Source organism: Castor canadensis, chromosome 11 (assembly GCF_047511655.1).
Source record: "Castor canadensis chromosome 11, mCasCan1.hap1v2, whole genome shotgun sequence".
In the NCBI taxonomy this organism is placed as follows: domain Eukaryota; kingdom Metazoa; phylum Chordata; class Mammalia; order Rodentia; family Castoridae; genus Castor; species Castor canadensis.
In genome coordinates, this window is record NC_133396.1 from 98929308 (window position 1) to 98981216 (window position 51909).

The window sequence follows — 51909 nt, forward strand, 5'->3', positions numbered from 1 at the left end:
GTACATGTCCTAATTATATAGCAGCAATCTTTTGCTACTGGTCTGATGTTTTTCCAGCAGAAAGGACATTTCTCACACCCTTACAAATCAATCTCAGTTGAACAGGCTTGTTCAGAGGTTCTTGTTATACAGCCTATTGCCAGATTCTTCCCAAGCTGAGAGACATTTAGTTGTTATTAAACAAGCAGCCTTCAATCGCCCACTTTTCTTTGAATTGATCTGAGCATTATTTGCGGGGCGGGGGGGGTGCATTTTGTTTTTAAGACAGGGTATTGCTATTTAGCCCAGGCTGTCCTCTAACTCACGATCCGCCAGCCTTAGGTTCCAGAGTACTGGAATTATAGGCATCTCCCAGTGCCAGGCCCTGGGCAATTTTATTTCATATGTAAATAAAATATATAGATATTATATATAATTTGTAACATACTTATGCAGTTGACATTGTACACTGAAATATAGTCTTTTGGAGATGTTTTAGTAATTGCATGTTGCAACTCCCTCATGTTCCAATCTACATATAATTCAAGAATTCTTATTCAAAGGTGCAGGACAGCCATGCATAATGGTGCATGCCTGTAATCCCAGCACTCGAGAGGCTGAGGCTGAAGGATCTTGAGTTCAAGGACAGCCTGGTCTATAAAGCAAGGCCCTGTATAAAAAAAACAAAACCCAAAGCCACCACCAAAAGAAGTTACAGAATAGTGAATGGAACTACAAAGTCACAATAAAACACCTCATGTTTTTAAATTGGAAATTTGCTTACTAAGTTCAACATACTCTTGCTAAGAAGGGACTCACGGGTTTTGTTTGCTCGGATTTACAATTTTATGAAACAGGAAGAAATGAAAATTCCCAGTTCCTTAAAACTGTGCAAACTGTCTTACAAGAATAATGTGCCATGCTTTTACTTTTCTAGATTCCGTCACATACCTGACTAATTGCCCATACTGTTATTCTACATAACCTTTTTTACCCACTTCCTTTTGATTTATATGCAATTGAATTAGAAACTACTGAACTGTCATTCCTTGAAATATTATTGTCATCCATATTCAACTGGCTGGCAGATTCTATAATTTCGTTTTCAACTCCATAAATATTTATTGAGTAATTATTACAGTCCAGGCTGCCACAATTACTATGGTGCTAGGAATACAGATGTATAATTCATATTGTCTGAGCTCTGAGAATCAGTCTCCAGTCTGACTTGAAAACAGTCTCTTAACAATGTCTGTAATAGTGTCTTTCAGATCACACGTGAACTTCCTAAAATAACGTCAGTGCCCCTCCCAGACAGACTAGTAGATTAGCACCACCTCGAATTTTTATGAAATGTTGGGCCTCAGAACATTAAACATGATATAAACTAGGAAAAACAGTATCCATACCTAGCTAATTCATTATTAATATTGTACCTACTATCTCATTTGGTCATCACAATACAAAAATACTAGTATTGCCAAAAATTAAGTCAATTGATAAAAGCTATCCTGTTTGGTAAAAGAGCCAAGATTAGAACTCACATCTTCCATTAGGTCACATTATTTCTCCAATATCAAAGACATTTTTCTAAAACAAAAAATTATATTTCAGTATTTGTTTCACAATTTCCAAAAACGGTTAATCATATTCTTTAGAGATATAGTTGAGATTAATAGTAACTTTTAATAAAAATTAAACCATAAGTACACACATTTACCTGTTATCTGAATTTAAAGTATTTACACTACTCAAAGTACTTAAAATAAAAAAGCAACTCCTTTATTTTTAAGCTTTATTTTATCACTCTTATCAAACACACATCAGAAAGCATATCAACAGTGCATCTTAATGTTAAGTCAGTTTACAACAAAACTGAACAAGGCAATTGTGTTTACAGAAAGTTTTCAGCAAAAAGTACGCAATACAGTCCATTGAAACACAGTTTTCATACTTTATAGGTATACAGGAAATTTGGAAAATAAAAGTTCTTTGCTACTCAGCAAGAAAAAATAAGTTTGAAAGATTTAAATGAAAATCAGAAATTTAGGAATTTGAGAAAAGAACTTCTTGGTACTGACATATCTACCTACATTTATAGTCCCACTTAGTTATAAAAAAAAAAATCTCACAAACAGTAAGACATCACAAAAAACAAAGAACTATAGTGCCTAGAAATGCCAAGACCAATATGCTACTGAAACAACTGGTAGAAATGTTATAGACAAGTATTCACTGTGTTCTGTCATATTCTTATAGCTCTGAGGTGAAGGTAAACCTATAGGAGAGAATGCTCCTTATATAACTGGCTTTGGTTTAATTGATCTTTCACATTTTTTAGCCATACCTTCTTATCAAAAACAGCAATTCCATCTTTTCAAGGGGAAATAGCAGTAGGTTTTAATATTCACAAACTAACAACTCCAGTGCTAACACACTGTTAAAATTTATTGATCATAACTGGATTTCTCAGAGTGATCTCAAAGGTAGCAAAGATGGAGCCCTTTTTAGGGGGAAAAAAATCCTTTCTACCCCATATGTGACACTGTTCAGAGGATATTAAGGAATGTTAAATCATTTAAGATTTTTGAAAAAAGAATTAAGAATGAAAGAGTAAGTCCTGCTGGAAAAGATGTGACAACTTTGTGCTCTGCAAAGTAAGTAATACACAGAAGTGCAGCTTAACTTTTTTCACCATAATAAATAAACACTACTTAGTTCTATAAGGTGCTGTAACTTTGCAGCTAGTGCATGCTAATGCCACCCACTGTACCCAATGTGCAAAGGGAAACACGGAGACGGCTGATCCCGTTTCTTTCTGACCCTTGATGTGCATAAATGGTAGTGAACACCAAATACACAAAAGATGGAATTCAAATATTTTCTTTTAAAAATTAGGACAGACAATATGTATATTTAACCTGGTTTCATAAACTCTAATAATAACTTTTCTGGGGAAACAGAGAGGAATGTGTATGAAAGGCAATGTTTCTATACTACAGGTACCAAGCCTGGATTCTTCAAAATAAATATCATTTTTAGACCATTTTAGACCATGAAAGATTGCTAATACCAGTAAGGGAGCCATTTTCTTCTTTCATCTCTCTATTCTTTTCTTAATCTTTCTCCTCCTTATTCTTTAATCTGTCAGTTTTCTGACAATCCATTCTAATAAAATAATACAGCTATAGATAATTCAAATAACTGAAGAGATTTTAAGTCAATATATGCATGATTTTAGAACACCTCACTGCATTTGCTTTTATACATTCACTGTCCTGATTTCATGAATATTATTAAGGGGAGATAACCTAAAAGTTCCAACCTGGGATTAAAAAAAGTGACTACAAATAATTCACACTGTAATAGTTTACAGTAGCAAGTAGCTCTCATTTTTTACAAAAGGTTTTCCAAAAAAAAAAAAAGGGGGGGGGTAATTCCAGTTTTTCTTTCAGAATATGACTTATTCTCACTATATGTAGTATAACACAATCAGTTCTCTTCTGCACAACAAAGACTGATGGTCATGTAAGGCAAATAAGAATGCTTCTCTTTGCCTTTAAATTAAAATAATATGAATGTAATTCATAAGACATACATGGCCTTCAAAAAAGCCATTAATTTTCTTTAAGTATTGTGACAGCTACCCAATTTAATGAGAAATAATACTCATGAAACTGTTTGATAAGTTTCCCATGAATTCCAGCATATATGGTACCACAAATGTAACTAACATGATTATGATAACTCCCGGAAAGACACAAATAAAGCAAACTAAAACAATAATCCTCATAAGCAGTACAAGGAACAATAAAAGTGCTGAGTTATAGGGAAGTGAATAAAAATTTGATCACCTTAATGACCACTTACAAAATTTCTTAAATGCTTTCTGGTCTATAACTCTTTCTTTGACAGTCCATTTCTCCAATGAAATTACAGCAAAAATAATTAAAATTGTTTGCCTTCTTAAATGTCCTTAGTACGTGTCACTGTGTAAATCTACAGGTCATCATATAATTTAAAAAAAACAGTGAAAAACATTTGGGGAAGGTGAGGACAATGAAAAAAACCACAATATATCTCATAATGGCAGGTAACTTAAAACAGAATCAAATCTTTAAAATTCTGGGCACTCAAAAAACTAAAATGTTCATGTTCCTCTATGATTCAGAACAAAATGTAAATATGCCATAGGAGGCTCAGATGAGCTCCTTATGATAGAGATGAGACATCTGTATATTCACTGAGAGAACTAGTAATACTAACTTGAAAGACTACCATCTCAAAATAAAGGTAATTTACTGGGTACCTTAAGAAGAAATGGGAATTTTTTCTCAACTAACTGATAAACTGATCTGTTTGTGAACACACCTGACAAAGAAATAAATAAACTACAGTAACAAGATTTGAGGAAGTAATCTGACATTAAAAATGGAACATTCAAGAAAGAATTAGATTTGCCAGAAAACTGGCTTTTCAAACATATGTAATATTGAAAGAGAATCAAATCTATGAATAGTTTTACACATAAAAAAAAAAAGAAGGTAAATCAAGGAAATTTTGGACTTTTATATGACCCAATCCAAGTTATTCCAAGGAAAAGGCAGAAGTGTAATTATCTTTTGAGCTTTCACCCAAATGAGTTTTAATTTTTTTCCAGGAAACACAAGGCACTTGCTCAAATCCATCTATGTATACATCCACCAGACTAAAAATCATGATGTGATTCCTTCTGTACCTTAATCTGAATAAAGTCACCTAGCATGTACCCTTGCATAAGAGTCTAGGTAAAATGTGTTTACTGAGTGTCTCCCTGATTCTACTATCCAGTTAACTATGTTATTATAATTACTCTCAGTTCCTGTGGTGATTTGCATTAATCATAAAAAATTCCATGCTAAGTATGACAGATAGTAGAAATTATATAAGATAAGGCTGATCTAATAAGTCAGAAAATAAGACCTAAGAAAATGTGCCAAAAGGTTAGTCACCTGCATTTGATCCATGAACTTAAAAGAGCCATGAAACAGCATCTGGTAAGTGTTCTGATTCTGTCTTTAATTTATTCCATAACTGATGCCTTATTGGGGGAATGAGGGAAAGTCCAGTGTAATAAGACAGAAACAAGCTTTACATCCATAGTTTTCCTTCAATTTCTTCTACATGGCAGCACTATTGTTGGCAGGTTAACTTTAACGCATCTCAGCACTCTTTAGCAGCTGGAGTATCAAAGAGAAGGCCATACTTCTTTCAATTAACACAAAAAGGATGAGTAAAACTGTTTTTATAGTTTTTCTTCTAAAAGCAGCCAGTTTTGGCTCAAGGTATTGGAAGGAATTTCTCTAAGGAGAGCTGCTCTATTGATGGTCAGAAAACAAGGAAGACATCCAGTAGTATATAGATCACTTAATGCAAAAGGACAATTTTTTTAATTCTTTTAAAATGCAGCCAATACTTTTAGCTAGTGCTGTCTCTCAATGACATGTCTAACTTTATTTGTTCTTCTCTAAACACAGCATTATAGTTTTGATAGTACTAGCTAGTCATTTCCTCCAATTATGTTTCTAAAGAACCCAAGTTTCCTATAGAATAATCACTTTATATGCTTATTTTCTGGGGCAAAATGTGCCATGGCAATACCATGGAACAAGACGGAAGAAACTGGGAGGGAAGAGGGAAGGAAGCACAGGTATTCATTTAGGGAAAGAAAAACTACCTGAGATAAGATTTGCCCCAAAGGTTAGGGATTAAGTGATATGAACCTTCACCTCTCAATAAGAAAACTTCTAAGTTTTCAATAACTTCAAGGAATCAAAATTCTTCTGTATACATTTCACCCTAAAAGAACCATGGAAACTGCATTTTTTACAATAATATTTGGTTCCAGTTTAAGAAAGATATTAAGATTAATTAAACTTCTGATATTATCAGAGGAGGGAGGGAGGATCTGCAAATGTCATCTTTGGTAGAATGGGCTAAGAGTTATAAAATGTGATTTAAATAATCATAGGGATCTTTTTTCAATTCTGTGACTTTTATATAAAATATTCAATTCAATGCATGATTACTTAGGCTCATCAATTATTCCCACAGCTTCCTTAAAATCTAGTTAGCATCTTCTGTAATATAATTCTACAGTGTTAAACACTACATACATGTATGAACACATCCATAATAAGATGATGATCAAAGAATGCTGTGAAGTGCAGCATCATGTTAGCAGCATACTGCAAGACTAAGCTTAAAAGCCTATTTGCAGCTTATTTGCAAGGATTTTTTTCTCTCTTTTTTTAGGGGTGGGGGAAAGAGGTACATGTACTAACCTAGAATACTTGCCCTTACAAAGAATTAATTTGGCAGAAGGCATGACTCAAGTAGTAGAATGCCTGCCTAGCAAGTATAAGGCCCTGAGTTAAAACTCCAGTACCTCAAAAAAATTAAGATAAAAAAATTTGTACTGTATGTTCATCATTAGATATGTAAATATCTGTTTCTGATTACCACAGAAGTGGCTATCAGTGTAGGTATTTGTTTTAGAAAAGCTTAGGTCTTCACAGTACTGGTTCTATTCCAATTCTGACTTGAAAACAAACCAACGAATCAACTCCTAAAAGGGCCAAAATGAAAAATAATAGTTCTTTCTAAGGGCACGTTCTGAAGACCATGCTACAAGACCCTTTGGTAATTCATAATTCAGCTTCCTTATACCAAATTTCACTTCATGATATATATTAAGGGAGAGTCTTGAATAACTTGATTGCTATAATAACTAAATAAAACACTATTTGAACAGGGTAAAACAATTAACCATCTAAAATGCAAATTCTAATTGATCTCTCAATAACTTGCATGGCACACACAGGGAAGACTACACAAGGAGGCTTCCAGCAGGGAATGATATAAAAAACTTTTTCCTTAGGAAAAAAATTAATAAATAAAAATTTTCATTCAGGTAAGGAAATAGAAAAAATATTGTCACCTGTATACAATGTCTTTTTTTGTATAATTACTGCTTTATATAGGTTTCCTAATTTTTTTATACCTTTAAAGGCAATCTATCATAAATTGAGAAGAATCCATAACTATAATTTTTAAAACCATTTAATCAGGTTGATTAAAACCTGTGTCCACAAACTCAAACATGCTGACATCATCTACTCAGGAATACATTAGGATTGCTATGAATCCTTTCAAGAATTTAGCATTTCTTCCTTTCTACTACCACCTTATTATATCTACACCTTTTTTTACTTCCTTACAGTCAAAAGCTGTTCCTCTGGCTTCTCTTCAGTTAAGGACAGAGAACAGTGCGGAAGGGAGCGCAGGGTACTAAGGAGGTGGATTAGAGACAGAATCGAATTAAAAAAGGATCCTTGATTATTACCTTCTCTTTCCCTGTTTCTTCAATGAACATCTAACTCCTTTTTTGGGTTTTTTTTGATCCACTTTAGTTTTTCATATAGTAGGGAGGACCACATCTTGAGAGATCTTACAATTGTAGAAGATTCACCACGAAAAAAGATGAGCCAATCCAGGGCCAAAAGTAGACTGAAGGATGGGTAAATTTACATACATCAAAACTTTCTCTTTGTTCCCAATTACTTGGAAAGTTTCAATGTAACCCTGGTCTAGATTCCAGTTTGTTCTGAGCCTCTCAGGGATGAACTGTTTTGTCATTTACATTCTATCAGTCAGACCAACTCTCAAAAAAACCTACATTCTAAATCTTACAGATATGAAACAGGTAGGGAAGAGATGGGTATAGACTGTATTAGCTCACAAGACTCACACTATAAAGTACACTGACTCAGATTTACTCTTTCGCACCTGCACACCCACTCAAGCATACATACTAGACATAAAAATTGTGCAAGATCAAGCATCAGCTTTCTATTTAAAAAGCCTTAATAATAAAAAAAATGGTGATAGGCTCACTGCAGTTTCTTTAAAGGAATACTAAGTACTACAGTACTCCTTTAAAAAATTCACAACTCAGTATTAGGAACATGGTAGGTAACTGCTGCTTGACAATTACTTAACATTATTGAGAGCATCCAGTGCCAGCTATGGGTATCAACAAGAACCACCTGACAACATAAAGGAATAATCTGTAAGTGATGTCTGTCACCAATCCTAACAAATTTGTTAATATTCACTATGACATTATTCATCCTTGCTTCATGATCACATAAAATAGTATCTTTTTAGGTTACAGACTGAAGAGCAGCACCTGCTACTGCACAAAAAAAGGTTGCCCACATGGATGCTCTAAAACCTCTCAATGTATAGCTGAGAGGCCTTGTCCTACTCAGTGCCAAATGTATGCAATACAGTCACTGCTTGGGCAATGACTGCACATTAGTAGGATTAAATTAAATTTACAAAGAACCCCTTAAAATGGTAAAGAGGTACTCCTGCATTCAGATGTGGAATATAATAATCCAGAAAGTGGAAGAGGAGAAACAGAAAAGTCCTTAGGTTACTGATTAAAGCAAGGTTTGATACAGATATCCCCTCTTGTAGGCACTCAGCGGGTAGAATGTAGCCACAACAAACTTCCCATCAAACATCCTTCCAGTCAGTAATTTCTGAGCAGCTTTGGAATCACCAGCATTTGCATACTCAACGAAGACCTGAAAGAGGATAAAGAAGACAAAGACATTTCATTTCTACCATGATCAATACAATCAATTTTAATGCATATATAGTCATACATTGCATAACCCTGTTTCAGTCAATGAAGGACTACATAAGACACAAAGCTGATAAGATTACACTGAAGCTAAAAATTTCTTATTACCTAGGATTTTTATTGAACCTTTTCTATGTTCAGATATGTTAGAAACATCAATGCCTACAGCTGTGTTACAATTGCCTATAGTCCTCAATCCAATAACATGCTGTTGTAACCTAGGGGCAGTAGACTATTTCCTATACTCAAGGTGTTTTTTATCATCTATATTTGTATAAGTATACTCTAGATTACCTAGAAATGCATTTCTCAGAACATATCCTGTGGTTAAGGTTAAGCGATCATCTTTATATCACTTGGGGATTATGCTAAAGTGCAGATTTTGCTTTCAACAATCCAAAATATGTCCTTCCTTCCTTCCTTCCTCCTTCCCTCCCCCATTCCCTCCCTCCCTTTCTTACTCCTCCCTCCCTTTTCCCTTCCCCCTCCTTCCTCCCTTTTCTCTTCTTTTTCCTTTCCTGTCTCCCTCCCTACCTCTTCTCTCTCCTCTTCCCTTCCTCTCCCTACCTCCCTCCTCCTTCTTTCTTTCCTCCCCCATCCCCCCCTTCTCCTCTCTCTCTTTCTCTTTCTGAGAGGGACATTGCTTCGTAAATAATTCCTGTGCTCTCCTTACCTGCTACAGATAAATCTTTCTCCACTGTTTAAAAAAAAAGCAAGGAAGGCTCTATGAGGTGGCATGTTATTATTCTAAGTGACCAGAGGGCCTGACATCAGAGAGAGCACTGATGTGATTCTCTGCATTGTTTAGATAAAAGAACATACTATAATGTATGGTCTGTTTGTTCCTACTAAGATTTTGTCACTTCCAAGATCCCAAGATTCCTGGAAAAGAACTGGAGCCATTTAGTTTTAGTGATTCAATTTCTTTGAATTTACTGACCACCTACCAAGTGAAGTTTTGACCATTTGACAGTTTTTGACAGTATATTTGCTATTAGAGAATTACTTAGATGAATAGAGTTCAGTCCACTTTTTCATGAGGCTCACAATAGCATAAGCATGAAGGTGAAAATGCTGCTTATAACATAAACAAAAAAAAGGAAAATGTTAGGGGTGTTCACAGGAGGAACACCTTTGTTAGATTGTATCTAACAAAGAGGATCAAAGATAAGATGAAGTAAGTGGCCATGAATGGGAACTTAGACAATAACTAAGATTTTGAAAGACCACAGGAAATAAGGTCTTATTATGGCCTAGTGTTTCTTATTTATTCATTCTAATATCTTTATTAAGATCCACCTATGCTTATGAACTTGTGTCTGCATTTCTTAACAAATTCCAATGCCAATGCTACTAGCCTTTAGACTATACTTTAGAGCAGTAGGGTTTAGAATATTTTTTTGGAACTCAATTTAACTCATCAAATTCATCAAAATCTATCAAAGACAAGCTGGGTGAAAAACTTTTTGCCAAGTTCATATACTGCCAAAGATAAGGCTGAATAGCCCAGATAACAACTATATTTCAATAATGCCTCAAAGATAATTTGCACTGCTAGAAATGGATAAGGGAAAAATATTAGTCAAAAGCCACTGGAAATTATACCTATTAACAGATTTATAGAAACTATAAATCATAGCTCTAGTAAGGAAGAAGTTCAAAACTAAGTGATCTCCTTTTCCAAAGCATCTGAATTCCTCTTTGAGGTAGAGAGAGGCTGTAACTAATAATTTACAGGTTCTTTCTGCTGACTTAGAACAAAACCTAGAGACAAGATTTGGAATGACTTTTCCTCAGTTATCTGTAGATTGGTGTATAAGACAAAGAACTGCCTCTCCCTCCTCAGTTGCAGGCCTCATTCACCATGTTGACAGTCTTCAACTATGGATCAAGCATCCTAGGACATTCAGACTTTCAGAGGGTTTGTGAAAACAGAATATTTTAAGGAAGTCAATTTCTAGATCCTCAAACTTCATTTTTACATTACCCTGATATCAATTTACCTACAAGTTCAGATAGGTTATCATTTTTCATTGTGCCTTTCATAGGAACCATTCTCTCATCTGAAAAAACAGTTATTTCCACAGGTATCAAAAATTCCAGGGCATAAAAAGAAAAAAGAATAGCTAATATAGTACTCTTCATTTTACGGAATCCTCCTTCATTGATAAAGCTCATGCCCTAGATATGACTAACTACTCCCTGTCTTATGCAAGTACTTCTGTTAAGCATGATGTATTTCACTAGACCTGGGGTATTTTGGCCTGTGATGGAATTTTCTGAATATATATACATATATATATATATACATATATATGTTAGAAAATGGAGATATGGGACTAATTTGCCTCTTTCATACCAAGACTGTTTTCAAGCTATGCATTATTCATGGAGACAAAATAGAGATCATCCAATGCTATTTTTAGCAATTTTTTGCCCTTTTCACATGAATAAAGATAGGTGGTACCCGTCAGCTGTTCTTAAAACTCATCCCTAAAATGTGTCATTAACTGGAAATAAAAGCACTTCCAAATGGCCAAACAGTAGCCAGGTTGTTTGTTTTAAATATCATTACATGGGGAAAAAGCTATTGATAAAAAATGTATGTGCTTTCTTTCAGAGTAGGTATATTTCATATAAGGTAGTTAAAAATTGATATTACTGAATTATGCCATGAAATATATAATCTGCTGGTGGAGTGACTCAAGTGGTAGAGTGCCTGCCTAGCAAGCATGAGGCTCTGAGTTCAAACCCCAGTGCCACCAAAAAAAAAAATATCTATCTATCTATATATAGATATATATAAAATCTAGTCCATTAATGTTCATTTTATCTTAGAAATTCTTAGTATTTCATATCTTTTTTTTTCACAAAAATTCAAGTGCATGTTGGTTGTAGAACCAGTTTTAAGCAATATCCACTTTTTCATTAAACATAAAAGGAAAGTTAAAACGTGATGTCCCATGAAAATAATGAATCTATTTTTTTTACCTGATTCTTAACTACTCACAAATCTATACATCAAAGCTCAATAAACGGAGACATGCTTTACAGAAAAAATACCATGTTTCTATCATACTCCTTGCTTCACAGATAATATACAATTTTATATTGTATTACCATTCCAAACTAACTAAATAAGAAAAGCATCATGTTTTTATAATGTATTGTGAAATTAATAATTATTATTGTCATTTTAATCTTAGCTACTTTTCATAACTGTGCAATACATTCATAAGTTATTTTTCAGAGTTTTTTTCTAATATCCCTTAAAATCATGTTTATTTGATTTGAAAAAATTAAAAGACTGGCTTTGTCAACTAAGTAATAGATACTTTCAACAGGATAAATAAGTTAAATCTAAGATTTAAGTTTATCAAAAGGATGTTTTTACTCTCCTTTATCAATGAAAGACCTCTCAATACAGAAAATTTCTTCTCACTGATAAAGACTTAAGTTTTTCAAATCATCTCAAAAGTGGACACTTCTCTCCTGAAAATATTCCGTTTTTCTATTCTGTGTCTTCCATCTCAATTTGATTACTGGGTTTAATATTGAGTCTGACCAGGTTAATCCTTGACTCAAAATTTTCAAATACCTTCTCTTCTTGCTCAGAGTCAAAGTCAATGTTATCTCAATGCCTTAAAGGCTAACTTCATCTGCCCCCTATACTCCCTAACCTCCTATTTGATCTAGTCTCCTACTATTCTTCCCCTTCCTCACTGTGGTATAGCCAAACTTCCTCAAATTGGCCTAGGACTTAGAACTTGTTATTCCTTTTGCTAGGGATTCTCTTCCTCATTTCCTTCAAATCTTCACTCAAATATAACCTTCTCAGAATGCCCTTCCCTACCACCCTACTGCAAAGGGCAACCTACTCTACCCCAGCACTCCTTAAGCTTCTTCCTCAATCTATTTTTCTCCCTTGCACTCATTGCCACTTTTTTTCTCTGTTTTGATCAATTTTTGTGTGCCAAGAGCCTAGACTGTAACAGAAGCTTAATAAATACTGGTTAAACACTAAACATCAATAATATATTTAGCAAGCTCTGACAATGAATGAGATGTTATTATTACTAGATTGGCAATAACTTTTCACCAAGACTTGAATGAAGTTCCTTTCACTTTTTTTTTCAGTTGCCAAGAATTTTCGTAATACTGAACTATAATATAAAATAGTAAACCACAATCAGCCAGAGGTGGTGGCACATGCATGTACTCCCAGCACTTGGGAGGCTAAGGCAGAAGGATCATGAGTTTCAGGTCACCCTGGGATATATAGCAAGACCCTGTCTCCAAAATACAACAACAACAACAAAAGCAATTCCACCTCTCAAAGGACATTTGGCAGCATCTAGAGAAAAATGGCCAAGGGAGGAGCATCTAATGGGCAGAGGCTGGGGATGCTGCCAATCATCTGACACTGCATAGGACAGCACCCTCAACAAAGAACAATGAGATTCAAATGTCAATAGTGACAAAAATGAGAAACCTGAAACAGTAAATCAATATTCTGTTTCTCCAAAACAAAAATTCTACAGGTAAAGATTTTAACTTCTTTGCCATATAATTCAGAATTGCAGAATTTCTAATGAAAATGGTTTTAGTCCATACATTTTATAGACGAAGTAAGGATCATAAAAAGAAAACTTAATCCCAGGAGAATGATGGAGAGGGTAAATTCAACTATGATATATTTGATATACTGTAAGAACTTTTATAAATGCCACAATGTACCCCCACACAGCACAACAATAAAGAAAAAGAAAAAAACAAAAAACTAGTCCCACTGAGACTAGAACTCAGGTTCCAGCATATTCAGTCCAGCATACTTTCCTTCTTTAAAATACTTCTGAGAATTTCTATTGTAGGCAGAACCTAACCCAATTGTTTTTCTAACTTTACTTAATTAGAGCAAAACTAGATCAAATATTTCTCTAGATGAACCTGACCTAAGTTAACGTCACTTTACAAAGGCTCAAAATTATGTTAACTCTTTTTTAAAAAACAAAGTTTCAGTGATTAATAAAGCAGGCATACTACAGAACTTTTTTTAAAAGTAAAATGCATAAGAAAGAAATAATCATCCATAATGCATAAATTCTTAGCAAGTTTTTGTGTATGTCTTTTTACAGAACATATTTAATGTGGATTTTAATAACATCTGAATAATTCTGCAATTATGACAACACTTACTTGTCCTCTGCCAGGATTTTCCTTTGGAACAAGCAGAGATACCACTGGTCCATATTTCTGACACTCCTCTTTTACATCTTCCACAACATCTGGTTACGAAAACACAACCACTTGATGTAATTCACAAGCGTTCATTATTTCAAACTTTTCAACTAAAGAATTTAGGGTATACAAGTAACGAAGTAGTTTTTCTTATCTTCGAAAGAAAAGCTTAAGAATATAAAATCAATGTGCTTAATAATTTTCTTTTTATATTTTAATGCTTTAGTTGACACGTTTAAGTATTTCAAAGTTTAAAAATAATAAAGATTTTAGTCTTCCTCCCCCTATGTTCTTAACTGCCATTCCATTACCACTCTTCTGGTGGTACTGGGGTTTGAACTAAGGGCTCTGTGCTTGCTTTGCAGGTGTTCTACTGCTTGACCCACACCTCCAGCCCCCTTTATCACTCTTGAAGACCACAAACATCAAATTTTAGGTATCCTGCCATAAATATTATCAGTTTATATAAGCAAATATGATTGCATACACTTTAAGAATGTTAGTTGTCCTATTTCTTTCTTAAATATATATCTCAGAACTTTCATATCATTATAGGAAATCTTCTCATTTGTTTTTACGGTTGTACACTCCCTTACCCTACGAATATTCAGTAAATTATATAACATGTCTCCTACTGACAAATAATTAAAATATTTCAAAACTTGCATCTCAGTTTCCAGAAATGAAATTGCTGAGTCAAAACTGACATGAATTAGAAATTTTGATACAATTATCAACTTGTCTTTCATAAGTAAACTCTCACCAGTGATGTATGGGAATATTCATTTTTCTGTACCCCATATCAAATGTTTTCTTCACTGTCAATATGTTGGGTAACAATGACACTGCAGTCTGGTTTTAACTGGCATTTCTTTCCTTCCTACAATAAATGTTAATATCTCCCGGACAAAACCCACATTCTTAAACACAGCAACCAAGTCTGTAAGATATGTATGCCCTGGCTACCTCTTTAGCTTTAACCAACTCTTTACAACAACTTATCTTAAAGATACAGTCATACCAACGTGCTGTTCTGAACATGCTATACTTTTATGTCTTTATGTTACTTCCCCCCAACCCCTCAACATTTAGCCAAACAATTCTTACTGAGCTCAGAATTAACCTCTGCACCACAGCCCTCACTCATCACTCAGACTAGGTTTACTCTCACTTCTCCCTGCCCTGTATGTTACTCTATCTTCGGATTACCACACTAATTATTTGTCTGTTTCCCCTATGTTCACAATGACACACAGTCTTAAATTAATATATTTGAAGTAAAGGAGTTGTCAAAAGCAAAAAAGAAAGCTAAAAAAAAAAAGAAATGAAAGCACAGAGAAGAGTCAGAAAACACAATCCAGATATACAAAGAATTGCCAGGGAAATTAAACATATTTTTGTTAATTTGGTAAAGATAAGATATAAAAGAATCAAAAGTACTTTATGAATGAGAAAGTCAGAGTATTTTAAAGATCCTATAATTTGATGATCTAATGAACTTTCCTATCAATTAACAAAGATAGGAGAATCTAAAATGTAGTTGAGGAAGTACTGACCTTCATATTCCTCTTCATTCTCAAGATAATCATCGTCCAGCACATTTAGGAGTCTTAGCACTGGAGTAGGAAGCATTACCAGATCTTCAATATGAGGGGCTGTTAAAGTTCAATAGGATATGATTATACAAAAATCCTCTAGAATAAGTTGCTGAATACCAAAGAAGTTTGAGAATATAAATTGTAATGTATCAAGTAGCCAGGGGGAAAAAAAAAACCCAAGACATCTTCAACTTACCAAAAGGAATGCTAAAGAATGGGCTGCACAATGCCATTTCAGCAGGAATCCTTCTGCTTGGATCATCATGAAGCATGCTAAAACATAGAAACAGGCATCTTTACAATCACTGTCAAATCTGAAAATGCAAAGACTCAAAAAAGTCTCAATGTTCATCACAGAATTAACTGTACTTGCATGAGTTATTGAATTATTCACTAAAAAGAATATAAATGTAGAGGCTGGCATGGTGGTATGGGCCTATAATCCCAGCTACTAAGGAAGTAGAAATAGAAGGATAGTGGTCTAAGGCTGGTCCAGGGAAAGACAACAGGAGACCGTATCTGAAAAAACAAACTAAAAGCAAAAAGGGCTTTTAAGTGGTAGAGAACAAGACCTTGAGTTCAATCCCTAGTAACACACACACACAAATATACATAATATTTATAAATGGTACTTGAGTAAGTGGTGCAATAAATCATATTACATATCTATAACATAATACCATACTGTGACTTAATGTTTTGTGATTAATAAATGAAACATAAGAAAATGAGCCATACCCTAAAACGAAGTGAAACAAAAGTTAAAGATTCAGGGTAAGGCAACTTAAACAAACGAACAAAAAAAAAGATGAAAAAGAGGATGGTGGTAAGATAATTGAATCTTGTCAAATTCCCCTAATCATAAAGCGATTTGTTTTTGTAAAACCAAAAACCCATGGATAATATCGACAACAAAACTATAAGGACAAACCATCAACAGCAGAAAGACTTATACCATATCAGTATCTATGTGTAAGAAAGCAGAGAAAAGCAACAGTGTATTTAATAAAGCAGAAGAGAATAAACCAAAAAAGTCAACAAGTAGAGCATAGCAGGCCATTTTGAAAAAAGTAGCTAAAAATGCAAGGTGTTATACATTTAATACCAATATAAGGGATTCTCTAAATTTTGAAGGGGATCTGAGTAATCTAGACATTAAGACCTCCAAAAACTAGCCAGCTGAGGTGCCCATCCATAGCAAAATCTCAGACATAGAAATCAGAAAAAAGCAAGGGAGGGGAGAACCAGATCACAGCAGAAAAAAGTGTGTGTGTGTGTGTGTTTTGTTTTGTTTGAGACAGGGTCTTGCTATGTATCCCAGGCTGACCTCAGGCTGAAGATCTTCCTATCTCAGCTCCCTAAGTGCTGAGATTACAAGTGTGCCCCACCATGCCTACTCTCTTTTTTATTTATTTATTTTCTTTTTGTGATACTGGGGTTTGAACTCAGGGTCTTGAAATTGCTAGGCAGGCGCTCTACCACTTGCACCACTCTGCTGACCCTCTTTTCTCTTTTTTTAAATTATATAAAAATAAAAGAAGAGTGGGCCCTATATAATTATAAAAGCTATCCCAAGTATACATTCTTTTATAAGTTTAGGAAAATTAATTTCACAGAAAAATAAGCAACACAAAAAAGATTACAATGAATCTATTATACAAAAAGAATTGCAAAACATCTCAGACAATGATTACATGCTAGAAATACACAAATACAGATGAACATTCTAAACTACCATTTCAAAATGAGACATTTATAAAAATGACGTATGATATGAAGCAGTAACAAATCCAAACTGCGAAATTATTTAATAACTCAGAAAAGAATTAGAATTTTTAAAAGGGATTCCATAAAATAAGATTGTTAGAGGAAATGTAGGAATGTATCAACAGAACAGATAATGTCTTTTTTTTTTTTGGTGGTGGCGTTGAAGATTAGACGGGCCTTGCACATGCTAGGCAAGCGTTCTACCACCAAGTTACATCCCCAATTCTTGTTTTTTTTTTTTTTTCGAACAGGGTCCTACTATGTAACTCAGACTGGCCTTGAACTTGACAAGTAGCCTAGCTGGCCTGGAACTAACAATCCTCCTGCCTAAACCTCACAAGCGTCAGGATTACAGAAATGTACCATCACGCCTGGCTCTAGAAAGTCATTTTAAAATTACACGGTTTTTAGCATTTTGTTCTTTTGCTTTGGTTTCCTCTTTCAGGAACTCCTATTCTACTGATGTTGAATATTTTTGGCCTATATTTAGTATTATCACTTTCTCTTGACTCTATTTTATTTCTTTCAACAGATGTATTTTTTTGGGAGGGGGGTCACACTGGGGTTTGAACTCAGCCTAGAGCTCTTCCACTTGAGCTGCACCAGTACCCTCAACCCTGCCCTTTCTGCCTTATTTTTTTAGATAGGTATCATGTTCTTTACCCAGGGCCAGCTTCATACCACGATCCTACCTGTGTCCCAGGTACCTAGGATTACAGGTGTGAGCCACAGTGCCAAGCAGTTTTTTTTTTTTTTTAACTTTTAAAAATGTTCCCCCTTTCTGCCTTTTGATTCTCTTTAGGTCATTGTCTGAAGCCAGGCATGGAGGTACACACTTGTAATTCCAGTGCTTAGGAAGTGGAGGTGGGAGGATCATGAGTTTGAGGCCAGCCTGGCCCACACAGTAAGGCCCTATCTCATAAAATGAAAGGAAATGATTAAAATAGCTTTCTAAAACAAACAAAAAAATTCTCAAACTATGCACTAAAATGCATACCATGTTCCTGAGAATACCGAAATTATCAAAACCAAGACTCACTCTGGTAAAATTGCTAGACTTTGAAGAAAAAGAGGAAATCCATCCAGCATCTAGACAAAAACCAAGTGAAATTTAATGCAAAGACAATTTTGAACAGGAACACTATATGTTAGAAGAAAATGCAGTAACATGATTCAAACATTCAAGGAGAAAAAGATGTATGCCAAAGAGTTTTATATCCACCTAAAAAGGCTTTCAAGTATAGAAAGCCTAGTTTCACTATTATTAACATGCAAGAACTAAGAGAATATAGTCTCCTAGAGAGCAAGATTCAGCCAACTAGAATGATTAGAGAGAGCAACACAAGAACCAGTGGTGAACATGAAACATTCATATTCTGCTGCATGCAGAACTAAAGTTCAATGAGATGAATAAAACAGACCTTGGATAGTACATAATGACTATATTATCTGACAATGCAGATATAACCATTTTTAAAATAGGGGGAAAAGTATATGCAAAAAGTAATTGTTTAAAGTAATCTTATTAGAGTACTATTATTCTGAGACAATTTTATGTGGAATGTGGAATAAAGCAAATAAATAATTATTTTATTTATTTATTATTACTATTCTTTTGGCAGTACCAGAGCTTGAATTCAGAGCTTTGTTTTTGCTAGGCAGGAACTCTACTGCTTAAGCCCTCTTCCAGCCCACAAATGAATAATTATGAAATATTCTAATTCTGGCATTCCTTAAGAACCAGGATATTAATGTGGAAGAAAGGTGATACAGATATAAAAAAACAAAAGCAAAAACCCTAGAGTCCTGAATTTCAGCTGGAAATAAGAGTGAACTCTGTCCACTTAAGAGGCTAGAAACAGGGGATTCCAAGATGGCGGCTAGAGGGAGGAAGCAGAAAGCGTGCCTCCTATAGTGAAATCTTGGAGAGACGCTAGAGACACACCTTGCAGGCAAAACCACAGAGAAGAGGCAAAACATTGACCACTCCACACATCCAGCCAGCACAGAGAATCTCCACTTCACGTTAAACGGAGAAACCAGGATAGGGTCAACCAAATATACAGGAGACACTCAAGAAATTCCAAGACAACAAAAATAGAGAATTTGAAAAAAGCAAAAGAAGAAATAAAGGAAACCATAGAAGCACTGTATAAACACCAAAGTGAAACAGAGAACACAATTAATAAACAGATAAATGAACTCAGGACAAAAATAGACAACATTAAAGAAAAAACCACCCAGGATATGGAAAACCTCAGAAAAAAGAACGAAACAGAAATGCAAAACAAAACGGAAGGCCAATCCAGCAGAATAGAACAAACAGAAGACAGAATCTCAGAACTTGAAGATGAAATGGTAATTAAAGGAAAAACCAAAGAACTATTAATTAAACAACTCAAGACCTGTGAAAAGAAAATGCAAGAACTCACCGGCTCCATCAAAAGATCAAACTTGAGAATCATGGGCATCAAAGAAGGAGAAGAGGTGCAAGTGAAGGGAATGTGTAATATATTCAACAAAATAATAGCAGAATATTTTCCAAATCTAGAGAAAGATATTCCCATACAGATGCAAGAGGCCTCCAGGACACCAAACAGACCACACCAAAATAGAACTACCCCACGACATATCATCATTAAAACAACATGTACAGAAACTAGGGAAAGAATACTGAAGGCTGTAAGAGAGAAAAAACAAATAACATACAAAGGTAAACCCATCAAAATCACAGCAGACTTCTCAATAGAAACATTAAAAGCAAGAAGAGCGTGGGGTGAGATCTTCCGGGCACTAAATGAAAATAACTTCAACCCCAGGATACTCTACCCAGCAATAAAAGTCTTCCATGAAACTAAAGCAATATGTGACCACAAAGCCACCACTACAAAAGATTCTTCAAGGGATTCTGCACACAGAAAGTGAAACCCAACTTAACCATGAAAAGACAGGCAGCACCAAACCACAGGAAAAGAAAAAGCAAGACAGTAGAGAGTAACATCAACTTAGGTACACACAATCAAACCTTCAAACAACTAAGACAGCTAAATGACAGGAATCACCACATACCTATCAGTACTAACACTTACTGTTAACGGACTTAATTTACCCATCAAAGGCACCGCTTGACGAAATGGATTAAAAAGGAAGATCCAACAATTTGTTGCTTACAGGAGACTCAGCTCACTGACAGAAATAAGAATAGGCTTAGGATTCAAGGCTGGAAAAAGATTTACCAAACCAATGGCCCCCAAAAACAGGCAGGAGTAGCAATACTTATCTCTGACAAAGTAGACTTCAAACCTACATTGATCACACGAGATAAAGAAGGACATTCCATACTAATAAAAGGGGAAATAGACCAAAAGGAAACAATAATCATCAACCTGTATGCACCCAATGTCAACACACCCAATTTCATCAAACATACCCTGAAAGACCTAAAAGCATATATTAACGCCAACACAGTGGTTGTGGGAGACTTTAACACCCCATTATCATCAATAGATAGGCCATCCAAACAAAAAATCAATAAAGAAATCCAAGATCTAAAATATACAATAGATCAAATGGACCTACTTGATGTCTACAGAACCTTTCATCCAACTTCTACACAATATACATTCTTCTCAGCAGCCCATGCAACCTTCTCCAAAATAGATCATATCTTAGGGCACAAAGCAAGCCTCAGCAAATATAAGAAAATAGAGATTATACCGTGCATACTATCTGATCACAATACAGTAAAAGTAGAACTCAACAACAAAAGTAAAGACAAAAAACATGCAAACAGCTGGAAACTAAATAATGAACAATGGATCACTGATGAAATAAAAGAGGAAATTAAAAAGTTCCTGGAAGTCAATGAAAATGAAAACACAACCTACCAGAACCTATGGGGACACAGCAAAGGCAGTCCTGAGAGGAAAGTTTATAGCCATGAATGCATATGTTAAAAAGACTGAAAGATCCCAAATCAATGACCTAATGATACATCTCAAACTCCTAGAAAAACAAGAACAAGCAAATCCCAAAACAAATAGAAGGAGAGAAATAATATAAATAAGAGCTGAAATCAACGAAATAGAAACCAAAAAAACCATACAAAGAATTAATGAAACAAAAAGTTAGTTCTTTGAAAAAATAAACAAGATCGATAGACCCCTGGCAAACCTGACTAAAATGAGGAGAGAAAAAACCCAAATTAGTAGAATAAGGAATACAAAAGGAGAGATAACAACAAACACCATGGAAGTCCAGGAAATCATCAGAGACTACTTTGAGAACCTATATTCAAATAAATTTGAAAATCTTAAAGAAATGGACAGATTTCTAGATACATATGATCATCCAAAACTGAACCAAGAGGAAATTAATCACCTGAATAGACCTATAACACAAAATGAAATTGAAGCAGCAATCAAGAGTCTCCCCAAAAAGAAAAGTCCAGGGCCTGATGGATTCTCTGCTGAATTCTATCAGACCTTTAAAGAAGAACTGATACCAACCCTCCTTAAACTGTTCCACGAAATAGAAAGGGAAGGAAAACTGCCGAACACATTTTATGAAGCCAGTATTACACTTATCCCAAAACCAGGCAAAGACACCTCCAAAAAGGAGAACTATAGGCCAATCTCCTTAATGAACATTGACGCAAAAATCCTGAACAAAATAATGGCAAACCGAATTCAACAACACATCAAAAAGATTATTCACCACGACCAAGTAGGCTTCATCCCAGGGATGCAGGGGTGGTTCAACATATGAAAATCAATAAACGTAATAAACCACATTAATAGAAGCAAAGACAAAAACCACTTGATCATCTCAAGAGATGCAGAAAAAGCCTTTGATAAGATCCAACACAATTTCATGATAAAAGCTCTAAGAAAACTAGGAATAGAAGGAAAGTACCTCAACATTATAAAGGCTATATATGACAAACCTACAGCCAGCATTATACTTAATGGAGAAAAACTGAAATCATTCCTTCTAAAATCAAGAACCAGACAAGGATGCCCACTATCCCCACTCCTATTCAACATAGTACTGGAATTCCTAGCCAGAGCAATTAGGCAAGAAGAAGGAATAAAAGGAATACAAACAGGTAAAGAAAGTGTCAAAATATCCCTATTTGCAGACGACAAGATCCTGTACCTTAAAGACCCAAAAAACTCTACTCAGAAGCTTCTAGACATCATCAATAGGTACAGCAAGGTAGCAGGATATAAAATCAACATAGAAAAATCATTAGCATTTCTATACACTAACAATGAGCAAATTGAAAAAGAATGTATGAAAACAACTCCATTTACAATAGCCTCAAAAAAATTCAAATACCTAGGTGTAAACCTAACAAAAGATGTGAATGACCTCTACAAGGAAAACTATATACTTCTGAAGAAAGAGACTGAGGAAGACTATAGAAAGGGGAGAGATCTCCCATGCTCATGGATTGGTAGAATCAACATAGTAAAAATGTCTAAACTCCCCAAAGTAATCTACATGTTTAATGCAATTCCCATCAAAATTCCAATGACATTCATTAAAGAGACTGAAAAATCTACCATGAAATTTACACGGAAACCTAAGAGGCCACGAGTAGCCAAGGCAATACTCAATCAAAAGAATAATGCTGGAGGTATCACGATACCTGACTTCAAACTGTATTACAAAGCACTAACGATAAAAACAGCATGGTACTGGCACAAAAACAGACATGAAGACCAGTGGAACAGAACAGAGGACCCAGATATGAAGCCACACAACTATAACCAACTTGTCTTTGACAAAGGAGCTAAAAATATACGATGGAGAAATAGCAGCCTCTTCAACAAAAACTGCTGGGAAAACTGGTTAGCAGTCTGCAAAAAACTGAAACTAGATCCATGTATATCACCCTATACCAATATTAACTCAAAATGGATCAAGGATCTTAATATCAGACCACAAACTCTAAAGTTGATACAGGAAAGAGTAGGAAATACTCTCGAGTTAGTAGGTATAGGTAAGAACTTTCTCAACGAAACCCCAGCAGCACAGCAACTAAGAGATAGCATAGATAAATGGGACTTCCTAAAACTAAAAAGCTTCTGCTCATCAAAAGAAATGGTCTCTAAACTGAAGAGAACACCCACAGAGTGGGAGAAAATATTTGCCAGCTACACATCAGACAAAGGACTGATAACCAGAATATATAGGGAACTTAAAAAACTAAATTCTCCCAAAACTAATGAACCAATAAAGAAATGGGCAAGTGAACTAAACAGAACTTTCTCAAAAGAAGAAAGTCAAATGGCCAAAAACCACGTGAAAAAATGCTCCCCATCTCTAGCAATAAAGGAAATGCAAATTAAATCTACATTAAAATTCCACCTCACCCCTGTTAGAATAGCCATCATTAGCAACACCATGAACAACAGGTGTTGGCGAGGATATGGAGGAAAAGGAACCCTCTTACACTGTTGGTGGGAATCTAAACTAGTACAACCACTCTGGAAAAAAATTTGGAGGCTACTTAAAAAGCTAAACATTGATCTACCATTTGATCCAGCAATACCACTCTTGGGGATATACCCAAAAGACTGTGACACAGGTTACTCCAGAGGCACCTGCACACCCATGTTTATTGCGGCACTATTCACAATAGCCAAGTTATGGAAACAGCCAAGATGCTCCACCACTGACGAATGGAGTAAGAAAATGTGGTATCTATACACAATGGAATTTTATGCAGCCACGAAGAAGAACGAAATGTTATCATTCGCTGGTAAATGGATGGAATTGGAGAACATCATTCTGAGTGAGGTTAGCCTGGCCCAAAAGACCAAAAATCGTATGTTCTCCCTCATATGTGGACATTAGATCAAGGGCAAACACAAGGGGATTGGACTTTGAGCACATGATAAAAGCGAGAGCACACAAGGGAGGGGTGAGGATAGGTAAGACACCTAAAAAATTAGCTAGCATTTGTTGCCCTCAATGCAGAGAAACTAAAGCAGATACCTTAAAAGCAACTGAAGCCAATAGGAAAAGGGGACCAGGAACTAGAGAAAAGGTTAGATCAAAAAGAATTAACCTAGAAGGTAACACACATGCACAGGAAATTAATGTGTGTCAACTCCCTGTATAGCTATCCTTATCTCAACCAGCAAAAACACTTGTTCTTTCCTATTATTGCTTATACTCTCTCTTCAAGAAAATTAGAGATAAGGGCAAAATAGTTTCTGCCTGGTATTGAGGGGGTTGGGGGGAGAGGGAGGGGGTGGAGTGGGAGTAAGGGAGGGGGTGGGGGCAGGGGGGAGAAATAACCCAAGCCTTGTATGCACATATGAATAATAAAACAATTTTAAAAAAGGCTAGAAACAGTGGTCATATCAACAGCAATAAGTATTCTTAATACCCAGAGAGTAGTTTTAAAATAGTATTTCTACTAAAAGAAACCAAGCTTGTTTGAAAAATGATTAATTCCAGGTATGGAGGAAAAAATGTTATGCCACATAGCAAAGAAACTAACAGCTGTCAAAATCCACATGTAGAAGTTCACATTCATAAAAGATAGGATGATTTCACCTTCTAATAGGATAAAAACTGTAATGGATTCAAACACAAATATACCTGAATCCATTAGTTTACGATGCTTTATAAAAACGATAATGATCTGGAAGATGACAAGGAACCAACTCTATCTCAAAAACCAGTGCTTCACTAGAGTGCAGCAAGTATTTACTTTGTCTTTGGCTAATCAAATGAAGAACAAATGATAGAGTTAGGCTATCACTATTCTATAACCCCTAATGAAGTAATGGACCCCTAATGAAATAATGCATTAAGAAGCAACAGCTGCTAACTCATAAAATACAGATAATCACATTATGTGCGTCTTTATGAAAGAAAATAATGCCATCTATAATCTTGCAACAATCATCAAAAAAATAGTCAACTTTTAGGTATAACTATCAGTTTAATGGAACTAAACAGTAATATGTGAAATTACAGTGATACAACCAACAAACTTTAGCCTGTAAAAAACTGTACTAAGCCAACAGCCCAGCTTGTACAGAGTATAAAGTTGCAAGGGAAAAAAGGAGGAGATGAAAAGGAATACTTTAGATAGGAATTCTTTAGAGTAAAAGATACTTAAAAAGAGATTTCTTTAAGAAAAGAAAAAGTAAAACATAAACTAAGAATGCATACTTGGGTAATGAAACTATAATGAAAACGATGTGATTACCACACAAGTCAGCATAGTAGATACTTTAGGGAGGAAGACAGACATGAACTTCTGGGGTAACTGGCAAAGTTTTATTTCTCAACTTCAATAGTACTTACAATGTTCTTAAAGATTCATTAGACTACACATTTGTTTTGTATCACTTTCAATGTTTTACACTACCATAAAGAAGATTCAAGCAATTTGTATGCTTATACAACACAATATGCAGAAAAGTATTATAAGGAAATAAATCAAAATGCTAAACTAAAAGGCTGGTTTGTAATTTTTTTTTCCTTCACCACAACTTTTCTGTACTTTACAAATCTAGTGTTATTTTTATTATTAGGGGATGGTGAGGAGCTGTTATTAAAAACACACACACAAAACAAAATAAAACAAAAATCCAACAACAAACAGAACTTAAATGACTTCTGGGTTAAAATTCATATATCAGTTTATACTGCCATCTCTTCAGAAAGTACAATTTCTAATATCCAGTATCAATTAGCTATGAGCAGCTATTAAAAACAAATTTGAAAAACATATACTAATAAGCATGTGCAAAATTGGTAAGATCTGAATTCTGTGGATTGTACCAACACCAACTTACTGGTTTGATTCTGTGCTACAGTAACATAAGACTCTACCACTGGATAAAGTTTGGACTTCTCTGTAACAGTTTACAACTTCCTGTAAATCTTTATTTAAAAATAATAAGTAAAAAAACAGTTTTGAATGTTTATAGGAGCAATAGTCCAAATAAACTACAATATCCTTACTCAATCCAATGATTTACCCTTTCCTAGCATTCTATTTTATTCATTTCTAGCCTGTAATGCTAGAAACCTGAAAACCCTACTATTTAGTAATACATTATTTTTTATTTTTAAAATGTCTATTGTTTGGGGATCTATTGAAGTATCAGAATTAATATATCTATTCCCAGAGTTTTCAGTAGTAATCATTTAAAACATAATTAAAAACAATTTTATTCAAAATGTGTTACTCGTATTTTCTTTATTTATTTAATAAAACTGCCATACAGAGTGTGCTGACACACACCTGTAAGAAGGCTGAGGCAGAAGGATCACAAATTGAGGGGCCAGCCTGGGCTACCTGACAAGACTCAGTCTCAAAAAACAACAACAACAAAACAAACCCCACCTGCCAGAGATATGACAGGCAAAAGTACCCAGCATATCTCTTTTAGTGACAAGTTGTTTACAGTACCTATCACAGACAAAAGAAAATTCTTTGAAAACAAATTTTGTAAAACTACTTGAATACCTATGTTTCTCATAGGAAGTTAACTTATATAGAATATCTAAGTTAAAACTCCTATTTCTATGGAAATAAAACATCTACATGAACAAGCAAATCTGAAACAATATAAACATATTCCAGGAGAGAACCTTCAGATAGCACAGGTATTCAAAACAAGTTATAGTACACATAATATACCTTTTGATAAGGTCTCTTAGGTGATAGGCTGGAATCGCGGCATTCACCACTGCTTTACTGGCAAATATATGATCAATAATAGCAGAACTGTTTGCCTAAAAAAAGGGAGAAAACTCTTCCTTAGGTTATTCAATCCAGTTTGCATTTTTGAGTCCTAGCCATGCAGCACCGTTGAGTAACACACAAAAGAAAACACTCTCTCCTGAGACTTTATGATCTTAATCATAAGCTTGTAGAGATGAGGAACATTTTTTCTCCATGCTCAGCACCTAACAAAGAGCGCTCTCAGAACATCTACCAAATGAGTGAATAAAACCAAAGTAAGCGCATGAAGATGCAGTGTAATGCAAAGTGAGAAAATAAATGTGTAATAGGTGAGTCGGGGTGCCTTAGGATGAGTCTTCAACTGGTTTTTTCAGACAGAAATAAACTATCATTGAGAAAATAAAGCAGTATTAAAACATTGCATTTGCCATATTATTCAGATTCTAAATGTCTATGGAATATAACATTTTCTCCTTGAATACTATGCTAATTCAGAATGTAGAACTGTGCACGTAAGTAAAATACCTACTGCCATTATTATCACTAAAATTTACTGAATACTTATCATGGGGCACAGAGTATGCTAAAAACTCAGTACTGTTCCTTTCTTAAACTTGATACTCCTATGAGATATATGTTATTATTACCCTCATTCTAAAGAAAGTAACCGTAGTTTAACGAATCTAAATAAATAACTTAGTAGGAGTGAAAGTAAGACACTAATGCCTTGAAGTCAAAGCCTATGCTCACACACACTTAGCAATTTTGCCTCTACAGAAAGTGATAAAACAGAATGATGATGTTTTACCTAGAGAGGCATTTGTTCAGGATTCCATTAGTACATGTCATGTCTCTAAATTTCACACAAATGTAGATGTGACCTACTCCTGATGAGCTGTGGGCCAAGCAGATACAGTCTGAAGAATTCAAAGACTGTCAAAGCTAATTCAAGTGATTGATCCATACTTAGATTAGTATTAGAGAAAGAATACTTAGCCTCTTGACTGCTGAGGGAATACCAAGGATAAAAAAATGAGCTAAGCATGGTAGCACATGCCTGTAATCCCATCTACTTGGGAGGCAGAGATAGAGGTTGGCCCTGGGAAAAGCATGAGACCCTATCTGAACTAAATGCAAAAGGGCCTGGGGGCATTGTATCAACTGGTATAGCACTTGCCTAGCAAGCAAGAGGCCCTGAGTTCAATCCCTAGTTACCCCCCCATCGCCCAAAAAAAAAAAAAAGATACTGATTTTACTCCCATGATAGCATGTTTTGGCCAATAATAAACATTAAGTATACCAGGAATTACCACACCAGAAATCAGTGATTGGGGGTTTAACAGAAATAATACTCCACTTGCTATAATATCCATAGACTATATATTAGATGTTAAATAAAAAGTTGCTTAATATTAACATATTTCACATCAACTACTTATTGTTTAATAAGAGTCAATAATTCTAAAGTACTGCATTATTTATCAAACTTCAAGCCTAAAGGATACTGACATCATCACATTAAAACCCCACAATACATTTGAAAAGATACTGGAGCTAAGTCCTAATTTATAAGCATACAAAAAGTTCAAACATCAGAGGTCTGGAACTCAGAACACATGTTCCCACAGAACAATGATATTAGCAGTGGTCACTATACTATAATCAAGTAACAAGCTAGTCTGTCTCATATCTAAACAGGCTACAGAATATAAATAAACATCAAGTACTGTGGAAAACATTCTAATCTTTGAGTAGGAGGAACAGAATTTGGACTCCAAGTCGGGAATGCCTAGCTATATGATCTGGAGCAAGATATTTTACACATCTGTGCCTCCAGTTTTTCATTTACATAAAAAAGCAACCAATATCCACTGTATCTTCATAGAACTGTTGACAGAATTTAATGAGACTGGGATAAAAATACTTTTATTAACTGTAAAGCATGATATAAAGATTATCATTTGGTTCTGTTAATACAGAATCTAATATAACTAAATTACTAAACAAAGGAAATTACTTTTGTTTTGGGAAAACTGTATTCAAATATTTACTACATAAATATTATCAAATATTTACCATATGCCAGGACCCAGGCTAGAAACTGAAAATGCAATGTCATTAACTTATCTGTAGCCTTGGGAGTGAGTAATGTCATTTAAGGTACCATAGGTACAGAAAGGGAAGTATGGAGGAGAGGATGCAATTGCATTCTCTGACAAAAATGATCATAAATTAAATACTCTTAAACTGATTAAGGACCACAAAGCAAAACACTAGTGCAGTTTACCTTCCATTCCTGAGATCTGACTGTATGTTTCAGTTTCATTCCTGAGAACATTTCCAGTAAAATGATCCCTAGGCTCCACAGATCAACAGCTGAGGTACATTCTGTATCACTCTGCAGGCCAGCTTGGGCCAAGCAATTTTGCAGTTCTGCTTCTGGAGCCCGATACCCGTCTGTCTGAATATACTTTACATCCTAAAGAAGATGAGAAAAATATTACAACCAATAAAAAGCTATCTACTTTCTATCTCTACAATGTATTTACTTCTCTAAGAGTGCTGTAAATCACTGAAAAATAAATGCCAAAAATTGTTAGTCCTTAAAAAAAATTTTTAGTCCTTGGCTACCATAATTCTTTGGTTCATTAACTGTGTAGTTCTCACAACAAGCTATACACTTTCCATATGGCTGCTCATAAAGCATTCTTCTTTAGGTACCTTCTTACTTATTCACTGCTGATAAATAAGGACACTACAAAGTGCTAAAAAACCATGAAGAATGGAGGATTTGCCCTGAAATAGAACCCCAACACTGAAGATACCAAGAATAACTCAGTAATTAGCCAAATGTTGTTGAATTAAAAAAAAAATTTATGAAGGATGGAGGGGGCAAATTTGACTAAGATATATTGTAAGCACTTGTAAATGTCACAATGTACCCCCAGTACAATAAAAAATTTTTAAAAATTTATGTGGGCCAAGCACTTCTATTAATTCCAGAGCTTTCTTGTGCCTCACTAGCTCCTCCTGTCTGACTCAAACATTTGTCTTTTGTTGACACAGTGGCAGTGAAATTCTTTTGATTTGCTTCATTCACAGGCATTTCAGTAAGCCTCTCCAGTCCCCATTAAACTATCCTTGTTATATTTGGCTTAGACCACTAGAATTTAAATTGTAATAGGAAAGAAAAGGTATTTTTACCTGATTGCCTTCTTTGAAACTAAGTCCAAAGTCAATAAGTTTAAAACATTCATTCTCTGCACTCCATAAAATGTTTCGTGGTTTGAGGTCTGCATGGACATAACCTTCCTGATGAAGAAAAGCCAGGGCCTCCAGAACATCTCTGGCACAATGCTGTATCATCCACATGGAACAACCCTGATGAGTGGAATATAAAAGCAATTCCGAAACACTGACATCCAGTAGTTCAAGCAACAGACAGCGTGATGGCACATTTGGAGAGAAGTGGATTGTAAAGACTCCATATAAAGTCACTAGAAAAAGAAACGAATTATAATGCTTTAAATTCAAATTTAAGAGTAAATTACTACTACAGTAGATAGCTCTACAAATTTGGGATAGTCTCAATAAGGGTAATTTTGAGAAGCAAGCAAAAGTCCACTATTTTTCCCATGAATAAGATCCTTGCACAACTTAGTTATTTTAACAAAATGAGACAGTCTTCAATAGCTGACTGCCATTCAAAGGTATTAAATATGGCATAATGATTCAAATTGTGTTTCACACCAAGCACTCAGCGTCGAATGAATATGCACTTTGGAAACCAAACAAAAATTATTAAAAGTCCTAATATAAGTAACTCTCTTAAAAACAAATTCAAGATTGCTTCTTGATCCAAAATAGCACTCTATACTCAAAATATTAGAAGAAGAAATTAAGAGTTTCCATATGGCATTTTAACCTGATCTTGAAAACACTCAACAAGTCCTAAGGCCTACAAAAATTTTCCCTCTTCAATACCAAGATTATAATGGCATACCACTTGCAAGCTTTAAAAAAAAACTGCAATGCTTGCGTTAGGCAATTCTTCTCCAACATGGTATTGTATGGATTACACTTTATTAACCAAATTTATAACTACTTATAAGCTCTCTGATACTGTAATGACAACAAAGGCTGTTTGCATAGATCAATCATCAGTGATCAATATATGTCTTTCATACTGAATATCTGACTCATGAAACTGGCTTACTAAAGCAAAAACAGGGCTCCTAAATTTTACACTTCCACAAAGAGCCCTATATAATAGTCATTTCTTCCAAACACATACTAAATATGTCATCAGTTAATATCTATATGAGTTACTAGTACTGATGTCATAGCCCTAGAATATTTTCCATTTTCCATTGCAGGCAAAGATACACAGATTTCCACTCAAAACATGACAATCTAGCCAAGGCATGCCTCCGTTCACTAGAGAAGATATTTCCTATGCTAATAAGTGCAGTATTCTCCGATGACACCCCAAGCAAACAGGCTTACTAAGCACCCACTATGTGACACTGGCACCACACACCACCAGCTCCACGGTACCGCAGACATAATAAAGTGGAAGGGGGATGGGAAAAGGGACTGCCTCTCCGCCTAAAGGACGACAGGCTGGACGCCAGGCCGAGGGAGGGCTTGCTACCACTGGAACCTGGGTAAGAAGAGTGGAGGGAAGCGGTGACAGTTACCGATGTTCCTGTGACCCTGCAACTGCTCCAGAGCCGCCCTCTCTTTGCGGAACCCGTACTCCGCGGCCGAGGCCGCAGCCCCGGTGGTTCCTTGAGGCAAGAACTGCTTGAGGGCGCCGGGGGGCGAGCCGGGGGTGCCGCAGCAGCGCACCCGGTACACCGAAGCCGAGGAGCCGCTGCCCAGGCGGCTCTGTACCTGCCACAGCCGCCCGAAGGCCTCCAGAAACCGCGGCGGCTCGGCGCCCCACGCACAGCCGGATCCCGCCATCGGTGAAGGCTGAGGGCACTGACGCGGGAGCTGACGCGACCGACGCCCGAGGCAGGCCGCAAGGCCCGCCGTCACATCCCCGCCCGCCGGACCAGCGGCTCCGCAGGGAGGGGCCCGCCGCACCGACTCCCGGGACCTCAGGCCGCCATGACACCGGAAACTACCCTGCAGCCGCGTCGCAGAAGCCGGAAATGGAGGAAGAGCCAATCCGACGAGCTGAAGGAGGCGGGCCTAGCAGAGGCGGGGCCTCGAGTTAATTAGACCAATGAGGTTTGGAGGAAAGGACTGAGCGATGTTAATTACTGATTGCGCCCTATTGCAGGCCTAATGCTAACCACTTTCACCTACGACCCCCGACAGCCATCATCAATAACTTCCTTTCTAATTTAATCCCGATTTTGTTTAGTACAATGATGTGCACAAAAGAAACACCTAGTTTCCCTTATAGCTAGGAGTGGCCATGAAGCACAAGTCTAGTCAATGACACATATACCAGCCAGGGATTGTTGGAAAGCTTTGCTTGACTCATGGTTAGAACTGTGTTTTTCTCCCTGTCACTTCCTTTTTCCTGCGTGGAAAACAAACGTAAAGCTAAAGTGGTATCATCCAGTATTTTTGTGTGTATGTGTGTTTAACTGACTTATTTCACTTAGTGTCTTCACTCATGTTGTAGCACAGGTCAGAATTCCCTTTCTTATTACGTTCCATTTTATGTATATTCTACATTTTGTTTATCCGCTTATCTGTCAATGGACACTTGGGTTGCTTCTACCATTTTTGTTTTGTTTTATTTTTAGCACATATGGCACCAAATCTTACGACAAAGGACACTGTACATTAAGAAAGCGGTCTTCTCTAGTCTTTAGGATCTAGTGCAGATATTTTTCTTGTGTGTACTTTTCTGCTTCTACCGTTTGATTATTGTGAATAATGCTGCTGTTAATATGGGTGTACAAACATTGCCTTGAGACCCTGCTGTAAATTCTTTTGGGTTTATAACCAGAAGTAAAATTGCTGAACTATATGATAATTCTATTTTCAACTTTTTGAGGAGCTACACATTGTTTTTATAGCAACATAAAACATATTTTACCTTCCCAGTAAGAGTGCACAAGGCTCCCCAATACTTGTTACTTTCTTATTTACCCCTCAGTTGGCATGGTACCACTATTTGAATATCATGCAGTTTCTGGCTCAGATGCTATACAACATTGTATAGATTTTATCAGCTCTACTCTTCAAAATCCTGCAGTACCTCTATCATCTCCATTTTACAGAAAAAGAAGCAGGGAATTTGATGGCTTTATTCAGGTCTCACATTAAGTGGAAGAATTATGATTTGTAATTACTTATGAGTGATTTTTAGAGGCTTTATTTTTATTTTTATCTTTTTACATTTCCAATTATGTCTTTGCTTTCTGTCTGGATTACTCAGTGATTATTTAATACACAAACTAATAGCAGTCAGCCCTCCATACCCATGGTTCTGCCTCCATGAATTCAACCAGCCATTGATGCATAATGTTAAAAGCTGTTGCATCTATACAGAAAATGTACTGACTTTTAAAATTGTCATTATTCTCTTTAAAAGTGCAGTGTAACAACTATTTACATAGTGTTTATACTGTAATAAGTGTTATGAGATAATATAAACTATATGGGAGAATGTATATAGATTGTACACAAATACTATACCATCATATATAGGGACTTAAGCATCTGTAGATTTTGGTTTATGTGGGGGTCCTGGAACCAATGCCTCATGAATACGAAGGGATGACATTTAGTTTACTATTCCACTGGTGATCAGAGCCATGGGAGAAATAAATTGTGGTCTTGGTTCTGCCTCTAACTGACCTTGGCAAGTCTTTCTTGAGCTTCTGTATCCTCATCTTCAAAACGAATGATTTAGATAGATTATCCCCATGGTTCTTGCCAGCTTAATATCAATGATAGTAGGAAGTCAAGGACTCTAGGAGTGCTAATGGTGTAGAAACTAGAACAAAAGCATTCAACAGAACATAATGATTGAGGGCAGTAGGGGGTGTAAGTAGGCAACAGATAACTCAGTGAATGAAATAGTAGACTAGATACAAAGAATAAAAACAAGCTGGGAAAATCATCCAGGCCTGTGGAAATGATGGGGGTGGTCTCTTGTTCAGAAATAGTTCTTGGAATCAAAGAAACTCTCAAAATTACATTGATTAATTCCATGTATTCTAGAAGAAAGCACTGGTATTTAAAAAGTCCTGAACATTCTTAATGTTTGATATTTCTAGTAAACTCAGTTTTTATTTTTGCCAACGGTGTTAGCTTAATAGATTTTTTTCATTCCATTTACTTAAAGTGAGATGTCTTAATTATTTTCTACATTAATGGATTTCAAGTGATTACATCAATCAATATAGGAATGCATCTAAAATAGCCTATGCCCCTGACTGGTCGAGAGAAACCTGACACTTATTCTCATTGAGCTCTTCTCTCTGCTGTCAGGGTGGGCATATCCTCCTATCATGTGCCAAAGCAAGTCTTACTACTTATCTGAGGGACAGTGGCATGACCTGGAACATTTGAGAGACAGAACATAGGTATTTGGGTATACTTGGTTTTTTTTTTTTCAACAAGTTGATGTGACTTTGTACATAGTAGTGAACTACTCTGAGTCTCTGCTTGCCTGGTCTATAAAAGGGAATCATGGCACCTATTTATGAAGAAGGACTTATGATGATTAAATTGAATAGCATTCATAGAGCACTTGGTACAAAAGAGACCCCCACACACACTAAAATGGTTATTGTTATGTACTTGCTTGCCTGAATTACTCTCTTCACTGTGTAAATCCCCTCAAAGGAGAAGATTAGATGATTCCTTTTCAAAACAGTGCCTACTATGATGTACATTTTAGTCAGAGCAAAACTTAAAGATACATATTCTAATTAAAAAAATTATTTCCCATACAGTCCCATCCTGGTTTACTGATTTGCCCCCAAATAAGTCCAGGATTTTGGTAAGTTAAGAGTACTGTGGACTGGGGGCATGCCTCAAGTGGTAGAGCACCTGCCTACCAAGCAGGTAGCCCTGAGTTCAAACCCCAGTACCATCACAAAAAATATTTTGTGCCATTCATAGAAAATCAATAAACATCTTAGGGTGATTTTTCAACTACTTACAGGGTAAGAATTTTTTTCTCATGTAATAAGCAAAGAGTAAACTGGGTGTGGGCCATGTCTTTAAACCCAGCTGCTTGGGAAGTGGAGGCGAGAGAATTGAAAAATTACAAACATGCAAATTTTGAGGCCTGCCCAGGCAAAGTTAAGGCTGGAGACATGGCTCAAGTGGTTGAGTGGTTGGGCAAGCCCTAGCTTCAATTCCTAATATTAAAAAAAGCAAGAAATAAAAACAGAATAGGTCTGATTTCATTTGTGATTATCTTAAGTTCAATTCAGAATTAAATATCTGTCCAGCAAAAATACAAGTGTAGGTTTCATATTTAAAAAGTAAATTTAGCTGAGTGTGGTGGTGTATGCCTGCAATCCCAGCACTTGGGAAGTTAAGGCAGGAGGATCTAGAGCTGGAAGCCAGCCTGGGCTACATAGCAAGACCCTGTCTCCAAAAATAGAAAAAAAAGAAGTAAACTTTCAATTTCAGTTTCAAAAATAATATTTCATGCAAGAAACCAATACATGTTTATAACTTTGTAACTGCTATTTGAGTCTGATCTTTCACTCAGTAAGAAAATGTTTCTAGTCTTATATAAAATTTATGAAATATGAACTACATTTATATTCATATTGGTTTTGTTTATGGATTTTTTGGGGGGCTCAAACTATATTTTGAACTCAGGGCCTCATGCTTGCTAGGTAACCACTCTACCACCACTTGAACCATGCCCTTGTCTATGGTTTTAAATATTCAGTGTTAATAAAATTATTTTGTGGAAAACATTAATTAAAATAAGTGTTCGGGCTTTTACATAAATTAAATCAGCCAGAGCCTATCTTTAGAAAAATTAAATCCTATTTTGGCCTATGTCAATTATTTAACAGAAATTTACTGTCTGCTTATAAATTTATGAAAAGAAAGATTAATTTCAAGAAAGGTAAGCTGAGCTTAACTAAGTTTTTAGCTTCAAATATGAGACAAAGCTACTCTTGCTCATGAAATATTCCACATAATATAACTCATTAGCCTCTTATATGGCAAGAATTTATTTTAAGACTTTTAGACTTATTTGGATAAGATTTTAAAAATTCAAGGACATTTTTACAAAACAAAAGCTGAAGTTTACTTAACACTAATGACTTACATTAGAATTTTCTTTGGTTGAGAGAAAGACTCATATAAAAATATACTAATTAGTCAGTTGAGAAAAGAAGAGCTATATAAAAACGTCATTCTATATTAAACAATGGCCATTATTATCTACAAATTACTAAGAACATGAGTCACAGTCAGGATCTACTGTGCAGGACTACAAGAAAAAACCAGTAATTTAAGCATAGAAATGTTAATATAAAGAATTATTCATTACTGAAAGATTATTTACTAAAAAAGAATGAAAGGGGCACTCTGGAATATAGGAATAAGAAATATAGGAAGCAGGTGTACCTCCACAGTTAAGGAAAATATACAAAGAGGAAACTAAGATTAACTTGAAACAGGTACCTGACAGATAAAGATGAGATTCAGATCTTGTTGGAGAGAGTATGGAAGCAACACAGCCCATGGGTTAAACAAAAGTTTGCTGGGGTCCTGGTGGGCCAGAGCTTTTCTGTAGGAAACTTTTTATTCAGATGCTAGAAAAAATTTATTAAAGAGAATTTGGTAAGGTATCCTCATAACACACAATAGGAGAAAGATTCAGCAATCTAGAACCAGGAAGAAAAGCTCTACTCTCTGACCGTGTTCCTCCAGAACCCTCTCTTAAATGAATTACTAGCAATATAGAGTATCTATACAGTATCTCAAAGCAGGCAGAAGAAGGGTGGATTTGGATCTGAAAAGCAACAAATTAATAACTGACACATCTCATCTGTAACTTCCTATCTTTCTAAGATGTGGTCTCCTAAATCAATTACTTATTTGTCTACTTCTGTTAGCACACCATGGTGAATATTTCCAAGCACATATAATTGCATAATTACATCCTTATAAACTTTCAAACTGAACACACTGGATGTACTTATTCCTTAATCAAATATATTTCTCATCTTCCTATTATATTTCTATTTTGATAAATGATAACCTCAGTTATTAAGTAACTTTTTATAGACATCTTAAGTAGTAGGCTTTTAAAAGTTTAATTTTCAAGCCATAGGATTTTGCAAATGATATAAGAAGAAAGTTTAAATTTCTCACCTTCACCTTTCCTCTCAAATAGTAAGATGACACTTACGACTTGAGATTTCCTGTGGAATAAAAGATCTGGGGAGCAGATATCCAAGAGAATTAAATCTAACCTGCTTGAGCATCAATGCTCTGTAGTGTATTACTATTCTACACAGTTTCACAACAGTGCCACTGTTGAAAAATGCCACTGAACCTACTAACTTGTAATTCCTTCCATATTACACTTACTTTCAGAAAGAATCTTCTCTTTGGCTTGCAAGATTCTTTATACTGAAGACTAATGAAGGAAATGTTTATGGTATGTTGAAAAATGTTAAAGTTTATATTAAAATCATATGTCTAAAATGTAGGTTATTTTGAAGTGAAAATGTGTAGTGCCTTGCTTCATTTTATAGTCTTTGTTTTAGAATCAGCAGTTTGTCTGCTTTTTTATTCACTTAAATTGTTCATTGCCTACTTCAAAATTTTGTCAAAAGCCTTGGTAGTAAGAACTGCTAGGAGACCATAAAAAATGTCTTACTTTTGCCAAAGATACAGAAGGTGACTGTGTCTGTTGCAGCCAGGTAGTAATTAGTGAATATCTCATGTTTTGAGAGGAAATTTTGGGGTATGTCTTTCTGCTAGGATCAATCTGGCAGGTTAAAATCATACTGGTGGCATTAAAAACAACATAAGCTTAAGAGTAATACTCTAAGGGAAAATTGAGCCTACCCATTTAATAAAACACAGGGTAGATTTCAAACAAACAGTCCAAGATGGGGCTCAAAGATAGAAGATAAGAAGGTTTTCCTCACTTCACCAGCTTAGTTTCCTGTCTGCTACATAACCTACCCCTCTGGCTCTAGTCAGTCACTGGGCTGTGCTCCAGGGCTCCTAGAAAATGCTCGCCATCTTCCTCCAAGATGAAACAGATGAGGTGGTCCCATCATAGGTCCCAACAAGGAAAGCAGATTTCAACTTCTTCAGTCTGATCCCCCCTGGCATTTTGAGGGTTCAACATAGTAAATAATTTAAATTTTTTCTGCTTTGTATTGTGGACCTAATAACTTGTTTCTTTTTTAGGCATCAAATCATTTTGCAGACTTTTGAGATGCTTGTAGACCTATGCAATGTACCTATATTACTCAAGGCAAGCAACAGGAAGATTTTGTAATCTAAAGTTGGGTCCCCTCTACTATGTAGTACTTTTGGTTACCATGTCTCTTAGCCACTACAATCAACAGGGACTCCTAGCTCTGTTGAACACTGAGCTTATGTTTTTAATATAAATTTTTTCTGTTTATCTCCAGATCATAAATTAATACATAATTTGCTATCAATTACCTATCTATTCTGCTGAGGTCTGCTAAAAGTTTGCAGGGCAGACTTTAGATTGACATTTTAGAAAATACAATGAACATGAAATATATTAGAGATACTTTTTTAATTTGCCAATTTATAAGGTTTTCTCTTACAGAATTTGCTCTCTGCACCCTTCTATAACCTCACATCCCCAAGCATCAGAGGCTCAATCCTTTACCTACTACCTTTTGATTTCTTAGGGTAGGGCTGTCAACACAAGATGCTAAAACCTGAAGTCTAGAACTTGGAATTGCCCTGCTACCACATAGAGATAATTGAAAGCTTTAGAAAGAGTAAGATTTCTTCTGAGAGGTAGAGAAATTCTCCTTGCCCTTTTTTCAGTCTTATTATATTAAAGGATTAAAAAATAATTGTTGCTAGTCTTTAGTAAGACTGGGATGTGGGGTAGGTAGAATTCAAATCTATATTTTTTTACTGCACACCAACTTGGTTTCTTTGCCAAAATCTCATTATTACTTTGCATATTTAAAAAAAATTTTGGGGGGGCGAGACAGGGTCTCATTATATAGGCCAGGCTAGCCTTGAACTCTCAATCCTCTTACCTTCTTCCCCTGAGTTCTAGGATTACAGGCATGTGCCACCACATCCAGTTTTACTTTGTTAAAGTATAGCTCTAGAATAAGCTCAAAACAGCCTACTATTTTTGTCCACATCCTTCTCCAAAGAAATAAATATATGGAAACATCTATTACTAAGATACAGCACTAAAATAGTACTATCCTAGGTCATAGTAATTTAGCTTAAGTAATGCATAAAATGAAAGAATTTCATCAAAACTAATTTGTAAGTAGAAAATAACATTTTCAAAGGAAAAACTATTGGCCTTTGAAAGAGTGGTGCAGCTCCTGGCACAAATTAGTAATTAAGCAGTTAGTTTGTGACACCAATTAAAATAGTCACAAGTGATGATTTAAAAAAATCAGAGTTTACATCTCTTTTGTGATTTCCCTTATTTTAGGATAAAAAGGCAGTGCTTTTTAATCTGGAGACAATTCTCAATTATCTAAAATTAATCATGCAATTTCTGGATTATCAAAGTCCTTAGAATTTCCTTGGTTTGGCTGATCATCTTTTCACTGGTTTTAACACTCCCACCAGAAGGTGGAGAACAGAGCAGAGAGGATGAGGAGTCCACATCACTCAAATATCACCTTCTGTGTAAGTGGCTTTTCTAAGCATTAGTTGGTGCTGGGAAAGAAAGATATTAAAATGACTGCCTCATCCCCTTTTTTTCTGCCTCGTCTTTCCCCTTCACCTTTGTCTTTCCCTCTTCCTTCCCATCTTTCATCTGGTAGTGCCTTTCAATCCTACACAAAATCTGGGTTCAGGACTGAGGATTAGAGGAAAAAAAAAAAAAGCAGCCATAGGTGAAAGCTATGGTGGCTTGTGGACCTGGGTTCTCCCTTCAGATGCTGTAGATGTTTCTGCTTGGTCTGGAGAAAAACAATGTAGAAAACCAGTAAGGAGAAGCTAAAGAGAAAATAAATGATTCCATAGGGGAAAGTAAATATTAAAACCAATCCACCATCCTGCTGTACCAGGGAACACTTCATGCTGCATCCATAGTCCTGTACTTGAGACATGCCCTGAATTTAGAAAAGGACTATGGATTGGTGTTCTGGAGCAGATCTTAGGGCTTCTCTTATTACTGAGGCACCAGGTGGACACTACCAATCTAGTAGTGGTGGACACTACCACTGTCACCAAGCCTTCTGGTTCCACTGTTTATCACATCAGTATCTTACTATAGGAAATTCTCATCTCAACCAGAGTAGTAGGAGAAGTTGAAATCTAGACCTTGTCCCATAAGCAGGCTGAACCTTTCCTTGTAGCTCTTACTTGTTCTCAGGAGGCCCCAGCAATGGGTGAAACACCTTTGGCCAAATAAAGCAGGTGGATTTTGCTCACCTCTGTTTTTCTGTTCTTTTCTAAAAGAAAAGTGCCTTTTTGAAAAGTCCACTTTCTGGTCTCTCTGTTTTCCCCTTTTGGTTGCTGTCCCCTCTCAATTCAATGCCCTTAAAAATTTTTAACACACATTTATTAGGTGCTCAGTATACTTCAGGTACTATTCAAGGCACTGGAGATGCAGTAGTGAGCAGATCAAAATTAAGCCTGTCATCATTTTAGAAAGGGGAATCTAACAAAAATAATAAAATATATACTATGTCAAATAAAATCCTATGGGAAAAGAATAAAAGTAAAGCAAAGTGTACAGGAGATGCCTGGGAAGTAGAGGATTGCTAATTTATGGAAGTATAGTCTGGAAGAGCATCACCAATTGGTGACATTTGGGTAGAAACATGAAAGAAATGAAGAAAGGCAGAGGAAATAGCAAGTTTCCTTCTTGAGGAAGACAGCTGCTTGATGTGTTTGGGGAGCCATTGGTAGGCCAGTGTGCCAGGGCCCGAGTGGACAGGAGGATGTGAAATCAGAGAGGCAGAAGATCTAAACCATTTTAGGATTTTGACTTTAACTCTGGGTGAGATGGAGGGTTTAGGGGCAAAGACATGACCTGGCCTGACTTCTGCTCTAACCAGATTCCTCTGACTGCAGTGTTGAGAGAAAACTGTAGGAAGATAAGAGTGGAAGCAATGAAGCCAGTTGGGAAGTCATTTCAACCTGGGCAGCGTGGAACAGGCTAGGAACTGGAGAAGTGGTTTAAAAAAGTGATTGGAGTCTGAATTTCAAAAGTGGGAAAGTAGAAGAGTCACAGGTGACCCTTGCTGAGCATCTGTCAATGGAGTTTTCATTAACTAAGCTAGGGAAAGGAAACAAGTTGGTGTGTGGGAGGAGTATAGTTTTATATTTTTTTTAAGTTTGAGATACTGATTTGACATTTCCCAGTCAAAATCTCCGGGACAGATCATTTTTGGGATGAGCTAACAAGAATGATGTGGAGACAAACCCCAACCCTTAGCCTCTTCTTCAACAGTATAACAAGTTCAGAACTGTCTGCTTGACACTGTTTAGGAGCCAATCTCAAATCAAGCTTCAATACAGACATATGCTGTTCAATTTATACTGTCCTCTCCAACACCCTTCTCACTAAACTTGTTTTCTCTTTCATCCCTTACCTTTTCTCCCTCCCCTCTTCCAATGATGTCATCATATCACCTTCACGAACAGATTGGGATTGTCCAGTATTTTTCAATTCATCAGATCATATCCCCACATCATCCTCTCATAACTCTCTCCAATCTCAAATCACGAGCTTTCTCTTTTGCTCATTCACCTCTCTCTCTCTCTCTCTCTTTCTGTGTGTGTGTGTGCATGTACACATATGTTTATTCTTGTCTTCCCCATGAAACTATAAGTTTTTGTCCAGGAAATTCTAGCGATTCTTTAAAAATATTTATTGAACTAATAATTAAGTGAGTAAAGAAATGAGTAATTTTAAGCTACTGGAATTGTTCACCTATTTAGATTTGTGGGCCTCCAATCCTCTCCCCAAGAGTTTCAGTCTCTGGGCTGAAGAGAACAAGACTTGACTGATTTTCATTACTAGCTGTAGAATAAGACCTTCTACTGTTTTTTACCCACTTAAATATTAGGCATCTTCTTTTCAGACAAATTTAGTTGCAGACTTACATGGTGATCTGTTTGTAACTTCTCCATTACTATTGCCTTCATCTCTATAGAAAAATACTAATATAGATATAATATCTATTATCATACTTATTATAGATAAATATTTATGATAATAATAGATAATAAAATAGATATAATAATGAAGATAATACCAGATTTTACAGCTTCCAAACTCTTTTTCACACATATTGCCTTGTTTTGTCCTGAAATCAAAATTAGAAAAGTTAGAAATCAGAGTTAGGTCAGACATAACTAACTACAGGCACATGTGAATTGCTTTCTCCTCTTTTTTCATTGCTTCAATTTATTCTTTCGAGCTTTTGATCCCAAAGTAGTTTGAAGAGAAAGTCCTCTCTGTGAAGTTTTGCTGTGCTCCTTTTGGGATTATAACTGCAAAGGGTATTACAGGGTTGTATATAGGGAACAATAATTTTGTATAGCTTCTATAAAGAGCTATTTTTTTCAAAGAACACTCAAGATTTAAGACCTCACAAGAAGTGCTCTATACATTTAGTTTTCTTCTTTTCTCTAAGCAGTGTCTCCTTTTTGATCACAAATAGTCTTTCTTCCCAACTTGCTTCATCCTTGTCTAGCTTTGATGTTACAGCTCCTGTTTCCATGGACCTATCTGATTCTGTTTGGCCAAGGAGAGAGATGCTAGGATTGGGTACAGCATCAAACTCATTAGCCAAGCCAATGTCCCTCTAGGCCACCTCTTGTCATCTGGGGGAAAAAAACTTCCTAATCCCTGCTATACTATGAGTTTGGAAGAGTATTTCTGCAATGTTTGGTAACTTGGCACTACGCCCTAGAGACTGTCACTTCTCCTGTATAACAAGTGCACTAAAGTCTAAGGCTCTCCCAGGTGTTTTGAGTCACCAACAGTTTCCAGCATATTGATATTTCAAATTTGAACATCTGGAGATGATGGATTCTGTGTCATGAGTGGCCCACACTATTTTTCCCAACAAGCTCTGCAGAAGGAATCTCCTGTACCATGTTACCCTCCTATATCTGAAGGGCAGTGTAAACCTGGGCAGGAAAAAGGAAATATGATTTTGGTCCCACATATACAACAAAGGAACAGAACACCCGGAAGAAATGTTCAGAGGATGTGTGTTTCAATAAGTGATATCTCCTGAATTTTTGTGTTTGTTGACAGCAGCTACATTTCTGTTTTTTTAGTCCCTTGCCCATAGAGAGATTATCTGCATAGTATTTTCTCTCCTCCTCACTATTAAGCCTTAGTGAGTCATACTTATTTATAAAGTCACAGATAAAATTTCATATCCTTTGTACACTCATGTTCATAGCAGGATTATTCAAAATAGCCAAAAGGTGAAAGCAACGCAAGTGTTCATTGACAGATTACTAGATACACAAAATGCTGGTACATACCTAAAATGGAATATTAGTCAGCCTCAAAAAGAATGAAATTCTGATACAAGCTACATCTTGGATGAACCTTGAGGATATTGTGATAAATGAAATTAGCCAGGTACAAAAATATCAAATACTATGTCATCCAGTTATACAAAGAACCTGGAATAGTCACATTCATAGAAGTGGAAAGCAGAATGGCGATTTCCAGGGTCTAGGGGAAGGAGAGTGGAAAATTCTTGTTTAATGGGTATGTACAGTGTCAGTTTTGCAAGATGAAAAGATTTCTGCAGGTGGATGTTGGCAATGGTTGCATTAAAATGCGAGTGCACGTAATGTTGTTGAACTATACACTAACAAGTGCGAAAGTTGACAGATTTTATGCTATGTATATTTTACCACAATAAGAAATTAAAGACATTAAAAATTGTATCTTCTAAAAGAGTTTCCCTAACTCCTAAAGTAAGTTATGACCTTCATCATGCAACCTTGTACCATATTGTACATATTACACATATTATTTGTCATACTAGGTCATACTTATTGTTTAAATGGTCATTATACAATGTTGCAGTTAAACTTTTTGAGACAAACATTTGCTTTAATATATTTTTGGTGACCAAAATCCATTTACTCTTCAGGCATACAGCTAGAATGCCTATAGAACTCCCTTTCATTTAGGAATGGCTATATAACTAAGTCACCTTCAACAGATTTTGTTTCAAAATAACATGTGCCACTTCCAGGTATATCTGTAGCAATCTCCCATGTGTAGTCTTAATGCTTATTTTCCTGACTGCCTACAATTTTGTTGTCTAGGGCAACAAGGGAGCCATGTGTTGAAAATGAAGGACCATTGTCAGGGTCCCTGAAAGACCGTGGGGAAACAAATTGACCTGCTGATCTGAATTTCCACCCAGGACTCTTATCATGAATGTCACTGAAAGTCGAGGAGTCTATTTATTGCTACCCTACTAACTGACCTATGTGAGTCACTTACATCTCTGATTTCATCACTTACTGCTGTGAGAGTTGGGGCAAATTACTTAACTCCTCTTAGGTTTAGCTTATTTGTTAGTCAAATAATGACTAATAGGGAATATGAGAAATTATTTTATAAAGTTGTGGACATGATTGAGAAAGGTGTGTATTACTTCATAGTAAAAGCTTATTACTGATTACAGTTTTACTCAAGTAAGTTTAAATTCCCCTGCAAGATTGCTAAGAATCGTGGCTTAAAAAGTGCATTTAAAGTGTTTTTTACTTGATGTAGGAATACCAGTTCCCCAATATGGATGTATCTATTTATTGGTAACTGTTCAAAACCTCGCTTTATAATCTATATAGAGTATTCACAATTTTTTAAGATACCATTGATTTTTAAGATAAACTTGTTTTTAATTAACAAATAATAATTGTGAGGTAAATGTGATGTTTTGTTCTATTTATACATAGTAGAAAGAGTAAATCAAGCTAATTAATATCTCTATCATCTCACCATCTTACCATTTTCTATTAAATGTAGTCACATGCAGTTTAATAGATCACAAAAACTTATCCCCCAATCTGACTGAAACTTTGTACCCTTTGGTCAGCCCCATTTTTCCCCTTTTTGCCTTCCCCACAGCTTCTGGTATCACCTTTCTACTTTGTTTCTATGAGATTGATTTATGTGTGTTTGTGTGTGTGTGTGTGTGTGTGTATGTAAAATGAAAACGTTATCTTTATCCATTCATCCTAAGTGCTGCACAGTTAGGATGAGTCCACATTTTGTCTATTGTGAATAGTGTTGCAGTAAACACAACAGTGCAGATATGTCTTTGACATGCTGATTTCATTTGAATATATACCCAGAATTGGAATTGCTGGATCATATGATAATTTAATTTTCACCTTTGAGAAATCTCTGTTCTGCCTTCCAAAATTGATATACTAATTGATATTCCCACAAACAGAAGAAACCTTTTATTTTTAAGAGTATCATTTTAATAATGGTATTTCAGGAGAAAAATACATTACTCCTTCTAGTTAAACACATTAATATTATGACTTCTCTTGATTACAAAAACCTTAAACTATAGAGAAAAAATATTTTCAACTAGATAGCATAGGTTAGCCATACAGTTACTTTTTCTTCTTGCCCAAACCTCTTAACCTTTCTCACGCACATGGTCTCACATTTGAAAAAATAGGGAATTCCCTCCCCGCATCCTGCACCAGTGGCTTTTGACAATCTACAGTACCACACCTTAAAAAGAATACAGTTCAACAAAAGTAATTTAATTGCCTTCATTTGGACACAGCCTGGCTCTCCTGGGCACTGGTGGCCTCTTATTGCCCTGATTTAGACCAGGTTTGCCAAGAACCTGTATTTGGATGTGCCAGGTCCCTAGAATCCCCAGGAACACAAAGAAAAGAAGCCCCTTCCCCAGGAAAATCCACTTCACTAGGCAGTAGATGTCTACAGTGGCCTCAGAACCTGAAAGAGAGAGAGCAGACTGAGAAAGGACAGAGAGTATGTGTGCCCATGGAAGGGCATTGGCAGATGCCAGGGGCTACCATCTATTCCTCTCAGCTCCTTCTAAAGTTCTTCAAAGTATCTAGTTAAACATGTCCTCATGGTCTCCCCTCAGGGGAGGAAAGAGTGCTTTACCCGAGAGGCACCTAAGGAGACAGTGACCACGATGGTCTTCTCCATTTTTTGTCCATTACTACCAGCAAAAAAAAAAAAATGCACACAGATGCGCCCTCTGTTTTCAGAGAGTATATGTGTCTCTTCTGCATACCTTTATACCCTAAAAATCAACCTATCTTTGGCTTTGAGAACCCCACACAAAAGGCTGGACAGGTCACCTGGACTTTCCTCCCTCAGGGATTCAGAGACAGTCCCCATCTCTTTGGGTTAGCTCTAACCAAAGACTTGGAGGACTGGCAATATCCACAAGCTACTCTGATACAATATATAGATGACCTCATCTGTGGACCAACCGAGCCTGTCATTTTGTGAGCCACTAAATCCTTACTAAGCTTCCTAGCAGGTAGAGGTTATAAAATCTCCAAAGAAAAAGCCCAATTGTGTCAGTCTAGAGTTACATATTTAGGTCTTGTCCTGGAAAAGGAAATGAGGGCTCTAGGAGAAGATAGAATCCATCCGATCCTGACATTTCCCTTACCTAAGACTCTAAAACAATTGAGGAATACTGTAGAATTTGGATCCCAGGATAAGCAGACCTAGCCAGGCCTTTATATCAGATTCTTTTCTTTTTTCTTTTTTGTCTTTTCTTTTTTGGTGCTGGGATCGAACCCAGGGCCTCGTGCATGCTAAGCAAGCGCTGTACCACTGAGCTACATCCCAGCCCCAAAGTGCAGAAGGCTCCCCATCTTTTTATTGAATGGGGTGACAAGTCAGAAAGTGCATTCCATCAGTTAAAAAAGGCCCTTAAGACAGCTCCAGCCCTGGGTCTCCCAGTACAGAAAAAGTTTCAATTACAAGTCTATGAAAAGGAGGACTGGCCCTCAGCACCAGGGCATCACTCCCCAGCTAGCAGGCTACTTAAGTAAAGAATTAGATCAGGTAGCCAAGGGTAGGCCAAGATGTCTTTGGGCAGTCCCTGCAGTTAGCCTTCTAGTGCCTAAAGCTCAAAAATATGTCCTAAACTGGCCCCTGACAGTTTACATCCCATACAACCTAGGGGGAATTTTAAACTCAAAAAGAGGGCTTTGATTGTCCAACGGCCATCTACTAAATACCAAGTCCAGCTGCTGGGAGGGACAGAAATAACTTTAAGGACCTGTCAGAGCCTAAACCCTGCATCCCTTCTACCAGAGACAAGGGGAAATCCTGAACACTTGTGTGAGGAGGTACTTATGGAAAATTATGCTGCTCCACCTGACTTGACTGATTAGCCCTTAGACAACCCAGATCTATAATTATACACTGATGGCATCTCCTTTGTCAAAAATGGTGTCAGACATACAGTGTTTGCAGTTGTGACAGATTTTGGCACCCTCAAGTCAAGTCCTCCTCATCCTAATACAAGTACTCGATTGGCAAAACTAGTGGCCCTAACAAAACCCCTAAAACTGTCAAAAGAGCAGAGAGTCAACATCTATACAGATTCTATGTATGCCTTCCTGATCCTGCATGATCATGCAGCCATCTGGAAGGAAAGGGGAATGCTAACTACAATGGGATCTCCAATTAGACATGCTCCTGACATACTAGCCCTCCTACATGCTATTTTATTGCTTAAAGAGGTCTCAGTGATTCATTGTAGAGGTCACAAAAAAGGTGAAGATAAGATAGCAAAGGGAAACAAAGCAGCTGACAAGGTAGCTAAACAGGAAGCCATGCAGGAATATACAGCTGGCCCTCTTCTCTGGGAGGGGACTCTCCTTCCCCCAGACAGACCACAATATTGATCAGAGGAAAATGAACAAGCCTCAGACCAAGGGTACCAGTTGGCTCACCAGGGCTGGTGGGTGTCCCCTGAAGGGAAGCTATGGCTCCAGGAGGCACTCCAGTGAAAAATTCTTAAGATTGTACATCAACTTTATCATTTGAGCTTAGACAATAGAATGATTTTGGTCAACAAAATGTTTGGGGAAACTAAATTAAGGGACACCACAAACAAGTTGTACAGGGATGTAAAATATGCCTCCCAAAAATAATAAGCCCAATAACAAAAGACTCCAAGTGCCAGAGGCATAGAGGCAGGGGTTGTACCCCAGGGAAGAGTGGCAATTAGACTTTACTCATATGCTATGGGGACCAAAATCAAAACTACTTTAATATTGGTAGACACATTCACTGGATGGGTAGGAGCCTTTCCTTGCAGTACAGAACATGCTAGAGAGGTGGTTAGAGTTCTAATCACAAACATAATCCCTTGCTTTGGTCTCCCCAAAAAGCCTTCAAAATGATAATGGGCCTGCATTTAAGGCAGAAGTAACTCAGGCACTCTCTAGAACACTAGGTATAGAATACTATCTCCACTGTGCCTGGCATCACCAATCTTCTGACAGGTCTGCCTTGTCATTAAGGACATGCAAAGGTCTTTGTTGTCCCTTGCCTGTATGGTCATGGACAACCACATAGCCCTAGATTTTCTTTTGGCTAAATAAGGAGGGGCATGTGCCATTGCCAATACTTCCTGCTGCACATATACAAACACTTCAGACGTTGTAAAGGAACATGCAAACCACATTCTCCAACAGTCTAAGTGGCTCTGAGACTAGTCCCTCAAAATGCAAATATCCACACAGGTATGGGGTCAAATAAAATTCTGTCCCCCCTTTAAGACATGGTTGATACCCTTTCAGGGGCCTATAGTTGCCATTTTTCTCTTATTGTGTTTGGGCCTTGCATTCTAAACTTACTTGTCAAGTGTGTTTCATGGTTCCCTCGATAACCCCTCTCGTGGTCAGCCCTGGCTCCATGGCCCCTTCATCATCCCCTTTCAGCAGGAAGCATTACTGAATAGACTTTGCTGTCCCTATTCCTAACAGAAGTTAAGGTAATCATTGGGAGGGGAGACTTGAAGGGTGGACTGTGGTAGGTCCACATGTTCTCAAAAGATGTCAATTACCCAGGGGAAAAAAACGCCCTTTCTTCTTCCCAAGAAACACCCATTCACATCAGAGAGACACCTCTTTCCCAAGAGACACCTGTTCACACCAAAATCTTCACCCTTTGGCAATAAAAAAGCTATAAAACCTGACTTTCAATCTAACCCAGGGAACTACTGGTTTCCAGTTCCCACTGCATGTCCCCCATGTGGCCATTCCTTTCGCTTCTTTGCAAATAAAACTTTTCTGACCTTTCCTGCTCGAGTCCACCTTTAACTTCAATCTAAGCATGGAACAAGGGACCCTTTGCCCCTTGAGTATTCCAGCACATCATTGCTGAACTATTTGAGTTTGTGATTTATGTTGGCCTAATACTTCTTTCAATATGACAATAGACTTTACTATACAAAACTAAATGCATAAAATATCTCCAATCACAAAAAATAATGCAAACTCAAATTTTGATGGGGGTGAAGGAATAAGGAGCCCAAGGGCAAGGGTGGAGCCAAGACTCAGAAAGCACTGTATCTAGGTAATAAAACAAAGGGGAAAACAAACATGACTCTGTATGTTGACTGTGTATCTGTGCTGTTCTTCTTTCTGGACTGGCTCTCTCCAGTCTGGTAGAATGTGGTCTACAAAGCACAGCTGTCACAGGACTAGCCCTGGCTAGAGACTCACTGCCATTCTCTCTCTCTCTCTCTCTTTCTCTCTCTCTCTCTCTATCACACACACACACACACACACACACACACACACACACAAAACTTCCTCATTTTCTCACAATTTCAAATTCCAAAAGGACTCTAGTTAAGGCAGTAAGGTCATGTCCTACAAATTTGACTCCTTTGTTTCAACTTCTCAATTTGTCAGAAATTAGGCAAATGGCAAAGTGGACATTATTCTCAGCAACTAATAATACAACAATCAGTCGACCATACAACAGTTTTTAGAAAATTTCAACTAAAGTTGAGAGAATGGCACATGAATTCCTAAGACACCTACCAGATTCAATAATTACCACTATTTTTACCACTCTAATTGCATCTATATTTTTCTTTCTTTTTTCTTGTTCAAGAATTTAAAGCAAATCCTAGATATCATGCTCCTACTCCTACACACACACATACACACACATTCTTACAAAACCTCAATGCCATTGTCACAAACTAAACATGTTGTTATAACTCATTTGTATTATAAAATACTTAGTTCATATTCAAAGTTTTCCAGTGGCAGAAAACATTTTGTAATTGGATTTTTAAAACAAGAATCTAAAAATATCCTTATACTGATTCAATTATTGAGTCATAGAAGTCCCATTTACTCAAATAACCTAAAAATAGAAAGTATATGTCTTTTCCACCCAGGACCTTGGAACAAAGATGAGCTATTTATTAAGTCACAAAAAATTCTCAACTAATCCGAGCAAGGAACATCATATATACATACAGATTATCTGTTCCACAATCCAAGGAATTAAAGTCTAAGTAAAAAGATAAAACCAAAGAGCACCAAATCACTGAAATTCTAAATCTCTCTTGCTATAAAGATCTCCAGTCAGATTATAAAACTAAAATTAAAGTCAATCCTGTAAAATACTTGACAGTAATGACATTACAAAACTGCATAATATAAAATGGTAAAACCACATTGGAAAATAGTTTGGTGATTCCTTAAAAAGTTAAAAGTGCCTACTGTACAACCCAAGGGAAACAAAAACATACATTCACACAAAGATTCACAGCAGCACAAATATTCATAGCAGCTTTGTTCGTAAAACGAAAAAAGAAAATGTCCACCAACAGGCTAATCTACAAAATAATTGTGATATGTGCATACAAGGAAATGCTTTTCTCAGCAGATGTAAAAGGCTATAGAAAAGGGAAATGATAAATGTATCAACAGTAAAATGAATAAATAAATGCAACCTACAAACAGGGAAAATAATTATAATAAACTTAACAGATAGCAGGGCATGGTGGCACAAGTCTGTAATCCAGCTACTCAGGAGACATAGGTAGGAAAATTGCAAAATGCAAGAGCCTATCTAACAGTAATGAAAGCAAAAAGAACTGGAGACATGGCTCAAGTGTGGGCAGCACTGAGTTCAAACTCAGTGTACCACCAAAAAAACACCAAAAAATCAAAAGACAAAGAAGTAATTTCATTAACATATGAAAAGGTTTTACAAACCAATACACAAATGGTGAAAAACATGACCTGACCAGGCAGGTCAAAGAAAATGTAACATTAAAAAAGAAAGATTTGAGAGGAATTCCAAGATGGCGGCTAGAGGTAGGAAGCAGAAAGCAACCCTCCTATAGTGAAATCTTGGAGAGACGCTGGAGACACACTTTGCAGGCATAATCACTGAGAAAAAGCATAACTTTGACCTTTCCACATCTCCAGCCAGTGCAGAGAATCTCCACTTCACGTTAAACGGAGAAACGAGGAGGGCCCCCGGGGCCGCCAGTGGCCGGCGCCCATACGGCTTGGGAAGACGCGGACCAGGTGAGCTTCACGGTACCGCGGTAGCCCCACAGACAAGCCTGGGCCAGAGCAGCATAGCCTCCTGGACAGACTGACCTCCACCCAGGAAAAAAAAAAAGAGAAACTGAGTAATAAGCAATAAGAACAGCTAAGACACGCTGGAAAGAGGGTGGGGCGCCCTGAGCGCTGAAGATTGGGGGAAGGGA

General features: G+C 36.5%; 1 protein-coding gene and 1 non-coding gene across 2 annotated transcripts; both read right to left on the reverse strand.

The window, feature by feature from the left end:
• Positions 1 to 1760: 1760 nt before the first annotated feature.
• Uhmk1 (U2AF homology motif kinase 1) lies at positions 1761 to 32121 on the reverse strand. The gene is made up of 8 exons (XM_020170644.2): positions 31696 to 32121; positions 30200 to 30492; positions 29283 to 29474; positions 26951 to 27045; positions 15704 to 15780; positions 15466 to 15564; positions 13868 to 13956; positions 1761 to 8612 (listed from the first exon to the last, which is right to left on the reverse strand). Exons 1-8 carry the CDS (start codon positions 31961 to 31963, stop codon positions 8466 to 8468), a joined length of 1260 nt encoding a protein of 419 aa, XP_020026233.2. The 5' UTR covers positions 31964 to 32121; the 3' UTR covers positions 1761 to 8465.
• Positions 32122 to 32761: 640 nt separating this feature from the next.
• On the reverse strand, positions 32762 to 32911 carry LOC141414143 (small nucleolar RNA SNORA81). Its single transcript, XR_012439227.1, has one exon. It is a non-coding gene; the product is annotated as a small nucleolar RNA SNORA81 (small nucleolar RNA).
• Between the last annotated feature and the right edge of the window lie 18998 nt (positions 32912 to 51909).

Bases quoted from the DNA above. Each gene is read 5' to 3' on its own strand.
- Uhmk1 (XM_020170644.2), bottom strand. From the start codon at position 31,963: ATGGCGGGATCCGGCTGTGCGTGGGGCGCCGAGCCGCCGCGGTTTCTG. The intron at 30,493-31,695 runs GTAACTGTCACC...TTCTTTTTCTAG, and splicing joins GCAGGGTCACAGGAACATCG to TGACTTTATATGGAGTCTTT. The intron at 15,781-26,950 runs GTATATTATGTG...TCTATGTTTTAG, and splicing joins CTAAGAGACCTTATCAAAAG to CATGCTTCATGATGATCCAA.